General features: G+C 48.0%; 2 protein-coding genes and 1 long non-coding RNA gene across 4 annotated transcripts in view; 1 reads left to right on the top strand and 2 right to left on the bottom strand.

Moving 5' to 3' along the window:
• MARCO (macrophage receptor with collagenous structure) overlaps positions 1-6,189 on the bottom strand; it is a 10,200-nt gene extending 4,011 nt beyond the window's left edge. The window contains exons 1-7 of one of the 2 annotated variants that reach the window (XM_068195276.1): positions 5,934-6,189; positions 3,915-4,016; positions 3,281-3,517; positions 2,859-2,894; positions 1,899-1,934; positions 1,423-1,530; positions 7-114 (exon numbers count right to left, since the gene is read on the bottom strand). In XM_068195276.1, coding sequence (XP_068051377.1) covers positions 7-114; positions 1,423-1,530; positions 1,899-1,934; positions 2,859-2,894; positions 3,281-3,517; positions 3,915-4,016; positions 5,934-6,114 — 808 coding nt within the window. In that variant the 5' untranslated portion in view covers positions 6,115-6,189. Of the gene's footprint in view, positions 1-6; positions 115-1,422; positions 1,531-1,898; positions 1,935-2,858; positions 2,895-3,280; positions 3,518-3,914; positions 4,017-5,059; positions 5,269-5,933 lie in introns of those variants that run through there. The other variant, XM_068195277.1, reaches the window with a different exon arrangement.
• A 33,354-nt stretch (positions 6,190-39,543) lies between these two features.
• Positions 39,544-44,261, top strand: EN1 (engrailed homeobox 1). The gene is made up of 2 exons (XM_068195275.1): positions 39,544-40,757; positions 43,381-44,261. Exons 1-2 carry the CDS (start codon positions 40,082-40,084, stop codon positions 43,695-43,697), a joined length of 993 nt encoding a protein of 330 aa, XP_068051376.1. The 5' UTR covers positions 39,544-40,081; the 3' UTR covers positions 43,698-44,261.
• A 25,107-nt stretch (positions 44,262-69,368) lies between these two features.
• The window catches only part of LOC137476877 (uncharacterized), a 5,733-nt gene continuing 4,632 nt past the window's right edge, over positions 69,369-70,469 (bottom strand). Inside the window, exon 2 of the long non-coding RNA XR_011000679.1 lies at positions 69,369-70,469. This exon is cut by the window's right edge and continues 1,419 nt beyond it. This is a non-coding gene — a long non-coding RNA (uncharacterized lncRNA).

Raw genomic sequence — 70,469 nt, 5'->3', positions numbered from 1 at the left:
ACTTACCCTCATCACCTGGCACTCCTGGGAATCCAGGCTGTCCCTGAGGACCCACGGGTCCCTGGAGCCCAGGGTCTCCCTTCTTGCCCATGTCACCTTTCTGTCCTTGGGGACCTATCAAACAGCACAGCACACACGTGTAAATTCAAAAAAACAGATTTGTTGTCTCTGCAGCCTGTGGAGCACCTCTGTCTGGCCACACCAGCAGCAAGGTTTGGCCTCACACCTGCATTTACCATTCAGTGACATTGTCACCATAAAGCTGGAGGAAGACAGAGCTGACCTGTCTGATCCTCCTCTGGCTCTGTCAGCCTCTCTAGCCAGATGTTTGTCTGGCCTGCTGTTAAAGGTTTCCAGTGGTGCAATGACACCTCTCCAGTCTATTCCCCAAACAATCCCTCCTTCTGGAATTTTTTCCTCTAGTTAAAGATCCCTTACTGCAGTCTTAATGTTTCCCTTCTGCTAGACACAGTGGAGATAGAGGGGAGCACATTCCGCTCCTGTTCCTGTTCTTCCAGAGAACAGGAAGATTGTCATCTTCCTGTCATCTCCCCTTACCCTTGTCTTCTCTGAACAGGTGATCAGCGTGCTCCAAAAGATCTGAATTACTTGAAAGTGCCTCATTTGAAGACTTCTCCTTCATCTTTCTGCTCTAGAATTATCCCAAAGTCCTTGCCTTTTGGTATTCCTCCTACAATCATTCTTCTTTTCTGGAGCATCTTGTGCTAATGAGAGCATTGGGGCATTCAGGATCTGATGGAAGATCTGAGGAAGCTCTTATCAACCTGTCCAACCATGCTCCCTGCTCTGCACCACACACATCACCTGCTTTCTTTTCCTCTCCTGCTTTCAGCCCATGTGAGACCACTGAGTAGCAGCTATCCATGATGCATCTGCATGGGAGAAACACATTGCATAACTCTTCCACTTCAGGTGTACAAAGCCAGGCTTATGTAAGATGCTCATAAAGCTCTCAGAAAGAGGTTCCACTAAAATGAGGATTAACATCCACGTGCTTGTGCATATAAATTATATTGTATTATTTTATACCGTGGAAATCCTACTGCAAACATCACTGCTTTAATCTAGGATAGGCTGTTAATTGAATATCTGTGGCTTTCATTAGACAAAGGTCACTCTGTAAAGAGACTTCCGTGGTGCAGAATCAACATTTTGCATGGCACCTTCCCCCAGCCCTCCTTTGGGAGATTTGCTGAAGCATAACATGAAATTAAACCCCTTCAGATCATGTCAAGTGTCCTGTTTATCCAGCTCCCTCACTGACTGGCAAACCACGCTCAGGGCTGCTTGGATTTTTATGAATACTGACCTATGAAAACTTCTTCTGGTGTTTTATGTAGAACGAGTTTAAAAAGAAATATGTGTGAGAACATTAAACATTTTAAGATAGGGAAGTCTTACCTGCAATCCCCATCTCTCCTTTTTCTCCTTTCACTCCTGGACCACCACTTGGGCCAGCAGGACCAGGAGCTCCTTTGCTCCCCTTCTCACCCTGGGGTCCATGTACACCTGCAAGGACAACACCATTTTTCTGATGCTTCCTGGGGTGCCCTGTGTAGTCAGTGCCAGCAGCAGGACACCCACAACAGCTGTGAGCATAAGCCAAACTCCACACTCTGTATACTTGAGAGTGGTGCTGGTGGCAGTGGGAAATTGGCCCACTGTGACTGTTGCATGCTGATTTTTAAAATAAGATTTTTTTTCCAGCTAAGTTTTGCTTTTGCCCACATTAGCTTTACATAGGCTTATTTCCTTCAACTCCAATGGCATTCTTACTCACTTACACCTTGGCTGAGGACAAGATTGCTCATAAAATCATGCATAAAGCCACTTTATGTTCATCCACAGAAGTAATTCAGGTGTCAAAAAAGCCTTACCTTGGTCTCCCTTTGTCCCTGGTGGTCCCCGTAACCCTGGGATGTAAAATACATATATCAGCTGACACATATCATCTATTCACAGTAATGGCTAAGAAGAAGAGACAAATTTTTTAATCATCCTTTGCTCACACAATTTCAGCCACCAGTGAGGCCAATCTTCAGCTGCCAGGGACCAGAACAACCACTTGAGTAAAGTCCTTGGAGCTCAGCTGAGTGCTCAGCTGGGCAGGGGCCAGCTTGTCTTCCTGCCAAGCTCAGCTCATGGGGACCGCTGGGGAGATCTTTCATGAAAATGCACTGAACGATTGGGCTCTGATGTGTAATAACACTGCTTGGCAGGAGGTGCTGTTTCAACGTCGTAAGTGCAGCCAGGAACATATGAAAACACAACTTTAATTTTTTTTTTTTTCCCTTCAAAAAATCTCATCAGATGGATGAGTTACAGACCTGACCTAACAAGGGCTGCATCTTAGATCATCATCACAGGAATCACAGAAACTGTTGCCTGGCCCAAGCTCTGCTCAAAGTGGAGCCAGTGTTAGGTCAGGACCTGCTGTGTCCTCACAGTCTGGAGATATTTACCTCCTTTGGCAGGGGTAGTTCTACCCAAACCCCCACGCACCCAGGGCAGCAGCTTGTGCAAGGCTGTGGAGGGCAGATCTTGCACCCAGTTCATTCCTGTGTCTGTGCCAATGTTTTCCTAGGGACAGGGTGGGCATCGACCTCTGTGGGAGCACTTGGGCCAGCCAAGGCTCCTGGAGGATCAATGAAAAGCCTCACAGGCTTTACACCTGCTTTTTACAGCAGGTCTCCTCATGACCAGGGTGCTGGGTGTCTGCACACTGGGTAGGGTCTGGATCTGGAGACTGAAATCCCAAATCCTCACTTAAGCTCTCTTAGATGAAATAAAGAAGAAGAGGAAAAAGAGGAGAAGTTGTGGCTCATTTACCAACATACCTGGTAGGCCAGGATCTCCTTTGCGTCCAGGAGGCCCTGAAATAAATATTTAATGGGTATTTTTCAATAGTCAGCTGTCAGTGAGGAACCCAGCACTATAGGGTTGAGGTGTGGGCTGGAGACACAACCCTTTTGGAGGGCACTTAGAGTCCAAATCTACAAGTCACAGGAGGGATGATGAACGCAGAGCCGCATGTGCAGCTGCAAGGGGAGCTGGGGGTTTGCACAGGGCAGTGCTCCATCTCCTATAGGTGTTCTCTGATCTGGAGTTGACTCCCATCCTGGGCATGGGGACATAACTAACTGACAGGAAGATTAAATCTTGCCCTAGGTATGGGATCATCTAAACTGGGTTTTCAGCCCCACTAGTGATGCAGAGGAACCAGGTCTCCCCACTGCAGAGCCAGCATGGAGAGCCATACCTGCAACCAGGGTGATGTTGTTCATCCTCATCATCAGGTTTGCATTGTTGCTTTTAATTATGGTGATTTCCTCTTCTAAGCTTCTCCTCCAGTTTTCTTCATGTCTCATGAGAAAGTCCTTCCAAGTAGAGCTTCTCAACAAGGCCAGATTGTTGGCAGAGTAGCTCTGCAGAATCTCTTCTGTATAGGAGGCATTTTGCTCTTGAAGTTTCAGTATCTGTCTCTGCATCTTAAATACTGAGGAGACAAAAACCCATGCAATGAATATTCGCTGCCCAATCTGGCTGGGAAATGGTTGTTTGGCAGAGCAGATCCTCAGCACCTGGGGGGGACACCGGGGGATAAAGACCACCCCTGTTTGACCCGGGGAGGTGGTTTTCATGTGCCAGTCCTTGCTGCAGCCAGGAGTGCAGCTGGGAGTGCTTTTGCAAATGCAAAGCACACACACAGGGTGGGGGAATTGTTCCCTGCAGCCACTGCTTTGCCTGGCGGTGTGCGGTGCGCGGTGCGCGGAGCCTCTCTGCTCCCTCGGAGGTTTCAGATCTGTGTGCTCATTCCCGCTTGCCCGTGCCCCCAGGAACACCCAGCAGAGCTCTCTTTTGATGCCAAGCCCATGGCGAGGTTGTAGTGTTACCTTTGTACATCAGCAGCCCCTGGCCGGCCGTCAGCAGCAGCAGGTAGATGCTGAGGGCTGTCCGAGCACAGCATGTGGATGCCTTTTTTTGGCTCCGAGGCTCTAAAAAACAAGAGAAGAAGGGTAGACACTCTCCCACGTTTCTCCCCTACAAGCTCTGCTGTCATCCAGCCTTCCCAGGCTTGGCCACAGTGCTTTCCAACGGTGTGGAGCTGCAAGGTCCCACTGTGAGAGCGCTCGATCCCACCAGCAAGGCAGGCCGCCTTCCTCTGCTCCAGGCTTTGCACTGAAATCTGCTTGGCTATCTTTTCCTTAGCTAATTTAACCAGCTCAGTTCCACCAATTCTTAATCCAGCCTACAACAGTGTGAGTGTGATGGTTTCCCCCTTTCTGCATCAATAAGCTCCCCGTTTCCACTGCTTTGAGTTGTTGCAGGCTGCCATTCAGAGGGCTGCTCGAAGCAATTCCTTCTCCATCCAGACCACTGCATATGTGTGATTCCAACAGTGATGCATGTATGCATCAAAATAAATGAAAAATCAATAATAAACTGAACTGCAGAACAAATTGAAACAAGTCATAAGATGTAAAATCAATCATTACCAGCAAGTGTAAAAGAAATAAATGGCTTTGTTGAATTTTGGCCTTCAGGGAGAAAAAAGTATTTCAGAAGCATTGGTAATTACGTCAGACATTCATTAAGTTATCCTCAGTTGAGGTTTTTCTTTTTTTCAAAGTAATGTAATCAGGAGTTTAAAGTCTTAAATTTTAAAAAGTACAGTATTTTAATTGGTTTTACAGTAGAATGGCTTAGTCAGCAATGAAGCTTTTATTTTCAGCTAAAAATTCATAAAATTACATTTTTTTAATTGAGTCTGGTGATTTTAGTATCTTAACTATTATGCATGAAAGTCTTACTCAAGAAAATTAGACATTTTCTAAGACAGCAAAATATTTTTTTTCTGATGCTCAACATCAGCTTTTGGCTAGAAAGGGTAGTTTGACATACTTCTACTTTTAAATGGCAGTTAATTTACTAGCAAAATCACTGCAAAAAGCATTTAATATGTAATATTTCATTTTTTATGTGTTGTTTTAGACCAGATAAAATCCATATAAATCCATTGAATAAAAAGAAATCTTACCACTTATCTGAAAGGTTGTGGTAGCAGGTGAGGCAAACCCAATCTTTTCTGAAATACTGAAAGAGTTCATATCACTCGAATTTCCATCTTCCCCGTTTTTGTCTGTAATTTTCATGGCAAATTTCTTGTGGCTATCCTAAAGCCTTGGACAATAAAGAACTGGAGGTACTTCCTCTCTGCCTCCTGATTTGATATGCTTTCTGATATGCATTTCCTATCTGCTCAGCTTTTATAGACTGCTGAGAACTCTGATGTGGTAATTTGAACAGTTCCTCAAAAATTCCCGCAGCTAAGATGCTGAGCTGCTCCCATGTGCTCAATTGGAGTCCAGGGAGCCTTGGGCGGGATTCTGAAAGATCTTCCCTGGAGTTATTCAGCGTCTGCATTGTGATGGAGTTAGGCATGAAATGGACATTTTGTTTCTAACACAAGTAAACCTCTTTGGGTAGCCAAGAAGATTCCATGTTCAATGTTAGCTTGGCAGCCACTCTCCTGGGAGGGGAGGCTGAGGACTTTGTCACAGTGAAACACACGGTAATGTCCACCATGGTGACACCTCCGTGATTGTGCATGACTCAAGTGCAAGGAGGGAAAGGATCAGGAGGACTTGTAAAGACAAGCGAATGATGGTGGGACGGGGGATGCTGAAACCCAAATGGGATTGGGATGATATGGAGAAGAGGCACTTGCAGCCTCTTGATAAGGTCTCTCCAGCTCCTGCTTCCTCCTTGATGAGTTTTTCACACCCATGGACATAATTCCTCCTTCTTCACCATTTCCTTCATCCTGCCAAACTCCCCCCTGGCATTTGGCATTCTGACACCTCCATTTGCGTTGGGTTTGATTTTGCTTTTGAAAAACCAAAGTGACTCACCCAGGCCCGCAGGCAGGAGCTGTCGGTAGGAGCTGGACAGAGCCCTCCTCATCCACGCTGCCACCACCAGGTCCTGTCCTCTCTGAGGTGCAAGGCAGTCACTGTCACACCGCTCGGTCCTGGGCTGCAGGTCTGTGTCCATCCCTGGGGCTGCTGGGTCCTCACTGCTTTGCTTGGCCATGGAATGAAGTGTGGCAAAGCTTCAGGTAGGGGTGAGTTGGAGATGCACACCCTGACAGTGCAGAGTGAAGTGATCTGTTCTGCACCTGATGTACAAATCTCTGAAAGCCTTAAACCACAAATACATGGGGATTTTTGAATCCACTTCTGTGTTCTCCTTTCAGATGTGCTTGTGCAGCTGTGACCTGGTTTGTCCCCAGGAGGGAGGAAGAGGGATCCTCCATTTTTAAACATTCTACTACATTCTGTGTAGGAATTGGGATAACTTGCTTTCTTGTGAAGGTCTCAGATAGCCCCTTGAATTAGGGAGGCTGTAGAGGTTACCACCAATCAGCTGAGCCACAGTAAATACCTGTGCATCCTCTCCCATCATGGCATCACCTCGTCATGGGAGTAAGGGCTCATGTCCAGCCCATTTCTGATGGTTATGGTGGTTCAGCTGACCACTCTGCACAAGCCTGGAGCCGTCTACTCTTGCTGGGTGATGAGCTGGGAATGACTGCGCTTGTGCTGCCAAGTGGATGTTTATAGGGATGGATGTGATTCAGGTGCATGAAGAGAGCAGATTTACAGCAGAGAGGCTTTTAATAATACTTCTAGTCAAATCTGTTTTATTTCAAACTATTAAAAATAAGCTGGCAGATGTAGTTCTCAAAAGCCTGCCTAAAGACACAAGGTGCAATGAGATCTCTGTGCCCTCCTTCCCTGAGAAAGAAGCTCAGGGATAAGTTTTCACACGATTCATGGTCATGCTGTGGCCATGGCACAGTGGCCCAGTTGGCATGGGTGTAAAAATAGGGGTGGATTCCATTAATTTGACACCCCTGAACTGCAGTGCTTCAGGTTTTGAAGTCCAATCCTCCACTTTTGGGGGGAAAGTCATGAACGCAGTTGCCTACCCAGCTGGTCAAACCTTCACATCTATTTGCTGCTGCCTCACGCAGCTCTGCAAGCTGCCACATTCTCATTGCTCAGTTGGGCATTTAGCTGCCTGGGAGGTTGTGGTGCATTTCTGTCTCGATGTCAGCCTCTGCAAACAGGCAGCAGATTCCCCAGTGCACGTGGTGCCGAGGGCTTGGGCCATGCCCTGGTGCCAGAGACCATGTCCCAACATGCTGGCTCAGCCTTTGTGCGTGCTCCCGTCCTGCTTTCTGCTGTCTTTCATTTCTCACTATACCATCACTGACTGCAGCAATAGGTCGACTCTGATTTTGCAATCAGGAGAGAAAAAAGAAAAGAAACTGCTGATTCAGTCTCCCTAGGTTGATGTTTTGCTGAAGCAATGGGGTTATTTATAGAATAACAGATTCCAGCACATTATGAGACACGTATGCTGGGGAATCAGCCTTACCCTTCGGGCTGTCTCTGAGAAAGCCTTGGTCCCTCTCCTCCTGCTGCTCATCCTGCCTCCCCTGACATGGTCTGCTGACACTCAAGGAAGAGCCTGTAGTACTCCAGCTCATCCCTTTCCTTCCTACATTCATACAGATGATGCTCCTCATGTTCTCACTCTAAATGTGCACCAACATGTGAACCAAGTTTTATAAACTGACCACAGCTGCCTCAAAGTCACAGGCCTGGGGGAACTGCTGGTGGTGGGAAAAGGAAGTGGCCTGGAAGTGGCTGGTGGAGCAAAAAAGTCCCTGGCCATACCTACTACCTTTCCCATCTTCCATCACGATTGTCCTCTGCAGGCATTTGCCACCACCAAGAACTCATGGCAAAGCAAGGGGATGCAACACCAAACTTCAGCCTGGCAATAGCTAAACACATCAACAGCCTCCCAGCAGTGATTCTGCCAGGGAGCTTGGGCAGACGTCAGCCTCCTCAGGACAGCCATTTATCCTGAAAGAACTGAAGTTGCAGTTCTTTAAAGACACTTTTTTTCCCCCAGGTGAGAAGATATCCTAGCTCAGAGATGTTTCTCCATTTACCCACAAGATGGTAATTTTTCCAAACTCATCTATTTGATTGCAGACTGCCTTAGGCATAAATGTGCAGCATTCAGGAGGCTTTCATTCCTCTCCAAGGAAGTGTATGGCATAAACAGGCCTGATATTGGGTAGGTTGGTGCAGGAACCTCCACCATTTCTGCTGTTGCCTCTATACTGAAGTGAGGGCTGCAGCCAGGAAAGGTGACAGTCTACCCCCTACCCTAATACCTCCACCCATGTTTCTGCAGATGGGCTTCAAAACACCCAGAAGTAATCCTGCTACAGACCACACTGCTCTCCCACAGAAAAAAGCAAGTAGCTGTGTCTTGACCTGTGACACACCCCATATGAGTCCATCACAAAGCCAGCAATGACCAGAGCTGTACAATTGCCTCATCACAACCTTGCTAGTAGACGAGCTTGGTTCCTTTTCCCCCCTATTTTACCTGATTTTTCAGTCATTTGTCTTTTTGCAGTGAACACGTTTGATGAATTTTGACATACCAGTACTTGTGGTGGATTTACTCCAGCCATCAGCCAAACAGCCACCCAAATCTTGTCTCAGTCCTCTTTTGCAAAGGCTGGGGAGAAAATGGAAGGGGAGAAGACTTGTGAGTTGATATAATGACAGTTTAATAGGGACAGTAAAAGGTGCACTTGCAAGCAAAGCAGAAAGAGGAACTCATTCTCTACTTCCCATCGGCAGGCAGATCGGCAACTGCTTTTGGGAATCGGCCTCAGCACGCATGATGGCTTTTTGGGCTGACAAATACACAAACTGCAAACATCTCCCCTTCCTCCTTCCTCCCCTGAACTTATAATCTCTGAGTTTGACATCATACGGTGCAGAACATCTCTGGGGTCGGTTTGGGTCACAGTCCTGGCTGTGTCCCTTCCTAATTTCTTGCCCAACCCCAGCCTGCTCCCAGGCTCAGTTTTGTACAAGCTCTGCTCACCAACACCCGAAACATCCATGTTAGCAACACTGGCTTAGCCCCAAACCTGAGGCACAGCACCATACTGTGTTGGGATGCTGTGGAGAATGATACCTCCATCCCTGTCAGACCCAGTAGAGCTCTCAGTGTAACAGTGTTTATGCTAAAATGCCTTGATCTCCCTGAGGAAGGAGCGAGGATTTTGGTGCCCATGGACATCAGGAGGCACTGCTGAATCCAGGGGATGCCAAGGCAGGTTGTGGGTGATCTGCCCACCAGTAGATCATGGAGGTACCAGATCTGGGATCTCCCTTGTGAGTGTCCCACGGACTGCCCAGCTCAGCCCTGGTCAACATCCCCTGACAAAAAGTGGATCCAGCTCTAAGGGCAAGAAATGGTGCATTAAATGGAGATTTTCTGTGCAGAAGAGAGGCTGAGGCCAACACACAAGTTCTAATGCCAGGGCATTAAAACAAACCTTGAGTCTGGACCCATATGGAAGCAGAGACCTTGTTGTGAAGCTCCCCACATCCCTGCATACCCAGACCTGTGCTCGGGGGGTCTGGCTGCTGCAGTAGCACCTGGGTACTTCTGGGACTGTGGAGAAGCACTTGTGCTAAAGCAATAAAACCCCCAGCACTGCCTGGCTGACATTTCTCCTTTCTAGCTTGATGTGTTGCTTGGCTTTGTTGTAGAGATTGAAAACAGATTTTCTTTCCCTTCTATGAGTTATGTTAATTTGTGTTTCATCAGAACTTGCCTCTTCTCCTCCTTCCCTTTTTTTGTCCTCCCCTTTAGGCTGGATCCAGCTGCACCATGAATTCAAGAAACCACCTGCAAAATATTTTAATGACTTCAACCTGCTCTTTGAGGTGAATTAATACCAGGGCAGCCTCTGCAGCACAGTGAAATAGGCTTGGCTAAGCAGGCCACCCTCAAAGCCGAAAAATATGTTCTGCAAGGCCGATGTGCCTGACAGGCAAGTTTGTTTTCAAGGTCTTCGTACATCTTCCTCCTCACCTCAAAGGCAGTTGTCCCTTATTCAGGTAAGAGCTGATCCCAAGGACTGGATGAGACAGGCTAAGAAACAGGAGGGATAATGAGACATCAAAAAACCAGTCACATGGAGGGTGGGTTAGATCTGTTAATGGTCTGCTACAAAAGCACAATTATCACTGAAGGAAGGCATCTCCCAGGGCTCACTCTGCATTTAGCAGCTCAGTTCTGTAGGGAGAGATCAGCTGCTCCCTAAGGCTCCTCTTCTCTGGAATGCTTTGGTTCATCACATGCTTTCCACAAGGCCAAAATGATTTCTCTAAGCACAGCTCACAGTGTAGCTACATTCCCACTTTCCTCCATCTCCTGGGCTTTTAAAATTCAAGGTTCATTTTTAATTTGCTAAGCAGCTATTAACCATATTAAATGAGGCTGCAGTTGCTGTTGTGGTCCCTTCTGCCCCACAACCAACCCAACCAGGCAAGGAGGTCATTAACTTGCTCTGATGTTTTTTTCAGGAAAATCTCTGGGATTATGTGAGGCTCAGGTCATTGTATTTTTAGATATTAAACTTGTCAGGTAGTCAGCACATTGTTTAGAAGGACATTCTTAAAGAGGTTTATTATTGAGTGTTGTCCTTGCGCTGGGGCACATCCCAATTAATTGCCTGCACATCAGTGTGTTACTCTGAATTTATCTCAGGGTAAACATATTAAGGAGCTGATACTTGGGCTTCCACTAAAGGATGCCATGGGATGGTTTGTCTCTGATAAGCTTTCTGGCACAAATTCTCATGTCCTGAATGCTACTGACAAACACTTCATCTTGAAAATCCATTAACCTGTAACCACCCCATGCCCCCTATTCAATGAATGTGGAGAGCAAACACGTGTGTGAGCAGCTTTATACACAGACTTGAAACCATCCCTGACAGCATATTTCCATACAGAATTAACTCAAAGCAACTGTCCTGTAAAACATGTGTGCAGTGCTAGGAATTAAAGCTCAGACCCTGAAAATGCTCCAGCCTCCTCTCTCTCCAAGCTCCTTCCCTGCCTCTCAGTTTTCTGCTGTCCCTAGAGAGCAACAGCCATTGCTGCTGTTCAAATCATCTCCTGTAATTGCTGTGGTGACACTGGGTGCTTCAGAGACCTGAAGTCATGGCTTTTCCCCTCGAATTTCCTTCCTTCATCTCCTGCCCTCTGTTCTGACGTCCCTTTGCTGTCCTCTTGTATATCTTCCCTGGGTACTGACGTGACACTGTAACTCCTGTCTGCTCAGCACAGCTCTGCAAAAAACCTCAATTCCCTTTTGGTGACTCTCCTGCTTGCCTGTGACAGCCACATGTGCCTGAGCTTGCTCAATCTCCTGCTAGGAAGTGATAAGCTCGAGTGTGAAACTTCCAGCATCAGCACATGGGGAGAAAGCAAAAGGAAAGGAAAAGGTGCCTTTGTTGGGAGCTTCATTGCCGCCCTCCAAGGCACAGCATCCACCAGAAACCACAGCCAGTTTGCAATCACTGCAGTGCTCCCCGCAGATCTCACCTTTAGACCAGTAGGGGTTGTTTCCCCTTAACTGGAGCCAATAACTAATTGCTGGTTCTCCATTATGGTCTTTAGCAACAGTAACTAATTCTTAATTCTTTTCATTCTCCACTATTTCTCAGCGTGAAGGTGTTTGTCTCAGGAGGTGTCTCAGGGAAAGGGAACAAGGAAGGAAACTGGTGAAGGGAAGGAAACTGGTGAAGAAGGAAACTGGTGGAAAATGGCAGGAGTGGGTTGAAGCACCCATCAGGGAGGAGCAGAGTCCCTCATCAAAGTGGGGAGGGGCTGGGAATGGGTCGGTGTCTCTGGGGCCAGGTGTAAGGCTTGCTCCTGTCCAGTCCTACTGCATCACCCATGTGTTAGGGCTGGAGTGTGTGTGAAGCCTTTGGACTCACCCTGTGCTTGAAAGGCAAGTGTCATTTCCCATGCAGAAACAAAAGCAAAGCCCTGGTTCAATGCTCTCCTCGGAGCAGCTCCCAAAGTGGGAGCGAAGTAGTAGCAGGAGTGACTTCATGGTATAAATGGTATAAAACGAGTAAAAATAATTACTTTTTGGTTTTATGCTTTCAGATGTTTTATTTCTTTTTAAGAAACTGAGTGCAAGTGTCCAAATGCCTGGAGAACTACACGATGCTCAGATCTTGCCAGTGGCTAAATTGCATGAGGTGTGGGCAGGCTTTTCTAGGGCAAAAAGTAATTTTGTACTGACCTTCGGGCTGTCTGCCTCTTTCCATAATCAACACACACCTTATTTTGGGAGCTAGCTGGGAATTCCCTTCCTTCTGCTACACTGGCAATGACAGATCAAGCACAGCTGAATTGCTTTGATCGCTTTGATGAATAAAACTAGAATTTGCCCCACAGCTTTGACTCTTGCCTAATTCCAACCTCTCATATTGAACTGGGGTGGTTTTTTTTTCCCTTTTTCTTTTTTTTTTTTTCTTCACCAAAATAACTGGAAGCAGTGGACCTCTAGGATTCTCACATTTGAGTAAGGCTGGAGCCTTCAACACCATTAATTCAGGAGTACTGCTATTCTCACATGCCCATGAGTGTTTGAGCAGAGTTTTGACAGAAAGCTGACAGAAACCAGGCTCTTCTCAGTGATGCCAAGCAATAGGACAAGAGGCAGTGTGCAGAAACTGATGCACAGGACGTTTCACCTGAACGTGAGGAAAAGCTTCTTAACTGTGCAGGTGACCATGCACTGGAACAGGTTTAGATGAGGTGTGGTATCTCCCTCACTGGAGATATTCCAGAACCATCTGGATGCAATCCTGTGCCATGTGCTCTGGGATGAATGACCCTGCTTGAGAAAGGAGGCTGGACCTGATGAGTCGCTGTGGCGCCTTCCAACCTGCCCCATTCTGGGATTCTGTGAAAAGGGGTTTGCATGGCACAGCCCCTGCGTGTCCCCTGGTTGAATACAGAGATAGTAATCACCAAAATAAAGTATGGTTCTTAATAAATTCCCTCTGTTCTAACCACCAGGCAATCTGGCAGAAGGCACAATTTAAGTTGAACCAAACATTGAAACCATGCATATATATGTACTTTAAAATAAACAGGAAAGGAAAGGGAGAAATCAGTTAGAAATAGGCTTTCATTTTGGTCAAATATATAACTCTAGCTCAATAAAATAGTAATATTGGCTTGCTGTTATTTGACTTTATTAATGAGTTGGATATCTTTAGTTCAATACAGTATTCTTGAGGGCATTGAGAAATTCTGTGTGGAAGCCACTGATTTACATTCACTGTTGTGTTCAAATGAGCTGAGCTGGTGAAAATGTCCACACTATAGGCTGATTAACCTTCCCAAGGTGTGTGCAGATTTAGGGCCTCGCTCAGAAGGTGTTGGTTTAAACCAGCTGCTTTTGGGATGTCATCTGGCTTCAGGTCAGGCAGGACCAGGGAAAATCATGAGAGGACCTTCAGTCATGGTGATGAAGCAGAGCATTTCTGTGTCTGCTGTTGCTCGGTGGGGCAGGGGAGCTGGAGAACATTGGCTAGCACAGCCCTGGAGCTGTGATGGTCCCCAAAACCTCCCTCAAAGCCACCTCCTCAATAGTGTTGGGGCCACAGAAGGACAGGACTGGTACCTCAGACGCCCTTTCATTCTCAGTGATGCTCTGGCAGAAGCACTGGCTGACTTCCCACCCACGTTCTGGGGCTGAAATCCAGGGGCCAGGAGTGTGCATGGGGCTTGCTGTGTTTGCCAGCACTGGACTGGCAAAGGTGGATAAGGGAGGTCAGCCCAACCAGAGGGATGCTAAGCCAGGCAGCCTGGCCCCTGCTCCTCTCCCAGCCGCACCTGAAAGGCATTTTCAGAGACCTTGTAAATGAGGCTTCAATACTCTCTCCTTGCCAAAAATATTAGAAAGGCAAGGTAAGAAATTAGAGCTGCAGGTGTCAAAAAACTATGTGACAATTGCAGTGGATTTCTGGCCTTCCTAATTTCTTTAATCAAGTTGCACCAAGCAAGCAAGCTGGTAAGCAGCTTTCCCTGCACTGTAAGTGCATAGCTGAGTGAATTGGACCAAGGTGCCACATGTTAATCATTACAGGGTTTTGTCTGCACAACATCAGTCTTGCAAAGATCTTATGAAATCATACCTTTCCCATTAAGTGCAGTTGGAATTGAAAGGGAATTCAGATTGACTTGGCATGAGCCTTTGTACAGGGCTAAGGTAACTTGGGAGAGATAGCCCTGCCTTAGGTAATGAAAAAAAAAAATTGACCTGACTTCTCTTCTGTGGTGCATTGAAAAGTCTCTGCCTAAGGAGTGTGGATTGATGGAGAGGTCTGAGGTGGGAAGAATATTAAAAAAGATGTCAACATGCCAATAAATGTGTGTGCCAGAAATAAATGTATTATATGTTAGTCCATCAGAACAAGCTAAAGAAAGGTGTTATTTTAGGGAGAGAGACAGTCTGGTAGCTCACATCATTAAGAAAAAAAAATATCAAAGCAAAAATGAGCTCAAATTTCCAACTGTCATCTCACCTTCAGAGTTCATTCCCTCAAGCAGTCAAGGGCTGGATATTTGATGAATAAGATCCAGAGGGGATATCAAAGCTACAGAGACTCTGGGGTGTACATTTTTCTTTAACTGTCCATTGCTTTCCCTCCCTAGGTTACCTGAAGCTCGGGATCAGACGTGGCCTTTAAGGATTTGTCTCAAAACATTTCCCCAGACCAAAAAGAAGACTAGCAAAATCCTAAAGCAAAATGAAAAGAAAGTGGATCAAGGTCATAGATTTCATTCTCCAGCTTGAGTGTGTGATAGATCCAGACTAATGACAAGCAGATGGAAACTTAGGCACTGGTCTAAGTTGGCTGCCTTTTGCAATAGCAGTAGGGCTTAGTCTATAGTGCAGCATGTTTCTGGTGGAGTCAAGCTGGCTGGGGAGAGAAAATCATTGCACCTCCTCACGGAAAGCTGAGCCAAGAAAACTTTTGTTTTAGGTAGTGTTTTGTTAGCCTAGCAACGTTGTTGGTAGAGATGATACAACTCTGCTGGCAAGAAAACCATCAATTGGTCCATGCAAAGGCCTGGTGTGATGTCTCCAGTAGCGTGGCCTTACCAGGAGGTGATTTACCATGTCAACAAGCTCTTCCCTGGTGGTCTGCGTGGGGACCCTGATGCTGGGAGTCAGCCTGAGCAGCTGGAGGCAGGAGGAGGGAAAACCCACACTGTCCTTGTCCCTCAGCTCTGACCCCTGGTACCAGCACAGGAAGTGGGGCAAGAGATGGGGTCTTTTGTCTGGTTTGTCATAGAAAAAGCCCTCAGCAAGGATGAGTCCTAATGCTTTTTGGTATGTGAATAATATCCCTGGAAAGCTCTCTAGAAGTGACCCACCAAGGGAAGGGGACAACAATCAGCAGCTCATGGTCAGTCTTGTCTTGTGTAGCCTCCACTCAAAGCTCAAGTTCTCAGTGTACCAATAAGGGCCTTTGACATTCATTTGTCACACAGTGGAAAAAAAAAAAAAAAGTATTAAATTAGAAATATTTTAAAAAGCCCATGTGGAGATATCTCCTGTCCTAAGAAATAAATACATCCCTGTCCTGTGGCAGTGCCCCAGGCTGGCAGCAAGCTCACATTACTTAATTATGATATGTTGCACGTACCAAATAACAGGGGACAAGCCCCCTCCTTTATTCTCACAGTCTGGCATGGCTGTGTCGGCCTTGCAGCTGTTCAGAGCACATATATCAACACGTCTCAGCATCCCAGCACAAGCAGAGGTGCTGGAGGTGCAACCCTGGAGAGAGAAGCTGCAGTGGGGAGGACCTAATTTTACCCTTAACAGTGCAAAAATTGTCTTCTTCCCTTCACAGCCTGACTTCCTTCTCTTTAAATCCAAGTTTGGTTATAGTTCTTTGTAAGGTGTTTCCCCTAAAAGCACCAGCTGCCCTTTTTTCTCCACTCCAGCTCTTCCCTGTAGCCATCCTGCAGCAGTGCAGGGAGGACCAGCTGCTGTATTACCAGCAGCAGGACTCTGTGGACACTGAGGGAAAAAATGCTGGGAAACGTCAACACCTCTGAGAAATCTGGTCTTGTGCATCCCAGGCACACAATCCTGTTCTCCTGCATTTATTTTTCCCTGTGAAAGGCACAATTATAGCTCCCATCTCTGTCCTGGGCTGAGGACAGAGCAGAAAATCTCCAAATACAAAATAATCTTTAAAAATACAATTATTTTTATAAAACACAGAGTATTTGAGGGAGAAAAAGAAGTGTCTTGCACAGACTGCTGAGCCACCCCGTGCTGCAGGGAAGAGCCCAGGAATGTGCCTCCCAAAGCTGTGGTACCCAGAGTCATGGTTGTGCCAGGCAGACCCAGGGAAGATGCAGGTCTGGAGCACCTGGATAAAAACCGAAATGGGAATGCCAGAAATGAGAGTTTGCCAGTTTTCCTCCTGGCTTTGATTAAGCTTATTGTCATTTTGGTCAATTCCCCTTCCCTCCCTCTCTCTGTCTTTTTGCCCTGAAAGTCTGTTTAGCAGATTGTTCCCAGCTCTCGAAGATCAAATTTTAATTAAAGTCATTCAGTGGTTTTGAATGACTAATGACCTCTTATCAGGTATTGTGCAGCAAATAACAGGAGAACAACCTTCCCTCCCACTCTTCATTAATGCACTATTTTTTTTTTATTCTGCCTTCCCTGCCAAGACTCTTCTTCTCTCAAAATAACACGAGAATTCAAAACCTCCTTGAAATACATTTTAGTTCAGTGCAAAGGGCCCATGGATGAAAAGGCACCTTTACAGACCATCTTGAAAAATCTGGCTATGGACGGATAGAGCATATAACCCAATTTTCTGCAAAGAAAATGCAAGTCCTGTTGGATTTCTATCACCAAGATCTGTCTCATGGGAATTTCTGTCCATCATTGGATGACAAGTATCAGATGCTGACCAGGTAAGTGGGGCTCAGGTTTCCCTCAGTCCTCCATGGATAATAATAAGGCAATAGGAGAAAAACATTTCTACTAGAGCTTCAGAAAGGACAAGGATTTAGGATGACAACAAATCAGTAAAAATCCCAATTTGTTTATATTGCTAGATTTCTCCTTGTTTAGCTGCTAAAGGTTTTGATTGAGGACAAAAGCCTGTGATCGCTGTCCTGAACCCCTGAGCCCCATGTGAGGAAGAAAAAGAGCTTAGATGAGCAGAGGTCATTGGTGTGGCCTTTGCTAATGTGTTGGGATCTGTCAGAAAAATTATACTGAGAAGTAAGAAGAAGAAGAAAAATCCAGAAAACACAGTTTCTTTTCCCAGTGTCAGTTCTCTTTCTGAGGTGTGGGGTGGGTGTGCTACCTCCGGGTAAGTGGCTCTGAGCTGCTTGGCAGCACTTTGCTGTTGGGACCAATTAAACCTTGTATTCCTTCTGTGCTCCTTTGCTCCTTCTCATCCATCAGTGCTGGAGATGAAAGTTTTATGAAGTTTTGGTGAGTATCTGAGGGCTGAGCTGGGAGCACAGGATGCCTCTGCCAGGCTCCCAGAACAGCAGCTGCTCTGCAATGACGTTTCCCTGGGGAAGCCCATCACACAGGTTTCCAAATCTGTGGGCACATGAAGACCCCCCACTACAAATTTGCAGTGCTATGATGATAAGAAATGAAAATAAACTAGTAGGATTATTGAACAATTGTTTTTGGTCTTTTTGAAACAGTCTCACAAACAAAAAACAAAACCAAAACCAGGTGAGTTCATTGCGTAACTCCTCCCCTACAAATTACTCTCTCTAAACACCAGTGATAGCTTTTGGCCGTAGGTGACAACTTGGGCTTGTTTTCAAATATTTGCTTTGATGCAAAGTCTTCAGACTTGCCATTTTGCAACCTTTTTGTCAAACTCAGACATAGGCACATGTTAAAACCAGATATTTTTCAAAGCACTGGCCAGAGCAGTGTCTAACTGTGGCTTAGCTCTGTCCCACTCTGAGCTGAAGGAGAGCTGAACTTGCCATTGTTTTTAACCAGCTTTATCTCTCTTTCTCTATTAAATGCTCAGCCTGATCATGTACACACAGCAGCTATGCTGCAATTTGCTCTGGGTTTGTGGCTTGAAGCTGTGGCTTTCTCCTGAGGCACCTCCAGCCCAGGGTGGGACGCCTCAACACAGAGGGTGGAAACATCCAGGGGCTCAGATTTTCCCAACTTGAAGCCACAAAGACAAGGTGGACCTGGCCATGTTCGACATAGGGGTATGGTGGACATTTTAGTGAAAATGATGATTTTTTGAGCAATGTTTTTGCTGCAGGGGTGGTGCTTACACTCACCCACCTGCTGGTGCTGCCTAGACACAGTGAGGAAGCTCAGCAAAACCACCATGTGCCCTCTGGTTTCTCGGTCAGCCCAGCTGCAAGGAAGTTCCATCAATTCCTGTTCTGCTTTGTGCCAGTGGGCTGTGCTGACACATTTCCATTATTGATTCTTTGTACATTTGACAGTAAAACATCCACATGGCAGCTCTAAGTGAGGGAGCAATAACTGACCTTCTGTAATAATGACACAATCACTGCAGTGGCCACTACACAGGCAGGTTTATTCTGCCCTCAGCATCTGATCAAGCCACAAGCAAAGTCCTACCTCTCCTATCAGGTTTCCTCAGAGGTTTGCTCACAGTGGGATAGCCCCAGGGCTGGTGGAAAACAAAGTGTTTGGGTCTGCACAAGCCCCAGGTCTCTGGGAATGGTGAGCTGCAGCACTGTGGCCACTCATGGCAACACCTGACTTTGGGAAGGACAAGACCTCCAAGGCATGGGAATCCTTTCAGGCAGGTGGAGCTAAGTCTGCCAGTGCTCCACAACCTGAACAGGACTGAGGGTGTCCTTTCTTTGGATAAGCTCATGAGATCCCCTCCTGAGCAGAAATTTCAGCTGCAAAAGCACCTTTGATTTTTCTGATCTATAAGAATTGCCTGGGATAGCTTTACAGCAGCATAGCAAAGAAATTCCAGCTCCTGCCAATGGCATTAATTCCATCCATGACTGTAGTATTTCATACCACACAAGTGAGAGATAGACTAGAGAGATAAAGAATAAACTGCAGCACACAATGCTTCATCTGGGGATGGACAGCCCCAAAGATAAAGCAGCCACAGATGAGCACCTTCCTCTCCTCAGCTTTGTGGAGATAAAATTGCACGTAGAACTGAATTTCTTCCTTGCTGTTTGAGTGTAACTTTCTGTTATGTCCCAAAAATAAAACCTCCAAATCTATGGACGCTTTGTCCCTGTGAAGGTATTCATGACCTTTCCTCATTCATCCAATTCACTTGTTCTTGCTGTGGCCAAGCTGTAACTCCACTCGCTTCCTCTAAGCAGAGCACTGCCTTCCTCTCCTGTCAAATATCAGCTGCCAGCTCTTCATTTGGGTTAAAAATGGCCAGGGACAGTAGTAAATTGTTGCAGAACTCCTCCACTTTCTTTTCTTGAGGGCTTCAGCCTGTGAATCTGTGGACCATGTCCTAGAGTCCCCAAAAGACAACTAAACAAACATAGTGAGTGGTCAGAAGACTGAAACACCCACCTCTCACCAGGAGCTGTGGGAAGAAAACCTACTTATTTAGAAGAACAAATCCTGTAATAAGCCCTATTCAGTTCAGTTCAGCTCCTCCTTTGACTGTAGTATGTGAGTGAACACATTGGTTTCAATGGTCTAAAGCCCTACTTAGCTCACAGTCCTGCTTGAGGATTGCCAAAAAAGTGAATGCCTAGGAAAGAGCAGAAAAAAGAGATATAAGAACACATTTATGATGTTTCCCAACAATCTTCTAAGCCTACAGTCATTCTCAGCTCAAAGATTCCCTGAAATGACTTCCAGGTATTTGCTCTTTCTTAGTATATTTCTTTTTTTCAATGAACTCGTGCTGGCATTTGCCATCTACTTTCTCTGACCAAGCAGTCCCTAGTTGCCCCTGCTAGTGCTGCAGTCCCCATGACTCTGGGGTGCCCAGCTGCTCCATGAAGTCTGATTTGAGGGGCTGCTTTCACTGTTCCTGACCTTGCTTTAATACTGAAACTAAAGCAGTTGGTTAAGCAGAGCTGTGGGTTCATGTTTACCCACACAACTTTTCTGAGGTGTCCAAGGTTGCTGCTGAACTGGGGCTTTAGAAAAGGCCATGCCCCATGCTGTGCAAAGTCCCTGTAAGCCCCACTAAGACATGATCAAGACTTAGGGCTTTCCCCCACCCACTCCTAGTCCAGCAAGAGGCAGCTCTGTACAGAGATAAAACACTTCAGACAAAACCTGAGACTGCTCCTGCAGGCAGAGGGACAAGGAGCTGGGATGTTCAGAGCAGAGGGGGCTCCTGGGAATCAAAATGGGAAAGGGTTAGGGCAATGTAGGAGCTAAAAGATTTCAATGAAGAGGCTGAGACACCTCTAATGGTGTCAGAAAACCTCCAAGAACCACATCTAGATGGGTGATGACTGGGGAAAACTCTCCCCAGACACAGAGAATCTCTCTGCCAAGCTTCATCCCAGGGGATATAAAAGCAAGACTTGCAGGAGGGAAATGTTGAAAGCACAAAGGCAAAAGGTATTGGTCTGGGAGGGTCTGAAAATTATTCCTGAAGTATGTTTATGCTATTAGCTCTTAAAACTCAGAGACTTTTAGCCTCCATGGATTACCTGTCCTAATGTGTAATTACCTTCGCAGTCAGAAAGGATCTATTTTTCTCCCAAATGCCTAATAAGAAGCTCTGTTGCTAAATGTTCAACTCGTTCCTTTTTGTCCTCCCCTTAGTAGCTATGGAAAGCAACTGAGTGCTACCCTCTTCATAATAACCTCTTGCATATTTGAAGACTATAATCAAAATCCCAGTTCTCTTTTCCAGTCAATCAAATACTTTGTTAACTCCAAGAAGAATCACAGTTATTTTTTGCCCATATTCATTATGCCAGACACCCCATTCCCAGCTGATGGGAAGGATCACTCTTGCCCAGGCTGAAAAGATCAGGAGCCTGTGGGATGCAGGAAGAGCAGGATGGCAGGTGCTGTCAGCAGAACTCACAGGCACAGCCCCAAGCCTGCCACACTTTTGCTGGCACTCCTGGCAGTGGAAGTTTTGGAGCAGGAAGAGGTGGTCAATGTGCAGGAGGGAAATGCCTCTGTTCTGCCCACTGACTGCACTCTGCCCTGCAAGGCTGGGCTCTGAAACTTGTCTTTTAAAGTTTTTCAGGAGCCATCATCCACTGCCTCCGTGCAGGAGTTGCTCTTACTATGGCATCTGCCTCTGGAAAACCAGCAATACTGAGTGGGAGCACAGAGTTTTTCAGCCCAGCTGAGTCTCTAGAGGAAGAGGCTCCCTTAATTACTTGAAATCTATCACCGTTCTTTGGTGGTGGTGTCACCTTGCTCTTGCATAAGAAAAAAAAAAAAAGAGGCACATCAAATTTCCCCTCTCTCCACAGCATTGCTATGTCTTGCAGGCTCACCCCAGCTTCAGGAGCAGCCTCAGTGCTGGCTCTCCAGGTGAAAGAAAAGACTCTGGGGACCCCACAACCAAACTCCACTTGCACCAACCTTTTCTAAAACATTTAATGCCAGATTATGTAGGAGATACAATGAGGGGTAACTTGCTGGGACATGAAACAAGCTCTGCAGGGCTAAGTATACCTTGCTTAGTATACCTTACCCTGCCTAATATTGGCTTTTGGCTGTTCAAAACTTCATCTTAGACAGAGATGGATGTGATTAGCCCGGCCCGGAGCCGCTGCCATTCAGCATTGCAGCATCCCCACCTTGTGGTGCGCGCCGGAGCCTCTCCGTGGGCTGCGGGGACTCCCGGCCACCGGCTGCACTGCGAGCATTCATTGCAGGAGATACACACGCGTGTGCTCTGCCTCTTCACCTGGGCAGGCGCTAAAAGGTATGGTAAAAGTCCTGGATAGATGGGGAAAGGTTTCTTCAAGGTTGGTTGTTTTTTTGGGGTTTTTTTTGGTTTGGGGTTTTGTGTGTTTTTTTTTTTTTTCTTCTTCTTTGTGTGTGTGATGTTGCTTAAATTTTTCTTTCTAGAAAGATGAAAACTTTGGTTCAGATCCCTAAATATCTACAATGAAAATTCGAACTATCACTATAGATTTCACAGAGGTGTTTCACAGCTAGCCAGTACCTTCTCCTTTGCTGCTTACGCAAGAAAGGCTCTCAGAGGTGATGTGGGCTTTACTGAGAGCATATTTTGCAAGCAAAAGAAATATAGTCATTTGTGAATCATCAGTTAGTGCTGTCACTAGATACTGGCCTTCAGGAAAAAAACAAATATTTCTAAATCACCGTGATTGCCAATTGGCTCTGTGAAATAATTCATCATCTGTAGTAAGGTGAAAGTGTTCCTGGAGAGGTGGTGGATGTCCCGTGCCTGGAAACATTTAAGGTCAAGTGGGACTGGGCTCTGAGCAACCTTATCTAGTTGAAGATGTCCCTGGTCGTTGCAGGGGTGTTGGACTAGATGACCTTTAAAAGGTCCTTTCCAACTAAAATGGTTCTGTGATTCTATGATCTCCTTTTAGGGGTAACAACTCAGAGTAAACTCGACTTTTTTGTCAAAGACCCAGATATTCTTCAGTCTCTGAGAGCATCTGCACAAGGAAAACTTGAACCCAACCTCTTCATTCGCAGGTCCAATGCTGTGACTTCCCTGGTACACGTCCCATGACCAATGGGACGGAAAATGCTCAGCACCTCCTGGCAGAGGGGGAAAATGGGCAAGGTGGAAACATGGATGGGAACACAGCATCTTCCTGCCCCATGTTATGGTGAAGCAACCTCAGTCCTTTTTATTTTGAGGAAAGCTGACCCAATATTGTATCTTGTAGAAAAAAAAAAAGTATTTCTGCACACACTGTCTGTAACAGATCCAGGGAGATGCCTGGTACCCCCAGGGCTGCATTTTCTACTGTGCTCTCCAGCACCCTCCAAGCAAGAGGAACAATTTATAAAAGTATAAACCCATGGGTGACTCTGACTAGCTCAGAATCTCTTTTCTCCTGCACTTCTTCCTCGTGTGCCAAGGACTGAAGACTACTCACATCTGCTGAAAGGAGGAGCTGATGGCTGGAAGGAGCAGGCGGCGACCTCCTCCCTTCCAGCTCCCTTCTGTGGCAAAGAGATGATGATCTGCAGGGTCTCTCTTAAAAAGCTTTTCTCCAGGCTTGCTAACTTTGCAACCTGCTGATGAGTTAATGTGAAACAGAGCCCTGGAAAATGCCGGGAGAGAGAACAGCAAAGCATCCCGGGGGTGTGGGGTGGATAAATCACGGCCACGCCGGCCGGGAGGGCAGTTGCCGGGCTGCGGAGCCATAAAGGCTGAGCTCGCTCCATACGCCCCAGCCGCTCGCCGGGCTGCTCCGGAGCTGCTTGACAGAGCTCTGCCTTACAAGCCCGGTCTTCAAAGCATTCCTGTCTTTACTGTCGAATGCACCAAATGTCTCCCGCAGCTGTTTAGTTGGTTTGTGAGCCTTGTTAAGTGCCGGGTTTATCATAGCTTCCCAAGGAATGCGCGCTCCCAACAAGTAGCTGAAAGATATTATCTGGTTCAGCCAGCTGAGGAGCCCAGGCTCCTTGGAGACTAGCTGAGAGTGTACAACTAATTTCTTTACTGGACAGTTGATATGTTTAATTGAACTTGAGTGTTCTTTGGTCTATATTCTGCTGAGAAGAGAGTTTGGGGAGAGGGTCTCAGCCTCATCACCAAGTATTGCTTGGGAAGCTATTCAGGTAGTCATAGCTTTTCAAACATACAGCCTTTAATCAGTAGGTTTATATTTATACTACCATAAAGAAATAGCCACCACCTAAGTGTTGTCCACCTGCAGCTGGCAGAGCCTCTGCCCAGACTGACCTAATGTTACCTGCAGCTTACATCCTCTCGATAGTATAAGCCAGAAAAATACTCCTTCAGTGGCCAAGGCTGCATCCATGCCAGGATTGGTTTTCCCATCAGAGCAATATCCAGCCATGATCCCCCCCCTTGCAGGTCAAGGCAAATGGTCTGCAGCCCACTCTGGGATTTGTAGCCTAACACGCTTCCCTGTGGATTAAACCTTGCCCAAGCTACTGGATATTAAAGTTCCCTCAACAACATTAAGCAACTCTAAGCTTTCTTTGAAGTTCACTTTAAACATCTCTCAAAGGCATAATGGGTAATGTGAAGGTGAGATATATAATGGTCACAATAACCTTATAAAGCACACAGAGAGACAGCCAAAGTATTTGAGTTCTGTGGAGCACCAAGCTGCTGAGTAAATGGGCTTAAGGGTTTGCCTCTCTCATTTGCTTGTTCAGTTGATTGATGCCACCATAAGCTCCCCATCTGCAAGCTCTCTGGGCTCTTCATAAGCTAGTTCTGTCCATGACATACAGTTAATATTATTAATTATTGTCTCTTTCCTCTCCATGGAGAGCAGTGTTCTCCGAGTCACAGCAGAGGAGAGCCCCTTCCATCTTTGGCAGAAGCAGAGTAAAGCAGGGCACACATTGGCAGAAGCAGAGTAAAGCAGGGAAGAGAACTATTAGGGAGAAATTTGCCAAAATGAGGTTTCCCATACTTTTTCAACTGATAGGAGGAGGCTTGCAGAAAAGTGCTTTGTGTCCTTGGATAGAGGATACAGGACAGAAACTAGGCAGTGATTTAAAATCCTTCCTGGAAGATTATAAAATTATGGTATGTAATGAAGATGTGGAAAAGTAGCAACTATAAACTAGGAAATCCTACAAAACAGCTCATGAGACAATAAATAACTCTGCTTTGAAAGTGATGGTGCAAAGTTCAGATTGTACAGCACACTGCCATTTGCAGTGCTGCCTTCATGTTTCTGACATGAAATTCAGATTCAGAGACATAGATTCACATAAACTACGTAAACTGAAGCAAACTGAAGACAGCCTGAAGAACTGAATGGCGATCCAAACTAAGACCATACTGAACTCCAGCTGAAAGGAGAGTGTGGGAGTTCAAGGGGCAGCAACACACACTCGATTTTCAGTAAAATTAAAAGAAAAACAATGCTTTAAGCATTCAGTTTCATATTGCAAAATATATTCTCTGATCATGCTTTTTCTCATTTCTCCTTGACGTGAGTGTTGATGGATAGCAAACAGCCACCAGTTCAGGGAAGATGCTGTTTTGGTGGCAGTGTAGGGCCCCTAGCCAGACCCTGTGCCCAGCCCTGCCAACCCAGATGGACACATTCCTGAAAGAGTGATTGTGGAACTGGAAGCATTATGGTTTGCCCTGGAATGACATCATAGGCACCAAAAGTTTCTCGTGGGGTTAAAATTAATCTTTCCTCCTAGTTAAGTCACGGCATGGACCACCTTAAATGAAAGAAGGCTGTTGCTAGGAGTTTTTTTTTTAATGTGTGGATCAAAATAAGAGGAATTGAACTGGTTTTGATAACTATTGCACTTTTCACAACATCCTAAAGTTTGCTAGTGTTACAGAAATATTTAGCCATTCTTTCAGTGGCATTCTTTCCCTTGACATTAAAAGGGAACTACATTCACTGAGCCCACTCTGCTGGCCATGTCCCACACAGATCCTGTCTCTGAAACCCATGGACCAAATTCTTCCTTGGCATAAGAATTACAGAAAGAATCACTTTGATTTGATGAGTCAAAAGTTTACCCAGCATCAGACTGGGCTGACAGTTTCATTTCAGCAAACCAAGATTATTTTGGATATCTATTAAAATGGACTGACTGGTATTCCTGCTCCCATGTATATACACACATACCAGACAATAATCTCCTTAACAACCCACAGATGAATTCCTCAGCTTATGAATCTGCCAGAAAACACATAATTTTCCCCATCAAGGAATGTTGCTTGGCACATCTTTAATATATCACTTACACAGCCCTCAATCAACCTTAATGATTCATCTAGCAACATGTCTTAGGCGATGCTTTACGTGATTGAATGGTTTATCCTCACTGAAAAAGCACACACCATTCAGTCCCACGTATCAGCTATAAAAGTTATTAATAACCAGGAATTACATAGATAAGAGTCATGAGGCTGGCTTTAGCCTGGGTGACAGCAGCTGGCCCACTTTGAGCTCCATCACTAAAAATCAGCCAGAATTTGCACCCGTGGGAAGAGATCAGAGGCTTGGATTCTCAACACCAACCCATGCATCATATTTTATGTTGTGTTTTACAGTTTATCAGCCTTCAGATTAAGATTTATTAGTGTTGCCTTGCTGTTCAGTAGTTGTAACTCATGACATGCTTGGTGCTTAGCAGTGTCTGTGACGGAGTGGCTGGCTCTCGCTGTGGACATTGCACCAAACTACAAACCCATGCAGGAAAGTGTCAAAGCAGGGACAGCAGCTCTATTTCTCTCTCTCTCTGTCACCTTCATGGGGTTCCTTACCTCTGTGAGAGGCCAGGAGACATCATCATATCTGGTGTGGACCTGCTCACAGCCTGGGTGAAGGGATCTGTGTCCTGGCCTCCCGTGGGAGTGCGAGGCTGTGTTATGGGCTTGGCCACCTCTTGGATGAAGACACTGATGATTAGCTCAAGGACAGAGCACAGCTAGCTGTCTGAGTCAGCACAGCCAACACATTGTCCTGGGCACTTGGGAAGTCATTTTTCAACTGCAGTATCTTCTCTCCTCCAGGGCTGGATGAATTACACAAGGTTCCTTGGACACCAGAGAGGCAAAGTGGGGTTAGAGCACCATGTGATCTCAGCTACAGTTCCCAGCCCAGTGTCCTGATGTTGAGCACAGACGTGGTAACTTGGCTCCTTTCCTTCTTGAAAACATTTGTTTGGATGTTCTGAGACTTTCTCAACATTGTGGCCCCCCGCCATAGGGTGTTACATGGCTTTAGATAAGAAATCTCCATAAAACTGTAAGCAATGTGTCTTCTGCAGTAAATCTTCCTTCTTAGCCAAGAGTGAAGCAGTCACATTATGTTTCCTTATTTTGCGGTCCACCTGTTGCAAGGAAAGTGCCAAGAAAATTATAGACCAGTGGGAAAGTATAGATTGCATAGATGGCTTGGACCCAACAAGAGTCAGTGTGACTATGGGATACACATTTGAAATCACCCTCACCTCTAAAGCTTTCTTTGTGCCATAGGAAGGGAATCCCTGGCTGGATGGAGACAAGCAATCTGCTGGCTCAGACACCATAGCTGTAGCTGCTATCTCCCCACGGAAAGGGGGGAGGATTAACTGGGTGTTGGACAGACAAATCCTGTGTAGCGTGGCACCACAACAATCCTTGTGTGCCTGAGGCATGAGGAACAGCCTTCATCTCCTTGCCTGAACCTGGCTGCTCCCTCCTGTGCTCTGTGGCCATGAGAGAGGTGTTGGCTGGCAGCACTGCATGTGCTCAGGGGCACGAGGCTGCCTATGCTTGCTGGAACAAGCCACTCTGGTAGACAGAACGATGGGCTTGTTGTCTAAACAAGAGATTTACAAGAAGAGACCTGCTGACACTGGGTGGTTTAAATGACCTTTCTTTATCTTCTGAATAAATACTGCTAATTCATTACTTTTGAAAACATTTTAAAAGCCAACAGTCCTTGTTCACTGCAGTCTGGGAGGACTGTGCTTTCACATCACTATCCGTGCAGTCAGCATGTGGATGGATGGGACCCACACAGTCATGGGATTCAATCCTCATATTTGTTTCCTACCACCCCTTTTCCAGAAAAAGATTGTCTTTCACACCCCAGTGGGGTTCATCTCCCCTGCTTCAGCTGAGAAACTGCTCCTGGAAATCTTTGCTGTGAGGGCTGGAGAGGGTCCTCCTGCCTGCAGTACACAGGGATTCAAACCATTCCCCAGCCATGTGCCAACACTGTCCTTCTCCTGCTTCTTGCAAAAGTACTTTTGCTCTTTATTTCTCTTTGTAGCATTGTCATCAAATGAAACAATGAAGAAAAACCAACCCTAAACCCAGCAGCCAAACGACCCTGGGCTTCATTAGCTGCTGAGGTACCAGTTCTGGGTGCTGCCCTGGGAGCAAACACTAATCTCCTGTGGCAACATCAGGCTGGGAGGGCTCTCACACCAGTGGCACCTCAGCAGAGATCTTCTCTCCTGCAACTCTGGGGCTTACACTCATAACTTAACCTGAGCTCTATGTGAGAGGCAGTCATACAATGCTGAAAATACACATCGAGGGCTAAACAAACAAACCAAACCTCACTCAGGGTGCAAACAGCAAGCAACTTGGGAAGCAGCTTTCATCTGTCCAACCCTGCAGGAAGAGCAGCGTGCTGGGATGTGGAGCAGCTCAGCTGTGATAGCTGGTGAGAGCCACAAGATGTCTCTGGAAACCAGCATTTGGACAAAAAAAAAGGCATTAATAACCCCAGAAAAGGGGCCGGGCTGTTTCCATCTGCAGCGAGTCCTGAGCTCTGGGATATGTACTGCTCTAAGCCTGTACTGGGAGCAGCAGGGCAGGGACAGCCCTGTTTGCTAAAGGTCCTTCTCCACAACAGTTTACTCCAGGTGACAGTTTGGCCCATGTGGTTGTACACATGACACTTCCTTAATGCATGGATGAGAACTGTGGATCTGTAAATCACTGTTGGATCAAAAACTGTATTGATTTCTGAAGTCATGGGACAAACAGCAAAAAGCACACATTGGAAACCAGATTAAAGAATTACCACAGTGCAGCAGAAAACAGTAAAAATGGGGGCAGTCCTCTCTGGGAGCCCTTCTGCCACCTGTTTCTTGCACATCAGAGCAGTGACTGCATGACTTTGGATCCCTTGCAGCAGAGCCTGCAGCTGATGGGATCTCAGCACTGGCTGCCTCAGCCCAGAGCAGCGATGAATAATCCCTTTCTCCCTTAGGGTCCTTCTTCTGCTGCAGGTCACTCCCCAGAGAGCTAAAGGAGACACTTTCAGCTTCTGAGATGTGTCCTGTAGGCAGCACTGGACTGGGTTTGTAACCTCCAAACTTGCCAACTCCTGTGGGGTTTCACTACCTGCACCGTCAGCCCCAGGGATTGATGAACACAGAAAAAAATCCACTGTGGCACACCCACAGACAGACATTATGGGAATGAACTCTCTGTCTCTGACACAGGGAAAAATCCTGTTGAATGTGACTCAGAGCTCAGCAAAATGCCTGCAGGTTCTGATCCTGCATCCATGTCAGTCACTCAGGGAACTCCTCTCCCTTTCACCAGCTCCTCTTGGCTTCCTAGTAAACAGCTACAGAATTGCAGGGTGGAAAAGGCCCATATAAGTGTAAAGTTGTTATTAAGAAATAGGCAAAGCATAGTAACCAGTGACTCACAAAGTTTAATGTGAGAAAACAAAGCTATCCTTCAATGGACCACATAGAGAGACAGCAATTATTGTAAACTGGAAAACCTTTTTAACATCCAACTAAAAATGTGTGGCAAATAAAATCCATTGCCCACCAGGCTCAGTGATTATAAGTATCATTTGTTTTAGGATTTATTTTCCCTCTTACAAATCATAAGACAGTCATTTAAACTAATAATAAGTGAGTTATAGGGATAATGGGATTTTTAATAAGCTGTTTCTTGTTGGGGGTTCCTTTACAGAAACTCATCCACTGCATTGCAAATGCCAGTATTTAGCACTGAGGAAAGTGGTGAAAAGTCCATTAGTCTAAATCTGTTTTAACTGGAGGACAAAACTTTGTTCTTGCACTGTGTTTAGAAAAACTCCCCCAGGACTGTACCATCATTATATCACTTTACTCGAGGCACATGCATTTGGACAGAGAAGAATGAGAGAAAAAAAAAAAAAAAAAAGATGTAGTCAATATCTCTGGCATGATTAGATGAAGAAGGAAAAAAATTAATGATGATGCTGACAAAGCCTTTTCCTTCATTGTACAGAGTAGGAACTTGGAGTTGTCCTTGCTAATACACTTGTGCAGTATTTAGACAATTTGAAGCTGTTATTGTGGAAGATCACTAAGGTTTTATGGGACATTTCTTGATGACATTTAGCTTGATTTCTACCTCCTGGTTTGTCTGAGATGACTGCTCTTTTTGGTCAGAAAGTACCAATTTCCCTCCAAAGCCTGCTGTAACTCAGAAGCAGAAGACCTGCTCCTGAATTGCTACCCATGCAAAAAAATGCTTGCCCCAAAGGACCAAAATCCCACAGCACATTTAATTTCCTGCATTAAAAAAAAGCTGTGGTCCTTCATTTGAGATCTGTGTCTCCCATGATGTCTGGGCTGAGGCCTCAGGCGACTGAAGGATGTGTATCCAGCTTAAAGAACCCACCCCAACCCGCAACCACCCTTCCCACAGCCACGGCTTTGTGCAAAATGACAGAGAGGGTAAAACGGCGAATGCGAAATCTCCTGAGTGAAAAGGAATTAGTAAAACCCCATATTCATGAAATATTGAGAGCTAATTATATGTGCATCGGAAACCTCTGGGGGAAGGGAGATGGAGGCCTTTCATTAGACGGTAACTGGAACTTTTTCATCATTTGTCTAGCTCAGGAATGTAAGGCTGCTGTCTGGAGAGGGATGTGGGATTTGACTGCAGGGCTGGGTGTGCAGGTGAAGTGCCATGCTAGCGAGTATTTCTATTGTACTCTGGCACATCTTGGAAAAGGCTCTTAGCTGCAGCAGGTCGGCGGGGCTGGGTGCTCCAACATCTCCGTGCTCCCACACGACCTCTTCACTCCAATGCACTGTAAGGAATCGTTCCTAAATTATATTTTTCATCTTCTTCTCACACAGCCCCCAAACGGGTCCAAAGTCCCATCCCTCACTTGAAATGTGGTCACGGTTTCTCCTAGAGGGTGAAAACCCCAGTCTACACCAGGCTGTCTCCAGAAAGTTCAATTTCCTTGCTTTTGACTTGCTCTCTGCTTTTGCAACCGAAACGAATGGCTGCTTATTGCCACTGCACCGTCGACCAAATTCAAAACCAAGATCAGAACCGGTGAAGACGAGGGCAGGTTTTTGTGGTGAAGCCAGAGGGTGGCTCGCTAAGGCAATCTGCCCGCTGCGTGGCCGCCAGTGCGGGCAGGGGACATAAAGAGTAAAAGGGGGGAAATTTCTCTCTCGAAGTTTTGCGGCGACTTTAGCCACAAGGATGCTCGGGGAAACCCATCCCAGATCTCCACCTTCTGCCCCTGTCTCCCTGCTGCCCGACCCCCTGGCCGCACCCGCGGCCCTTCTCCTGCAGCTGAATTTATTTCCCCCTTGTGATCTCCTGCCGACCTCGGCCAGGAGGGACGCGTGTCGCTCCCCACGCAGGGCAGCAGTGTCCCTCCCGGGGAATGCCGGGACAAGCCGCCTCCCGGCAGCAGCTACTCCACAAGCCGTGCCCGGGGCCGTGCCCGGGGCCCCGCTGGGCCCGGCCATCCCCGCGGAGCCCCCGCACCCGCGGAGCTGCTCGCGTTGCTCCCGCGGTGGCGGCGGCGCGCCCCGGGCCCTCGGCACATAAATCAGCATTAAACCCATTCCCCCCTCTGATCCCCGGTGCCACCGTCTATTACTCCCCCAGTGCGTTTTCTATCACCTTTTGTTAGAATTACACAGCCGGAAACTTAATTTACCCCGAGCTTTAAAGACAAATAAACCCCGCAGGCCGGTGGCCCAGCGATATGCCTGTTTACTCGCGGATCCGTAGATTATTATGAATTGTTGTGATTTTCAAGCTGCTGCTGGTTTAAATACCTTCTCGGACACTCTTCCCAGCTGGAAGAAAAAAAAAAAAATCCACTCGCTCTTCCCGAGCAAGGGCCAAGGAGCAGGAGACCATCTCACTTGAGCTGGGATTTATTTACTTTTGCTATTATTGTTATTATTATTATTATTGAAATTTGGAGCGAGCGAGGTTTTCAATTGCTGAAATAATTGCTTGGGAGAAAGGTTGCTTAATCTGTTCATACATTATTGACTCGGGCTCCAATATTTGGCTTGCTGCTTTTTATCGCAAGAAAATCACGTACGAGAGTCTTTTGCATAACAATTTTTAAAGAGGACACATCCTTATATCAAAAGTGGACGTGACTTGAATTTTACTTGCATTTGTCCCTAAAATGACCCAATTCCGGTTACTGCCACTGGGCAGCAGTAACATCATTTCTCCAGGCAATAGACTTATTCTGCTTTACTCTCTGCCCCTTTCCCTGTCCCCCACCCCCAAGCCAACATGTACTTTTAAAGCTGATTATTTTGTCTTGCTGCATTTTAGCACTACACACACTGTTTTCTCTCCCTGGGAACGGATGAGCAGAGAGGAGCAAGCCCAGCTCGTAGGAGCCACACGGATAATTAAAGCCGAAAGTTCCCAGGCAAGGCAGAAATAGTGCCTTCAACGAAATTTTGCTGTGAGCCGCCGCAGAGAGAGCCCAGCGCCCGTGTCAGCGCCTCCAACCACCGCCTCGAACATCATTTCCCCGATGAGGATCAAAAGAGCCCCCCTCTCCCCTGCTTTTTCCAATCGAAATGGTGCTGCTTCCCAGCCACACTGGTCAAGTTAGTTCCGGAACAAAGGATGACAAAACCACAAAGGATTCTCTTCCCCCTCCACCACCACCTCCCCTTTCTCCCCTTCTCAACTTCCCCGGTGCCTGCACACCGGCCCGGGGCAGGCCGGGACCCTCCTACCCGGTGTCGCCTCCAGGGTCCGGGGCCCGTCTCGCAGCCATGGCCCGGCCGTGGGGGTGCAAAGTGACAGAAGGGGGAGCGAAATATCGTGGAGAGGGGCATGGGGCTCGGTTCCTCTCCAAAGCACTGACGGGGAGAGAGCCCTGAGCTGCCTGCCGACCGGAAGGGGAGAATTGGTGACATTCATGTCCCACGACACCAGCGCTGTCGTTTGGACCTCGGGGTAAAAAAACTTAACACCAGATCTTTGCAGGAGAACCTCAGCTATCCCTGCAGGCAGGCGCTTGGGGAGGGGTGTGCACCTGAGAGCCGAGGAGAGAACTCCGTGAGGGACCGTTCCTCCACGCCAAGAGTTGAGCAAACTTTCCACGGCGGCGGACCCTTTGCTCCCGGGCAGGGGACGGGCGCGGGGTTGGCAGGAGGAGCCCCTCGAGGCGGCCCTCGGGCAGAAGGGGAAGACGGGGAGTGGTGGTGGAGGGAAGGTGGTGTCCGTGTGCAATCTTTGAGCTAACAGCTACAGCCATTTGCACACGCGTGTGTGCGAGGCAATATTCGCCCACACGCCCGCTGCACACGCGTTCAGCTGCACAAATGCATCCGCAAACCCTCGCAGGCAAATACAGACAGTGCAGAAGGGTTGGGAGACACGGCGGGGCTGTGTGGAGCTGGACGCAGACAGCCCCTGCCCCTACAGCCATGGCAGGGCAGCGGGTGGGCGGCGTGGGCGCCAGCGCCGCTTGCGCCCCTTTGTCACCCAAATCTCCCGAATTCGGTGAAGGGAAAAGCTTTACTCCCACGAAGAGGCAGCCCTGTACCCCCTAGAGCTGGGAAAAGTCTCGGGGGTGTCGTTCCCAGCGCGGGGATCCGGCACCCTGATCGGGCAGAGAGCCCCCCCTCACCCGGGCGAGGACTCCCCCTCCGCCCGCCAGAGCCCCGCGGAGCCGCCCCGGCCCCGGCCCCGCCGCCTCCCGCGGGGTCGGGCGGCGAAAGTTTTCCCGTCTCTTCCCTGGGCTCCGCGGCTCCCGGAGCCGAGAGGGAAGCAGGGCGAGACATAGGTGGGAAGAGCTGGAGGAAATTGAAAACATATTTTAAAATGTAAACGGGTCCGAGCCAGCCCGACCGGGTGTGCCGGTGACTAAGAGCACGGCGGGACCGGGACCGCCACCGGCCCGGCGAAGCAGAGGCGGGTGCGGACCTGAAACCCTCTACGGAACTTTCAGCCCCTATTGGTAACGTCTTAAGCGAAGGGACAGGGGTATCTGTCCCGAAGTGGAGTAAAGCAGCGCTCAGAAACATCCACTGTAACTTAAACCCGATTGTCAGGGAGCAGCCGGGGCCGGAGGCAGCCGCCGGAGCTGCTCGCCGGGCGAGAGGATGCCGCTGCCCTCCTCGGATCCTCCCCCGGCCAGCTAGCGAGGAACATCTCCGGGAGCTGGGACTTTTTAAGACAGCCGATCCAGGTGACTTGGGCAGCTTGCAGCGAGGTAGGGTGGGCTGCAGATGTGGGTGGGAGGCGGGAGGGGGCTTGGGAAGCAAATGGGAAGGGGTTTGCAGCCAGGCCACTGGAAAGCAGCGAGCTTTTGATTTCTTTTTCTTTTCTTTTCTTTTCTTTTCTTTTCTTTTCTTTTCTTTTCTTTTCTTTTCTTTTCTTTTCTTTTCTTTTCTTTTCTTTTTCTTTCTTTTTTTTTTTCTTTTCTTTTCTTTTTTTCTCTTTTCTTTTCTTTTCTTTTCTTTTCTTTTCTTTTCTTTTCTTTTCTTTTCTTTTCTTTTCTTTTCTTTTCCTTTATTTCCTTTTCCTTTCTTTCCTATTATTTCTTCTTTTCTCTTCTATTTCCTCGTCTTTTCTCCTTTTCTCTTGCTTTTTTCTCTTCTATTATTTTCTTTATTTTCCCTCTTACTTTATCTTTCCCCCCTTTTGTTTCCTTTCCCTTTTCCCTCTCTTGCTTCTTCTCTTCATTCTTTCCCTCTATTTTTTCTCGGGTTTTAATGCACCTTCTTATTTTTTCTACCTTTTCAGGTTTCTTGACTCCTTCTTTTCTTTTCTTTTCTTTTCTTTTCTTTTCTTTTCTTTTCTTTTCTTTTCTTTTCTTTCCTTTTCTTTTCTTTTTTATTGTCCTTTTCTGTAAAATTTTTATTTGGTTTTTTCCTTTTCCTGATTAATTTTTCTTTATTTTCCTTTTCCTTTTCACTTTCATTTGCCCTTTTTCTTTCCTCTTTTTTCTTATCTTTTCGTTATTTTCTTTTTTCCTTTTTTTTTTTTTCCTTGTAGGAAAAGAAACAAACCAATAATATCATTAAGAATAAGAAAGATAGTTTTCTCTTCTCCCTTCAGAAACTTCTGCTGGGTGTTTTCGCCTCCATCCCACTTGGGAAGGGAGGACAGACAATGAAGTAAATAAAATTAAATCTTTACTACAGTTCCCCGTGACTTGAGAGCCGGGCTGCATTGCTGGGGTGGGGGTGGTCCTGGATGGTAATTGATTCATAACTCTACACCAGGACACCAGGGCACAACATCCCCGGCTCCCCGGGAACATCTCGGGGGAGCGGGGCGGCCGCGCTGCTCGCCCGGGCCGGGGTGCGGGGCTGCAGCTCCGGCCGGCCGCGCCTTGGTCTCCCCGCAGCCAGGCCCTCCTTTTCATAAAAAACATCCCTTCCTCTCTCCCCACTCCCCACGTTGCTTCCAGGAGAGATTTTGGCTCTCAGAGACATAAACCTGTGCCCCGAAAAAAGTTTCGAGCGGAGCTGCCTCCAGTACCTATTTACCAACGAATTACACCGCTATTATTGCTTTCAATGAAGACTGAATCCCCAAGCGATAATTGAATTAGTCTATTGAAGAGACTGTCAGGTACAATGACGTGGTATATCCCGCGCCTTTCCCAGGGTCTATAGGCTTTGGGGACCCGGAATGTATAGTCTGACCTTACAGCTCATAATAATAATGCTGCACTTGTAGCAGAAATCTATTCGTATTCACTTTTAACAAAACCTCTGGTCAGCCAGTCCCTGTAGGAAGGATGAAATCTATTGTATTAGAACAACTCATTTATGTCCTTCAGCAAAGGCCCCAATGAGATCTGATCTAGACGTAGAAATAGGATTACCACAGCGTATATTAACCACGTTTCTATACTTCCTCCTTCCTATAAGGGCGACGAGAAAACAAAAATGCAAAGGATTTTTTATCTAATTTAAACTTTATTTTTATTTTCAATTTTAAAACTTCCCTCCTTTGGCGGCCTTCCTCAAAAAGAAGAAAAGGAGGAGAAGAGAAGAGGAGAAAAAAAAAAAAAAAAAAAAAAAACCAAACAAAAAAAAAACCACAAACAGAAAAACAAGCAAAATAAAAGCAAATACAACGAAATCGGAGAAATGATTCCGCCCGGTTTCCGAAGAGACTGCGAGCGCCGCGGGCTGGCATCGTGCGGCGGGAGCAGCGCGGCCGCCCTCCGCACAGCCCGACGGCGGGCACCGGGAGCCCCGGCCCGGCTCCCCGGCTCCGCCACCCCTCGGCTGCACTCCGCCTCCCGGACTGGATCTTCTCCCGCCCCAAGCCGGGAAGGCTGACCCAAGCCCCAGCGCCGAGAGCCGGTGGGGACACCAACCTGCAAGAGACTCAGACGGCACCGCGGCACTTCCGAGGGGCAGGAGAGCGGCAGCACGGCCCCGGGGCCGCAGCCCTTTCGGGGGAGCCCTCGGTGCCCCGGCCCCTCTGGACGAGCCGGCCCCCCCGCGACGGCAGCGTGAACGGGGCTCCGCGGGACCGGGCCACCCGACGGGCGCCCCGAAACCCAGCGGCACCCATAAGTTACGGAGCGAACTTTTTCCTAAAAAGGGATTTTTTAAAGCTTCCGTCCTTAAGCCACCGTGTGTAGACTTATTACCCCGATTACTGTAACCACCTGCGAGCCGGGGAGTAATATTTATCTATTTAGATAGGAAGGGTCGCGATGGAAAAAATATCCAGCCTGGAAATATACATCGTCTTTTCCTTTAACCCCTCCTCATTCATCCAGCCGATCCCCCACCCCCTCCGTACACAAACCTACTCAATTTATAGAGAAGCCTTTACTATCCAGAAGAGTTTCTAGAAGAAGGGAGGACTCCAGATGAAATAATCCCCCCTCCTACACACATGTACACACACACACGCACACACACATGCACGTAGATACACTTCCCCCCCCCCGGGCGTGCTCAGGAAGGCAAATTAAATAGTTAAAGGCTTCGATTTCTCTCTCTCTCCCTTTTGTTACCCAATTTTGGAACATTTAAGGATGGGTGTGTGTATTGTATTCAATAATAAAAGCTATAGGGCCGCCAGGACATTTATCATCCTATTACTGTAACAAATCCGGGCTCCCAATACATGAAAGGTAAAATGAATTACCGACGTTAAGCCGTCAATAAAGTCATTTCTGTAAATGGTGTCTCCGAAGGACTGCAGCATTATTCAACTAGCTTTATCAGCAGCTGGGAAATTACGTGAAGAAGCTCGCAGCGTGTAATATGGCCCTGCTTACTTTGATTAAGCGTCTTGCCAGGGAATAGTGACAGTGCTTTTGACCAGGTTTTATTCGCCGTCCTGTGATGAACGCCAAGCTGATCAGGCGGAATGAAGAGTAATTAAAACCTATAAATTATCTTTTGCAGCCCTTCTCAAGGCGTCTCTTGCAGGAGAGATAAGGCAGCGAGCCCCCATTTACAGCTATGAAAGGGACCGCGGCTCACAAAGGCTACGTGGCTAAATGGGATATTGATAGTGTCCTAATTAGAATTTAATTAAGTACCCACGCTCGCTTTTGGGATAAAGATTTCAATTTTGCTAACTTAAATATAAATAAACCCAATTTCGGTGCGAGTAAATGATATGATATTGTGAATGCAGGGGGGGTTTAACATTCATTTAATTGCGGATGAAGCTCTTGATTCCAGGGCTGATTGTGTTCTGCCAGCTATTATTTTAGGGGATTATTGTGTGGCTGGAGGTAACAATTCGGTAATGTTTCTCCGGTACAGAAAATAACCGAACGTGCCTCGGAGATGCGGGCACACACACGCCTCCCGGGCACCCGGGGAGCAGCTGACGGACACCCAGAGATCTCGCCTTCGATTCCCGGTGCCGGTCTCCTCCTGAAAGCGGAGCGATGGGCCGGGCCGCTGTTCCGGGGCTGCTCCCGGGGAGGGAAGAGCACCCAGCCGGTGAAGCACGGCGGAGCGAGGCGGAGGAGCCTCGCTGCTGCCGGCACCGCAAGGAACCGCCGAGATGCGGACACACAGAGAAAGCTATAGGTGTATTTTGAGCCCTCACCCTTGCACATATAGGATACATAGGCGGCGGCACGTGACGCGGCCCGGCCCCGCGGAGAGGCGCGGAGCGCTGCGCGGAGCTCCGCGGCCCCTCCAGACCCACCGCCACCCGGCCGCCGTTTTGGGGAGGGGGTACATGTGGGGGGTTTCTGTTACGTCAGAATGAGAAAACGCCCGGAATTGCCGTTCCCGCAGCCCCGGGGCTCGGCCGCGGGCAGGAGAGCGGCTCCAGCCGGAGCAGGTGCCTGCGGCCGGCCGGGAAGCGCCGCTGCTCCGGGCACCCAGCCCGCCCGGAGCTCCTCCGCTGTGTAAAGAGTCAGGTGTCGTGGGACCCCCATCTCCAATGCTCCTCCGTGTGAGCACCAACGCTCACACGGAGCGTTGTGAGCACAGCGACTCGGCTCCCGCGGCCGTGAGCGCCTGGGGCCGGGGCAGCAGGCACCGGCTGCGGCAGAGCCACCCTCCCTGTGGCGCTTGGCTGCGGCCCCAGCAGTCCAGCAAAACCAGAACTGGGACTACAGTATTCTTATTTATTTTCTGTAAATTCAATTTTGGACAGTTGCATCAATCCTGAAAAAGTGGCTTTTTCTTCCCATCCCTTAAAATCCTTAAATTTCCTGTCTGCCTCAACACATGTCCCGAAGTGCTCGTTCCCTGCCGGGCAGAAAAAAAAAAAAAAAAAAAAACAAAAGAAAACCAAACAAGAATACCAGGGGGGAAAAAAAGGGCAACAAACCGAAACCAACCAAACAAACAAGCAAATATCAAAAAGCAGACAAGGAAACATTATACGAGTTCAGCTGTGAGTCGGAGCTGATCTGCTTCGTATTCCGAAAAAAACCCCAAACCCAGTAAAGGAACAAACCAGAGAGAGGCTTCCGCCCTAAGACCAGCTCGTCCCGGCAGTGCCTCCTGCCTTTATTGCTATTTATTGTTGTTATTATTATTATTATTACTGTAATTTTTATTCCTCCAAACCAAAAAGGTTCGATTCCAGGGAGCCTCCACCCGGCTTGACATCTCCCCGCGCTGCCCAACGCCGCCGCGGGAGAATAGAAAGCAAAAAAAAGAAAAAGAGGGGGTAAAGCGCACAGATTTGGAAGAAGGGGTGTTTATTATCGCTGAGGCAACAGCAAAGCGGCCGATGACCAAATCCCCGCCACCCGTGGAGGACACGGCGTGGCTGGAAGTTGTTGTTTACGGGGCTACTAGGGGGCCGGGGAGGAGGGGGGGTCCTGGTTCACGCGCGTGGGCGCGGCGCGCTGCCCCCGCCCCGCCCCGTCGCGGCGGCGGCGGCGCTGCTGCTGCTGCCGCCCGCCCCGTCCCGCCCGGTGCCGTCCGCCCCGTCCGGTCCCCACGCGGTATTTATGGCGGCGGCCCGGCGGGCGCCCATTGGGCGCGGCGCGGGGTGTCAGCGGCGGCGGCGCCGCGCCATTGGCCGCCCCCACGTGCGGAGCCACCTCACGTGCTTCCGGTGCGAGTGAAAAAAGTGTGGCTGAGGGATTTTTTAGGGAGAGTTTGGTGCACGGACCGGCGCTGTCAGAGATTTGGCTTTTTTTTTTTTTTTTTTTTTTTTAAAAAAAAAAAAAGAGAAGGGGAAAAAAAAAAAGAAAAAAAAAAAAGAACACTAAGCGGGCGCGGGCGGCGCAGCACCGGGCTGGCGGGGACGGGCTCCGGCAGCCCGCGGCGTGGGCAGAGCGGAGCGTGACAGCGGGGCAGCGCGGAGCCGCCGCGGCGGCGGCGGCAGGGAGATGGGCAGATCGTGACGGGTTTTCGGGGGGCGGGTTTTTTGGGGGGGCCGTGGTGCAGCCGCACACCTTTTTGGTTTTTTTTTTTCTTTTTTTTTTTTTTTTTTTTTTTCTTTTGGTGGTGGAAATATAAGCTGATCGGGAGAAGGGGGAGAGAAGCCCTCCAGTATCTCCCAGGTTTTGGATCCATCCGTGAGAGAGAGAAAAAAAATCTCAGCTCCAGCCCAACAAGTGGATTTTAATATTTTTTCTCTTTTTTTTTCTTTTTTTTTTTTTTTTTTTTTTAATTTTTCCTCCCCCTTTTCCACCCCGCCACCCACCGTCAAAGTGGGGTGGGCGTAAAGTGGGTGGGTGGGGGGGAAAAGAGGCAGCGATCTCCGTGGCGGGGACTGAGCATGGAAGAGCCGCCGGAGGGGCACGGCCACCGAGACGCGGCGCCCGGCCCGGCGAGCAGCGGCAGCGATGGCGAGAGCGTGCCAGTGTCCCCCAGCCCCGCGCCCGCCTCCCCCGCCGCGCCCTGCCCCCTGCCTCTGCCCCGCCGCCGCCACCCGCCGCCACCGCCGCCGCCCCCGCCGCCGCCGCCCCACCGCACCACCAACTTTTTCATCGACAACATCCTGAGGCCGGACTTCGGCTGCAAGAAGGAGCCGCCCGCGCCGGCCGGCGGCGGAGGAGGAGGAGGAGGCAGCCGGGAGCGGGACGGAGACCGGGGGCAGAGCTCAGGTAGAGAAAACGTCAACCCGCTGCTGGCCCGGCCGCCCAACCCGCCCGCCCTTCTCTGCCCGGACTCGAACTGCCGTCCCGACGGCTCCGCGCCGCCGCCGCCGCCCGCCGCCGCCGCCAAAGCCAGTCCCGCCGCGGCGGCAGCGGCGGCGGCGGCGTCGGGGGCGGCCAAGCCCCCCGCCGACGGGGGCGAGACTCACCCGGCGAAGTACGGGGAGCACGGCAGCCCAGCCATCCTCCTCATGGGCTCTAATAATGGAGGACCTGTTATAAAGCCCGACTCGCAACAGCCGCTGGTGTGGCCTGCCTGGGTCTACTGCACTAGGTATTCAGACAGACCGTCCTCGGGTAAGGAACCGCAGCGCATCTGGGAGCTGTTAAATCGTGACAAGGTCGCCCCCCCCTCCCTTCTCCTTTCCCTCTTCCCCCCTTGGCTTCGGCTCCCGGCTTGTTGAGGACCTCGCGTGGGGGGGAGGGCGGCCTGGGTCACCCGGGGCGAGAAGAACCGCGTCCCCCCCACCGCCACCACCCCTCCTTCCTCCTCTGAGTCTCCCAAATTTGAATGTGACGCCGGGCCCCGATTCGGCAGCGGTTCGATGCGGAGAGCCGGCGGGAGCGACCCCTTCCCGCGCCCCCGCCCGCCCCGCCTGCCGCAGCCCCGGGTGTTCCGCAGCGCGGCGGGGTGAGAGCGTTGCGAGAAAAAGGCAGCGGGGTCGGCCGCTCCCTTGTTCTGAGGCTTTTTCTCCCCTTATTTTATTTTTTTTTTTCCCTGGGTGCTGCTGGAGGAGCGAGGGGGCGAAGACCAGAGGCTCATGTTGAGCGGCTGCTGGCGGTGCGGGGGGAGGAGGTAGTGTTTTTTGGAGGCGAAGGAAAAAGGGCTTTTTCGAAGGTGGCGGAGGGGCTGTTTAGCGGGGCCTCTGCAGCGAGCCAGGCAGGCCCTTAGGCCGCGCATTGCCGCCGGAGCCGGTGCTCTCTGCTGCCGTTCGGGGCCCAGCTCCGGGGCAGGGATATGCCTCTGCCCGAGGTCGTCTCCGTGGGAGCCGCTGCCTCGGCCCTCCCGGCCCTGTTTTGCCGCCCCTTCTACGTCTTTACATTCCCCAGGTGCCCTCAGGCACCCCTTTATGTATCACCGTTACTTTTTGGCTTTTATTGCCATTTTTTTAAAGAAACCGAGGACGTGGAGATGGGGTTCCCCCATGACACCTCCAGCCAGCAGCCGGTGATCGGCCAGCGCGGCGCGGGGCCGGGGTGGGCTCCCCTGTGCCTGCCCGGGGCCGCTCCAGTGCGCGGGGAAGGCGGCGCTGCCTGGCCCCGGCCCCGCGCCGCGCTGCCCGGCCTGGTGCTCCGAGCCGGCCGTCAGTGCGGCCGAGCCGTCTCCATCCCCCGTTATTGACACGTCCAGCGACTTGAAACTCAGAAAAGCCTCTTTGATTGACTGGGCTGATTGATGGGGTGATAGAGCTGTCAGACGGCACGGCCTCGCTCCCGGCCGGCCCGGCCGCGGGTGTTGTGTTGCCGATTCCCAGGGCCACCGAGCGCCCGGCGTTCTGCACTTGCGCCTTCATTTCCTTTCCTCCCCTTTCTTCGGGCAAAGGATCATTTCTGCATGTCCTCCTCTCCGACACTCCCTGCTCGCTGCAACCCGGAGGGGAGAAGGGCGAGGGGAGCTGGCTGGGCTCGGCCGCTCTCTTTGTTGTGCTCGTAGCTGCCCGCCGGCCCCGACTGCTTCTCTCAGCTCCGGGGTCGAGCGGGCTGCGGCGGTCGGAGGCGCCGGCACCCCGCTGCAAGGTGCCGGGACTCAGCAATTCACTCCCCGCGCCCTCCACCCCCCGCCGGTCCAGCCCGGGAGTATCCCGCTGGGCCCCGTCCCTCTCCCCACCGGGCCTCGTCTCTCTTCCCGCCGACAGCCGCTGCCGAGCCGGGGGGAATCCCCCCGTTCCGGGGAAAAGCTGCGCCGGGAGAGGAGCTTTCGGCCTACTCGGCAGCAGGGAGGCCTCGCCGGCTTCGGCTCCGGCTGCTGCTGGCGGGGGGCTGCGGGCCTGGGACCGCCCGCCGAGGCCGGCAGCTGTCGGGGAATTTTCGTAGATCCCATTCTTCACGGTTCCCTCCCCGCTCCTCTTCCCCGTGGCCGGGCCAGGCCGGCGGGCAGAGGACCGGGGGTACCCCTCCTCGGCTAGGCGCTGCCCTCAGGATACGCCCCGGGACCCGGTGGCTTCCCCGGCGAGCTGTGTTGCACTTCAGCTGTCCCCTTTGCGGCCTGGATGTGGAGCAGCGGGGCTCTGCTTGTGGCTGGGCTTCGCGGAGGGAGCTGCAAGCGGGGCCGTAGGTCCCCGGCAGGGATCGGCCGCCGGAGAGCCCAGGCGACTCGGACGGTGGCGGCGGGGCTCCGGGGTGGCGGCGGAGAAAGACCCCCCAGGACTGGGCTGGCTTTGCGGACAGGGTCGTTGTCCCCCGAAAGGAGACCAGGGCAGCCTTCTGCCAGTCTGCTGCTGGTGGCGGCTCCCCGGTGCCTGGCAGCGGGGACCTTCGGTCCCCGCGCTGCCCGGCGGAGCTGCTGCCCGGCCGGCAGGCCCCGGTCCCGGGCCATGCAGGAGAGCGGCTCGGCCCTGCAGGACGGGCGGAACGGCGCCCCGACGTGTGTCGGGGCGGGGGGCAAGGGGGCTCCGCTGCCCTCGCCCGCGGGGCCGGCTCGGCGGGGCCGGGGCGGCGGGTGGTGCACGGGCGCGCTCGGCCCCGGCCTCCCCGTTCCTTCCCCATCCTTCCCTCCGCCGTGCCGGGGCGGCGGTGCCGGGGTCGGGGGCCTGGGTGGGGGACACACGGAACCAGCACAAATTCACCCGTCGGCCATTTTTCCTCGGCCGGCGGGGCGGGGGCGGCGGTCGGTCTGTCGGTCTGTCGGGCGGTCGGTCGGTCGGTCGGTCGGCGGCGCGGCCCTGCCCTGCCCAGCGGCGTGTGTGTGCCCTGCCCGCAGGCCCCCGCACCAGGAAGCTGAAGAAGAAGAAGACGGAGAAGGAGGACAAGCGGCCGCGGACGGCGTTCACGGCCGAGCAGCTGCAGCGGCTGAAGGCGGAGTTCCAGGCGAACCGGTACATCACGGAGCAGCGGCGGCAGAGCCTGGCCCAGGAGCTCAGCCTCAACGAGTCCCAGATCAAGATCTGGTTCCAGAACAAACGGGCCAAAATCAAGAAGGCGACGGGCATTAAGAACGGGCTGGCGCTGCACCTCATGGCCCAGGGACTCTACAACCACTCCACCACCACGGTGCAGGACAAAGAGGAGAGCGAATGAGGCGGGCGGCCCCAGCCCAGCCCTGCGCCGCGGCGCCGGCCCGCCGGCCGGGAGGCGGACAGGTGCGATTTAAAAACAGATCTATTGTCTATCCATAGTATAAGGACTCCGATTAAGAAAAAAAAAATAAATATGAACACTTAAGAAAAATTATCTCTATATAGCCAAACAGCATATGACCTTGTATATATTTAATTTCAGGTAAGAAATATGTGTAGCGATCTCTATTTGCTGGACAGTTTCTCTCCTCCCTTCTCTCTGTTTCTCCTTTCTTTTGTTCGTTTGTTTGTTTTGTTTGCTTTCCTTTTTTTTCTTTCCCCCCCCCCCCCCATGTCCGTTGCTCCTGTTTTACAGTAAATGTCGGACTTTTCTCATCTGTCGTTTGATCTTGTTTTATTTTTTTTTTGTGTGTGTGAATTTCTGTCTCTCTCTCTTTTTTTTTTTCCCGAGGAAAAAAAAAATACTGATCCACAGACTGCGAGACTGAACCCGCCGCTACAAGCCAAAGATTTTATTATGTTCAGAAATCTGTAGTCTGAAATAAAGTGTAGACTGTGTTCAGGATCCAGGCTGGCTGTAATTCTTTATTTTACTGTATGGATGTTTGCATATATATACACATAAAAATATAATAAATAAATGTATATATACATACACCATACGCTATGTACATAGTGCCATTTTGATGGCATATTTAGGTTTTGCTTTCGATAGATGCAGCAATTTTTAAACTACTCATCCCTTGTTCAAAACCCTTAGACTTTCGATTTTTAAAAAAAATATTTTTAATTTTTCTACCCTTTAAAAATAATTAATTCTCTTTGGCAATTGCGGTCGTGCTTCGCCTCCTGCATCTCCCTTTTTAACCAGAAATTAAAACCACCTCATAATAATGGTGATACAAGTTCCCGCTGAAAAATTGCCTGAAATTGTCTTAGGGCTCCGGGATGTGTTTGAAAGATATTTGTCTGACAGCTCCTTGCCTCTCCCCGAGAGGATCTGCTCCCACGCTGTTTCCAGCGGGGATCTCTCTCGAGGATCGGACCGGAGCGATCGGCACTCGGCGCCGGGCGCTGCGCCCCCGCTCCCGGGAGCGCTCCCGGCGCCGGTCCCTGCCCTCCGCTCCCTCTTGCAGGGCTCGGGCTCACTTTTGCCGTGTCCGTGGGACGTGCGGGGTGGCGGAGGGCCGGCTGCACGGCGGAGCTCCCGGCTGCGGCCCCGCTCCGCTTTTCCACCCGCCCCGGTTAAAAGCCGGCCGTGCCCGGTCCCGGGTCGGCTCTCTTCGCCGCCGGCCGGGGGACACGGACGGGCCGGGACCGGGCCGTGCCCACGGCCTTGTCCTCGAGCCGTCGAGGACCGCCGGGGCTGAGCCCACGCGGGCCTTGCGTGGGGCCCCGCCGAGCCGAGGGCAGGCGACGGGATTCCCCTCCTCACTGACCCTGATGGAACCGGGCACCGAGGCGGGTGGAGAGCCGCCCGTGCCCCTCGACGAGGCTGTCTGTCGGCTTTCCTTCTCCTCTTTCTGCTCCTCTCTATCCCTGCCCTAGGCCCGCGGCCGGCAGGGCGAAGAGGACAAGCAAGCAGAGCTGGAGCCGGGGGACCCTTTCTCCTGCATCTCCCCGGAGGATGGGGCGATGCCGAGGCCATGCCCAGGTCAGTGGGACCGGGGGGTGGAAGAGGGCAAGCAGCAGCACTCTCGGTCGGCGTAGCCTGCAGCTCCCCCCTCCTCGTCCCATCGGAGGCATTAGGGGTTTTCCGTCTATTTGAGAAGGGGAGCAGTGGGGGTGATGGCTTCTGCCATTTTCGTGCTTTTTAACTTTTCCTGCTTAGAGCTGCGGTTTGCTATCACCGTCCGGGGTTGGAGGCGCGGGCTGGGGAGAGAGCCCCCTGCCCTCCGTGCCCCGCTGCCGATGGGGAAGAACCCCTCCTACACCTCATCCCACTCCAACCTACCCCAGCGTATCCCACCCCATCCCCGCCCAGCCCAGCCCGCCTCTGCCCGCCGAGGGCTGTTCTCTCTGCAGGCCGAGGAGCCGGGAATACTCGGAGGGCTTAAATAAATGTTGTACAGCGCCATCTAAAGTTGTGCATTTCTTTATCTCTCTCTCTTTTTTTTTTTTTTTTTTCTCCGATGGAATTGGAACGTGAACTCAAATCTTCCGCACTGAGGAAAATAAAGCCGTCCTTCAAAGTGCGAGTTCCACCGTTCGCGGGGAAAGCGGTCGGCGAGAGCCCGGACCGGCGGGGCCGCTGCAGAGTTCGGGGGCCGCATTCAGATTCCCCCGAGGCCCCCTTCACTTGCCACAGAGAGATTGCTCCCCTGCTCCCGCCCCCTCCAGTCTCAGTTCAATCCTCTGCCTTTGCCATACACGCCGTCTTGCACTCCCCTGGAGCTGTACAGGCGAAAAATGGCATTTCTCCTTAAAAATCGAGTAACGATCCTCCCATGAGCATTCCCGGGCCGGATCTGGCCCGACCTGCTGAGGGTAGAGGGCACCAACCCGCTTCGCTTCCCCTGTCCGCGGGACACGGGTGATGCTTGGGCTGGCTCTCCGCGTGGGTCGAGCAGGGCTGTCGGCCCCTCCCGCTGTCCCCCCCGCCGCCAGACCCCGGGACCTGCTGCCTACCTGCAGCCGGGAGCCGGCTCCGGGGTGCTGGGGTTGCCCAAAGGTTTGGGGGCTTTGGAGGAGGAGGACGATGAAGAGGAGTTTCCTCAGCCGCGGGTTGTCCAACCAAACTCAGTTGAGCTGGACAAGTCAGGAATAAAGCCGACGAGGGAAATATAGGGTAGATTAAAGGAAGCCTAAAGAGGATTATTTAAACAAATCAGACTTTTTAATGTAATTACGCTTTTAGGATTTTTCATGGAGAGCAGCTGAGCGGGCATATGGGTGAATCGGTGCAGGCCGGCGAGGTCCAGGTCTGTCCTCGCTGGCTCCATGAGTGACCTTGGTCCCCTGTGGGTGCCGAGGGCAAACAGGCTCGCGGGGAATGGAGGGGGAAGACCTCCACCCGGGGCTCAGCACCAGCCTGAGCTGAGAAATAAGAGCAGAAGGCGCAACATCCTCCCCGCAGGGAAAGGACCAGGTGTGCGCGGAGCGGCGGGGGGAGGCGAGGGACACTCACTGGGCCCCCGTCCGGGGAGGAATGCTGAGGGCTGGACGGACGGGTGGGACTGGGGAGCCCAAGTCCCAGGATGAGCACCCACTAGTCCAGGCGGAAAAGACCTGGAGGCAAAGTGCTACCCTCCCCCTCCTTCCTGCGTGCCTCTGGGGTCTGTTCCCCCACACCCCGGCTCTCCGGAGGCAGCCGCGCCTTTGTGGGATGTGACTATCAGTCAACACCCAACAGACAACCCCAGCAGCCCCGTCCTCCCTCCGACGCACCGACGTTCATTTCTCTGTCCAAGGCACCCCTTGAATCGGGCACAATCGTTCCAGGCCCCTGGCCCTGGCCCGACGACCACCCCCCGGGAGGGCGCGGCCCGGCGGCCTGCTGATTAGCATATGCAAATGAGGCACGGGGGAGGAGGGGAAGGCCACGCGTGGTCCCCCCCGTCGGTCCCCTCCGGCCGGGGCGCAGATCCCGTTGCCTCCTGTCACGGAACTTGTTCCTTTGTGCCGCCTTTCGAGGAATCAAAGCAGACACGGTTGTGACACGTAGCCCGGAGGGTCAGAGGTCAGATTTCACAATCCCAATTACAATGATTTCTAATGATGTTTATCTTGCGGGTTCTGACGGCTGGGAGCTTTACAAGAGAGCGAAGCTCTCCCCTCCCCTCTGCTTGCAGGGCCGTGGGTGCGGGGGGCTCTCGCCTCGGCTCCCGCCGGGGGCAGATGCGCTTCCCCCGGGCACGGAGCGCCGCGTCCACCCCGCCGAAGGGCGCTGGGAGCCGGACGACGTTGCCGGGGGTAGGACGTCAGGGGTCCGGCCCCAGCCCCGGGCTCCCTCCGTGCTTCCCTGCAGTGGTCGAGGCCACGCTGGAATTAAGCGAGTGAATCGCACAGTGGTTTACAGTGAATCCAGCCAAGCACCCACCTCTCCCTCCCCGTCGGGTAAGGTCCGAGGCAGCGCTAGCAAGTGACTGAGCGGAGGTAGGAGCTCTGCTCGTCGATCATTTGTCCGGAGTCGGTCGCGGCTGTGGGGGCTGTAGGGACCGGCCTTGCCCCGGTTACCCTCCCGCCCCTAAGCCGCTCAGCCGCGTCCGAAGTCCCGGCGGAGTCCCAGGGAGAGGCGGCGGGCGGTCCCTGCGGGGAGCTCCCTCCGCGCCCGGACAGGGTCCTGGCAGCGGGGAGCACGGCCCAGAACACCTCTCAGCCCCAGGGCTCCGACTTCTTGTCGGCGAAACCAGTTCGATGTAACTTTTATTTTGTTTTACAAGAAATAAACGCAGAGCAGCGATCGGATCAAAACACAACTCAAACGGTCTCCTTTTAAATCTAAAACCGTTTTGAAAAAGCTTTGTCGAATGACCAAGGGCTGAAACTTTGAGAAAATGTAATAAATTTTGAGTAAAAAAAAAAAAAAAAGAATCTAAACTTTTCTTCTACTGGGGAGTTGGACACGTAGCGCCCGAGCCCCAGCCTCGGGCTGGCTGTTGACAGAAGCGCGCAAGGTGCATCTTTATGCTCTACATCAAATGCCTTTGACACAGACTTAAAAAAGTCTATGTAAAGCAGCTAATGGTGCTCGCTCTTCCGGCTGAGTAAGTCGGGGAACCAGATTTTGCTGGAAGTAGAAGTCCTTTGCTCTGAGAACTGATCTTTACTGCATCAGGTGAGCAACCCTTACATTAAAAAGACTTTTCTTGTTTGTTTTTGGCCACTTGATCAGTTTGGAGATAAGGAAGATGCGAAGAAACACTTTACTAGCTGCGGCAGCAGCAGAGCCGTGGCGGGGGTGGAGGAGGCAAGGGGCTGCGGAGCCCAGGGCGCTGCGGGCCTTGGCCGGGCCGATGCCGGTGCCGGTGCCGGTGCCGGTGCCGGTGCCGGTGGTGCAGACGTGGGGCTCCGCGGGGTCGTGGGGGCGGACACTGGGAGCAGCCCCGCTTTGCCCCCGCGCTCTGCCGCAGGGCTCGGCTCGAGTACGGGAAGGAGCCGCTGCTCCAGGGAGAGAGAGATGCAGGGATACAGGCAGGCCAGGGCACTTTTTTTTTTTTTTTTTTTTTTTCTCGTCGGGGTCACACCAGAGGTAAAGGCAGCCTCGACGCCCGGTACTGCCGGGGTACCATGGGCGCTGCTCTTCCTCGGCGCGGGTGGGGTGTGGGAAAGGGCTGTGCTGGCAGCGGGGCCGGTTCGGGTCCGTCGTGCCTCCCAGTGCCGACGGAGACGCTCCCCGCCGCCTCTGTTTGCGAGGACATGCTGCCGCTCGAGAAAATACCGCAGGGACCCGAGAAGCAGTGGCAATAACGGGGCATTTTTATCTCCTCTCCTTTCCTTTGATTGCCAGATGAAAAGGACACCCCACTTGTTACCCTGCCCCCGTCCATCACAGGCTCCCCCCGGCGGGGAGCGAGGCTCGGGGACCCTGTGGGGACATCGGCTCTCTCAGGAGTCCCCTAATGCCAACAGACCTTTTAAGAAATAGGTGAAGGGGCTGCACCTGCATGGCCTTGCCGGGCCCAGGAGAGGCTGGGGGAGAAGTTGGGCTTAAACCCGAAATTTGGAGCAAATGGAGCCAATGAGGACTGTACTCTGGTGGGTGCCTTCAGTTATTAAAAGATTGAAGAAGGCATGGGAAATAATATAAACTTTAGGATCAGCCTCATTTTTTTCCTTTGAGAGAACAATGCATGCCTTAACTCCCTCTGAATAAATAAATCATAATCGGCTGACAGTTACCCATCACAATAAACTTGACCAGATCTTCCAACAATTAGTTACGCGTTCTCTCTGCTCTGGTAAAAGTCTTGTTAAATGTGATGAATGTTAAAATAAGCTACCCTTGAACGTACTTTCCAAGATCTTTATTGGAAAAGTACAAGTATGTAAGCCTCTTAAGGAGACCATAATGGAAGAGGGTGAATGGTAAAAGATAAGACTAGAGATAGCACTAGATATTCAGATACAAATGAAATACTGATTGGATCATGCCTTTTTAATGGGGTTTGATGTATTCCTGGTGCCGCTTTAAAAATTAAAGGTGTACTCCTTTTCATTCAGGGGCTAAGCACTGACTCCAGCAGTTTTGCTGGAAAGCACTGTCAGCTGGGCCCTTTCCACGGGCAGGCTCAGCTGCCTAGAATATTGCCTGGGAGCATCACACCTCAGTTATTGCAGTACTCTTCTCCTGCAGGGCTGCTGCAGCAGTACCTCGACCCCAGCTGAGAAGGTGCTTCCCATTAGGCCAGGCTGGGGCAAGCCCATGCTGTCTGTCAACCCTTAGGAGACAACAGTCAGTGGTTTGGATGGAAGAGGGAGGCTTGCAAGATGTGAGGTTTCCCCAGCTTCCCTAGCAGAAACTGTTTTGAAGCCTTCTGACTCAGGCTCCCCCTCCACCAGATACCCACAAGAGCCCCAGGCCAACCTTGTAATCAGGGACATCCATGGAATCTGCCCCTAAGACACAGAATTGGAAGGCAAGAGCAGAGCAGCAGATTTGAGCACCTGCACACAAACAGCCCCAGGAACTGGCCCCAGGTGTATCCTTCTGGCTAAGGAACCAGGCTAGACCTTGGTACATCTGAGGATCTTTAATTGGATTGGAAAAATGACCAATATATTTTTTTGTTGTTCCCAAGAAAAGTCTGATCTTTTGCTTGGGATTGCCCCATCTGTGTGTTTCTAAGTTACTAACCCGGCTGTACCAGTGTGATGGGTCCTTGGCTGGAAATGCTGGTCCTCCCTTGAGCAAAACAAGGAGAAGCTGCACTGAGGCTCCTCTCTGCAGGTGGTGTGAATCAGGGTCAGGCCATGGAGTGGGCAGAATGATTTCTTTCTATCCATGTTGGTGCAGAGCAGGGCACTGAGAATTTCACCTGAGCCAGGCAAGGCTCCTGGGCCACCTACACACCAGGAGATCGCACAAGGAAATTTCTTCTGTGTTTTCCAGCTACACCCTTTGTGCAGACCTGGTGCAGCCCAGGTCTGGACATTTATAGCACTGTGTGATCTCCATGCTACTGGAGGAACTGGTGAAGGTCCATAACTGCAGAAAAGCAGGTAGGGAATTTCATGGTGGAGGTTCATAGCTATGAGCAAGAAGGGATGTTAGAGTAACAACCTACTGGTTTCACTTGCAGCCTTTAACTTCTATAGGTCTTTTTACATGCAGGGTCATATATTTAAAGTGGATTTCTGGATTAATGTAAGGTTGTTTGAGGCTCCCTCCCTTAAGTAAAAACACACGACACCCTTGCTTTCTTGTGGAAATGAACATAAATATGGATCCATTTCTCTAGTGGTTTAACATGCAGCTGAATTTACCCCAGAATGTCTGTTATAGGATGCATCATATAAATATATAATGAGTCACATTTTAGATACTGATCATGTCCTCCATAGATAATAATATCAGTTGGAGGTTATTACAGGTTCTGTGATGTAGCTGTTTCATATTTGACTTTTTAAAATATGTTCCACTTACTTGTAGACCACACAAGCTCTGTGGAGGACACCTGGTATCTATTAGATTGTTTCAGTCCGTGGAACAAAGCTAATCTGATATGACTAGGGAAGTTGGGAGTTTTGCCATTGATTTCAATGGCAGCAGGATGGGACTCAGAAGGCTGAACTGTAAAAACACAATTCCATATGATTTTATTCACATCTAGCCTGTCAGGAATAAAACCACGGCAGCCAGAGGTCAGGGGAGCTGCACTGTGCTAAGTTGCACGCGTGCAGGATTGCAAGCACAGACAAACCATCTGCACGTGTGGATTCGCAGCTTTCACCTGAGGTTTAATTTAAAAATGAGCATCAGCTCAGCCTGAGCTACAACAATAGACTAGTGCCCTGAATATTGCTGTAGGTGGGATAAATCTTGGCAAAAATAACAGGTACCTAGCAATGCCAGAAGAAAGTAGAGCATTCATCTTTGCCTTGCATACTGTAGCTTTCTGAATATCCAGGAGATGGTACAATTACTGTTCATAGTGTCAAGCACCTACTCCTCCCACCTGAGGACATTCCTGGGCGCTGATTCCAGCGGGATTGCTGAGCCCTTGTAAACTGGTTGTGCAGTGTGGTCAGTCACAAGTCAGCAACAAGCTCTAACTTCCCAGGGAGTTCAGTAGCAAAGACGGAAGATTTTTCCCCAGAAGAGTGAAACCCAAGGTGCTTTAGAAAGCTTCAGGGTCCCGCAGATCCTCTTTAATCCACTAACTCTTGACCACTGGCCTGAAATTCCTGAGTGCTCCTCTTGCTGCTCCCCAAATCCATCACAGAATTGCTTTGAAGGCAGTGTCCTGAGTGGAGAGCTGGTTTAAGGGGGTTGAGCCCTGCTGGTGCCACTGCTGTGTGACAAGGTGCATGCACACAGCACGGGTTCCCTTCCCTTGCACGCTGGCTTACAGCAGCTCCAGATTAGTCCCTGCGGTGCTGGTGCTGAGTGAAGAGCACCCAGCTCTGCCTCTCAGGCAGGCTTATACCTCTGCTGAGGGTTTTTGTACTTGGATACACATTGCTCAGTCAGTGGGTTTTACTACCCTGAGCCTGCAAAGCTTGAAAAGTTACTTGTAAGCTTTATTTAAAATTACAGCAGCTTGTCACACTTCAAGCTCCTCTTTATATGCAATAAATTATTAAAAATGATTTATGGAACACGTAAATGATTGAACATGAGTGACATCACTATTGTTATTAATGCATATCAGGGGCCCAATTCAGTTTTGGTTTTGTTTATTTTTTAAGGATTCCTTTATTTTGGATTCTTTCCAAATCCGCACTTACAGCAGAAGTGACTCTGAGAGTTGAACTTACCATTTTTTTATGTCTTGTAAAATCATCCTTGAAATCACCAGGAATTTTGTGTGTATGAAGCTAAAAGTAAATCAGGGCTTCAAGGTCTGTTTCCAAGCAATTCAAAAGAGTCTTAGGGGTTTTATTTAATTTGGATGGAGTGAACTTGAAGGGAAAGTTCAATCATTAAAAATAAATATGGCTCTTTCCTATGCATTGAATGAAAGAAGATGGACTTGGAGACAGCTTCATGAGACATTTGACCCAACCCTTTGCATCACACACAGCAAAGGTTGAACTAATCCAGCCCTTAACTCCATTTTTATCTTATGCATCTCTACTGGTGCCTTAATTATCTCAATAGGCAGTTATTATGTTTGCCAGGAAAGCTGTCATCAACTGTACCACTGCAATTATTTTTATGTTTGTGTTTCTGCAAATATTCTTTCATTTAGAAGAAGTCACAGGAAAATGTGTGTAAAATGTGTTTTCTGGTCAGATAGATTAAAAAAAATAATATGGTGGTATAGGAATTTCAGTAGCTCTTTAATATTTAGTTAAATAATAGAATTAACTTGGTTCTAATTTTTGTCAGTTTTAAAGCATGCATTGAATGGTAAATGATTTTAGAATGATTTCTGGGTAAGCTAAGACAAGTACTAGAACAGACTTGCATAGCAATTTTATTAGAAATCCTTCTTTTGAACTGTATTTTGGGTAAGAGAGTATAAAATTAATCCAATTTAAGTTTATGTAAGAGTAGCAAACTAATTACAAATTCACAAAATTAATTGCCACAGAGTTACTGAAATTGTCACATGACTATTTCAAATAGTCCTGGAAGGAAGAAAAGTCTCTAAAGCCAGAGATCAGAGCTGCACCAATTTTCAGCAGTGCTCAGGTCCTGGGAGTACAAAGCCATCCCCAGAGCCAGCCCTAATTCAGAATAACTACAGCTCCTGCATTCCTGGCACACCACGACAAAAGACAATAAATGGAGTCAGGTTTTGTCCGGTCCAGTCAGCCCTTGCTACTGTGCTCAATGGTTTGCTTCAGTCGAATGCAGGACTGGACTCAATATGTGCCTGCTTTTTTTTTTCCTCTTTTTTTCCCTTTATCCTGCCCCTCTGTCCCCTCCTTTTCTTTCTAAATGTATGTAGAAAGAAAAAGTCCCTCCACAGTTTTCAGGATCAGCCCCTCCCAAATTGCATCTTACGGTGCCTGTTGGCTGTGCTGCACATTCCCCACCACAAATACATCCCCAGCACATCAGGAGCAGGGGGGCTGCAACACTGGTGAAAGGGACATTACAGGAGAAAAGCTGAAACCTCAGGGCCCGATCCTGACCCCTTTGAACTGAACAGGAGCTGTTCCGTGGACTTCAGTGGGAGCAAGCTCGTGTGCTCTACGTGCAGAAGCATTAAACTTAAAAGCAAGCTGTTTAAAAGGCTGCATTGTTTCTTGCTTGTACTGATAGTTTCTCATGTAAAGTTCTATATATTCTTTCACAATAAATACATGAAACAGTTAATCCAATGCTATATTGTTTAGTAATATTTTACTTGCAAATGACCATCATTTCTTCTCTGCTCTGTTTGTTCTTCTGAATGTCTGTTTTATATTCTGGAAATAGAAGAGCTGTTCTTTTAATGCCCATTTCTTTCTGATGATAATAGTTCTTTCTGGCAAATGCTGTGACTCGCAGCTAGTCTATATTTTCGATCATTAAATATTGAACCTCAATGGCAAGGAAGGTCTGAGCTATGATGCAGCTAAAACAAACAAATAGAAAGCAGCCCACTTTTTTTTGGGCTATATTTCTATTATTTTCTGGATAGATGTATGCTGCTCCAGGGTAGTTCTAAAATATTGGCTACCTTGTCCCAGAAGGGATGTAAGCCAAACTGGTTTTGCACAGTAGCTGCAGTGGGGAGGACAGGAGCCTTGTGGGTCAGTGGCTACCACCCTGCGTGCTCTCTGCCTGCCCCGTGGGGCAAACGGCAGGGTCCTGGCGGTGGCTTCATGGAGACATCAGGGTGGTGGCCCAAGGGGTGATGCTGGGCATCCCTCAGCACCCCACGCTGTAGCACGGGGCTGGCACCAAGCGTGGGGTTTTGCCACAAGCTTTTTGGAGCTGAGGGGAAGACAGTGCCCGAGGTCTGGGGCAAGGCAGACCCTGCTGCAGGCTCGGTGCTGGGGTAATCCCCTTCTCCTGGCGATGCCCAATCGCAAAGACAACCAGCGGGCCAAATCCCCAGGCCTCACCAAAGCAAAATGCCATTGACTTTAATGAGCGTTTGCAGGCAGATTTCGGATAAGTCAATGTGGACTTTTGTCTGCGTGAGGACTGAGGGATTTGGCCTACGGTCTTTTACAGTATGAAGTTAATCAACATGCGGGAAATTCCCACACCCTGTAAAGGGCTCTATTGTACCTCTGCTCGACAGAAATCTCTGTTAAATCACTGGATTCTCTGCTAAAAAGCTGCGGGTATGATATGAACCAAAGTAACTCCGAGTCAGTTAACAGGATCTTCCCAGGAATGTATCAAAAAAAAAAAAAAAAGCTTCCACAAAAAAAAAAAAAAGAACCTGGATAATTCAATGGGAGCCAGTGGGGAAGTACCCGTTCCTGCCCTCATTAACATCAGTGGGAGTTTCCCCATTGATGGAGCCCATTCAGTGGGAGAGGAACTGGGCTTTACAGTAGCACTTTAAATTATATTCAAAGGTCACTTAAATTATATGGTCACTTTAAAACTGCTCTCCAGAAACCTGAGTAATATTCAGTTATGCTGGGCACTTGCCTGAAAGTGTCAATTAGGATCTCTTTGGATACATTCACTTTTGAAAAAGCCAGTTGGCATCAGCAGCTTGTTGTAGGAGCTGCTGCAGTCTAAGGTGTTAAAATGAAGCATTTGTTTTTGAAATGACCTATAAAGCCCGTCAGCATTTGCAATCCAGGTTGTGAGTGCTTGTGCAAGGCAGACTGTTTGATGTCCGGGCGGATAGTTTGCGACCTTGGGCAGGATCCAAGTTTTTCAGGGAGCTGAAATTATCACCGGACAGTATAGAAATACAAGCATTTGGCAACATGAAGTATAGATAGAGACACCATCCTATAAATAATCTATTCCTCCTTCAGTTATATGGGATCCTGGAAATAATATTCTCTATTATGAAGGAAAGGTGTCAAAGAATAGGCTAGAAAACATGAACACAGCCAAACGGCTTACCTGCCAACACAGGCACAGCTCGCCCTCTAAGTTAGCTGTGCTTTCCTTGTCTGGCAAAATATCTACAAGAAGCAATAAACAGTCTAAATAAAGCATTAATTCTCAGCCTTATCACTTACGGATCCATTATGCCTTCATATAATTTACTAATATTTATCTTGATGAACTAAATGTTACTGAAAATTTAAAGGTGGTAAACATGCTGTCTGCTGAATTATTCTGTGTGTGCTGGGGAAGTAGCTCATGGCAGAATTGAATTATTTAATATTATTTTCCAGTATCATGTAGACGAAGTATAAGCTTCATTTTTGGATTATGATTTGTATTATGAAATGCTTATCAAGTGTTTTGCAAAGATTAGTTTGGTTTTAATTAAATAAACCTTTCTCAGGAGAAAGCTCCCAACTACTCTTCGTACCCAGAGGCTACCGTACTTGTTGTTTTTAATTATTTTTCACTGTTACCCAAACTGCTTTGGGTACTCCTGCCCAATTAAATCGCAGACATGGGCTTCTTATACACAATATGTTTAATATTTAATTTTAATTAAATTAATTAAATTGTTTATTTAATTTTATGTGCATTATTGTGCATGAAGCAATGCAAAATTTATGATAGGAAGAATTTGTGGGAGCTTTCAAACAAGCTAATTACTGAGGTAAAAAGAGACTTATTCTCTCTTTCTAGGGAATAGGCATTCGACCATAAGGAGATAACAGAAGTTGTTTGGATAAAATAATAGGTGGTTGTGCAGCATTAGGAATTATTTGTTTTACCTTACTTTATCTTGTAACCATTACTTGATCATATTATAATAGGTGTGACGACAGCCTTCTCCTGCAGTTGTTGCAGGCAGGTAATCAAGTATTTATCAGGGTAAATAAACCTAAAGCTACAATGTAAATGTACTGGTAACATTGAAAATCGGCAGCTCATGTGCCACAGATACACATTTTTGGTTACACCCCAAGTCTTTTTTCTTCCAACAGACCAATTTATCTTCTAGGTAATCTTTATTAGAGCTTTCCATTCATTAAAAAGAGTAGCAAATAAAAAACCCATCCGTTTTTTACTAATGCAGATTATTTGTTGTGATAGACTTTTTTTTTTTTTTTCTAATGAAGATTTCTTTCCCATTTGAAAAGGAGCAGCAGAGTGTGTTTGATGCTGTTTTAATCTGGTGGTGTATTGTTTTGAGAAGGTCACTGGTGCTGGGCATAGACAGAAAGCTGTTTTGCATGACCCTGATGCACGCTATTTCGGCAGGATGTTAATAAGCAAGAAAAACATAAAAATGCCTTTTTGTAATTTTATTTTTTATGATTTGTATAAAGGTAGCTCACAAGCCTCTTTTGTACCCCTGCAGAGGCTGTGGGGACCCATCCAAAGCCCTCTGGATTCAGCGGGGGTCTATCTATCAGTGCTGGGGGGCTGGAACAAGCTCTGTGGGGCTGATTTCTCAACTCTGGAAGAGGCAAACCTATGGCTGTGCCACAGCTGCACTCATCAGGGGTACAGCTCTGGGGAGGAGGGAGCAGGATCAGGCCCCTGGGCTGCCACGGGCAGGGAAAGGGTCCTGGAAATGCAAACCAGGCTCGTGGTGAGAGCAGCCCTGCCTGCTCCTGCAGTTGCTGTGCCGAGTGCAGCTGCCAGCACGATCGTCCCGGCTGAGGGAGATGCAGGTTCTTACGGAAAAAAAAAAAAAAAAAAAAAGGGAAGTTTTTTTGCTTCTCCCCTGCCCTCTTCCTGCCCCATGGAAATGCAGAATGCATTTTGTGAACTCCAAACGTCTGCAAAGTCATGACGGGTATTTTCCCTTTCCTTGTTTACGGGTTAAAAGGGAGTTCATAGTGAAATAGAACATGCTACTTCTCTGAGTATTGTGACAATTAAAAGAAATATAAATAAATGTATTCACAGGAGTTATTAATATAATAATTAGCAAGTCCTCAGCCCCAAGAGTAGAACAGCTAAAAACAATTTTTCTTGAATGTTAGAGATATTCATAGAGCAATAGTTTTATTTCAGCAGATTAAATAGTATCATAAAAGTGGCTGATGATGCAGTAAATTAAAAATCAGACTGGGGTCGACTTTACAGCAGCTTTTTTTAGTCTAATACAATTACCCATTACTGGCTAAACATTAGTTTTAAATCAACAGCAGTTGTCACAAAGAATTTTCTCTTAAAATTATTACTAGAAGAATTTAAAATGAGAGCAATATTACCGGATACACAAGGCCTGAAGAGATCTTAATACTGAAGGAACACACATCATAAAGACTCATCTAGATATAATTTTTTCCCTGCCATCTCTATTCCTGCACAGAGCCAGGCAGAGCGATGCCTAAGCACAATACACCTCCCTAATGTGCAGGCACAAACCGGCAGAGAAATCCACTTGAATTCACAGAGATTCAGCCTCACCTCGGAGTGGTTAGACTTAAAGGAGAGCTGTGAATAAGGAATGAGGCTGGGGCCAAGCCCTGTGTAGCAGCTCTGTGGCACTCGGGGCTTGCTGCCTGCCCCTGAGTGTTCGGTGCCACTTTGGATTTCCGCACGCTCGAGCGTACGCGGTGGTGTAAGGGAAGCGATAGCACCCAATTATTTCCAGCCCCTTTTCAAGATATTCTGTGCAGTATTGGAAAACTCCAAAGTTCAAAGCCTTTGCATGCTAATGGGAAGAGGGTTTATGCCATGAATAAAATGGGAAAGGGCCACATGATGCTGGAGACTGTCGGCGGGGAGAGGGGGGAGATTTGGGGTGCCATGTGCAGCTCCCCGTAACAAGTACCAACACAGAACTCAGATTGCCCCCATTCCCAGCTGCTGTGACAAGAATGGGTGCAAAACAAGCATTTTAGGTTGCCTGCTTTTCCTTCCCTTCTCAGGAAGACCTGGGTTCTGAGAGAAGACTGGAGAAACAACAAGTGTGTCAAGCCAACGTGGCATATTTAGAGTGGGACATTTCACAAGTATAAATAAAGGCTTTTTGCCAGCCACAAAGACACACAGATGCTCTACTCTGTGCTCCCATGCTTGCAATAAGGCGGGGAGAAGCTCGGATATAAAGTTCATGATGTAAATCAGGACAGGCAACTGCAAGGAAGAAGTAGCTATATGATTTACAGAGTAAATTACTGGCTTCACTAGATTTCATTATCTTCACCAAACTGTTCTTTATATTTCAGTGTGTTTATATTTTATTCAGCAATCTTTTCAGGGCAGGACGCTGAGCATGCACACCGTTGCCATTTCCTGAGATGCGTGCAGGGCTCCAGGAGTTATTTATAAAGGCAAACTTTGACTTTTATAGGCAGGGCGAGATTATTTTCCCTAGCTAAATATATGTTTTGGTAAGTGTGCTAAAGGTACTTTAATATATGTGCCTGTTATCTGATGAGCTTACTGCAACAGCTGCTGTTTATCCATGACGGCATACTGCTCTAAGATTGATGGGTGGAGGACTCGTAGGAGCCAGCTCCTGGAGACCCTGCCCTGGCACACCAGGCTTTCCCAGCTGGTGTCCCATACATGGCAAACACAGGCATGTCAGTCCATGGACACCATCGGACCACACAGCTCTGCTGTGGCCGCCCTCAACCAAAATGGAGCTGAGGGAGCTGTGGGAACCCTTTCTGGCTGATCCCAACATTATTGTTTTTTGCATGGGGTCCCAAAGGGAGCTGGTGATGGAGGGAGGTAGGATTTGTACGCAGCAATGGGAAGATATGTGCTATGAGTTCTCCCTAGGCTGAGAATTTGAGCAGAGGCCACACAGGAAAAGAGGCAAGGCAAAGGGAACACGAGAGGATGGAAGGTTTGGTGGTAAAATCTGAACTGGTGGCTGTTTGCTGCTGAGTTCAACTACACCCTATGCTGTTGCTGTGTTTAATTTCTTTTAAATCCAGCACTGGCCATTTTCCTTCCCTTTGTCCATGGCATCTGCTGCAGCATTACCTAACTTCACCTGCACTTTCCACAGAAAGATCCTTTGCCCCTGGCAGTGCCCATTTCCCCAGGTTCTCTTGCACCTACAGCTTCACTCCCACAGCTGTGGTCACTGAGGAGGTCATCTCCTGGTGCAGGAGCCATCTAAGGGACAGGAGAACTTCTAGGCCTGTACCCCATTGCATGATGCCTCCCCTCCCCTTCCCTTCCTCATGCTCTGGGACCAGAGCCTCTCTGGTGACATGAAGATGAGGATGAAGGCAGACATCCTGGTGGTGGGGTGCCATGAGCCACAGGCAGTGATTTCCTGCCACTCCTTATGAGGGTGGACGACTTTCATGTGACTTAGTATCTGAATCAGGAGTGCAGGTCTTAAGGAAGGGTAATATTGACCTGACAGAGCAAAACATCTCCAATTGTGCTGTTCAAAGCCACTACAGGAACCCCACCAGCTCCAGCATGGCCATCCCAAACTGTGTGGTCAAAGCTGTGTGCTGTACTATACATGTGGTCTATATTACTATTTTAGCAGAAAATAAATAAGAAAAGAGAAAATAGAAAAGAAAAATGTAGTGTTTGTATAGAAAAATCTATTTGATCGCCATATTTTTAAGAAAGCAAACTTTAAAACTGGTTTAGAACAGCACTTGTGGACTTCAAAACACCATGAATTTAGAGGAGTACAAGTCTTCCCTTTCAACCTCTGTATCTCTCTGCCCAGCAGGTGATCTTCATCACAGGCACTTCAGTGAATTTTACAGTGTATTTATCATTACAGGTGTTTGATGAAGTAGAGCAATTTAATTATTCCCATTTTTCAGCAGTGAAGCTGAGGAACAGAAGAGTTAAATGATTTGCTCAAAGTAGTACAAGAAACCTGTGGCAGAGAAAGGCTCTGCCCTGGGGCTTTCCTGCAAGACATTGTTAAGGCTCAACTTCAAAGGTGGGACATTTTGATACATAAAAATCTGGCTACTGCTCTTGGATGGAGCTTTACCTTGGCGGCCTCAGCATCAGACCAGCATGTTGTGTGGTGGTTGAGTGTAAATTTGTCATTCTCGAGGAAAGGAAAAAAAGCGCTCGAAGAAGAAGTAGAGGCTTAGATTTGTCTAAAACTGAGGAAATTGATGGGAAGGAGTTAGAAGATGGTTTTATTTCTCCCCTGTGCAAGCAGAGCTTGTAAAATATATCACACGAGGTTACTTACACGTGTGTAACGTGTGCATGTTTCCCAGCGTGCGTGTGCCGCACATGCACGTTGTGTTTCTGTTCGTGTATTTGATCTATTTAAACATTATTTATTTGATCCATTTAACCATTTCAGGCATGCTTTTTATATTCCCAGCAACAAATAAAATGTCGCCCCATAGGCAGAAGTCTTGCACACTGGGCTTGAGTCTAGAAGTAATTTTCTTTTGTTCACAGTGGAGTTATTAAGCTCTCTCAATACGGGTTTACAGCCGAAGCACTGACAGACTTAATTTCAAGAGCAATGTGATTAGGGCAGGGCACAAGGTAGTGCTGTACCAGTACTTACCTTTATTAGCTGTGACAGTGGTGTAAGTCCAGCCAGCTGAGGGAAAAAACAAAACTAAGGCAAACAAACAAACAAACCTCTTCCAGCAGCAGACCACTTTGGCTTTTGGAGGCGTGCTTTAGGGTATGTGTGATGCCAAGCAAATTCCAAACTGGGGGAGACTCACATGTGCTTTTACTAATATTTATTTTATGACACATTATAACTACTGTGTGTTACTGTTGCTATGAACCCTTGGGAAATAAAACTGGGAGCTGCGCTGTGGTGAACCTAATAGTCCACAACTTTATTAAACATGGAAGCCGATGTACACGGCACAGGCAGGAGCCATCCGTCCCGGCTGAAGGCAGGCAGTGGTGTGGTCAGGAACTCTCCCCAGCACCTCCACATCCTCCTTGCAGGGCCAGGCTGTGCTGCTCCCACGGGTCCTGCCTTGCACCTGCTTGTGTCCACCGAAAACAGCCGAAATGTCACTGTGCCAATATTAGCTGCACGCAGGGAGCTGCACCCCGATCAGCTGAAGAGTGGAGATTACTCACAGATATTGCTCTGAGGAAAGCTGCACAGGGAAAGGAAAATGAAAGAAAAACAACATTCTCTATAAAAATTCTCTGGCAGCATTAATCAGCTGCATGTTTGGTTCCCAGTTATTTGCTGGCTCTTGCTTCAGGTTGTGTTTCTGCTTTGGCATTGTGAGACTGCCAGGGCTGCCGATGCTTGGTGGGCACCTCCTCACAGGCACCATTGATGGGAAAGGGAATGCAAACATGAAACCTGCCTTCAAAACATCCTTCATTTTTTTATGAGACAGCAAAACCCAAATCTAATGAGTTTGTACAGTCTGAATACCGATCCCATTAAAATGCTCTTTTCCATTTCTTTTGGATCAAACACTGCTACAGTCCTTCCCTAAATATTAATCATTTGTCTATTGGGACCATGTTAATTTTCCATTTTCTTCTTCTACCAGCATTTTTAGGGACTGAATAATTGCTCTCTGGAAACAATTATAAACCCAGTTAACTCTTCCCTTTCTCATCTTCTCTTCTAAGTGCACTACATTGTCCTGGTTTTAAGGAGCATGTTGGTAGGGTTCCTTATTCTTTCTTTGTCAGGGATTGAGGGCTTGTATGTAAAAAAAAAAAAAAAAAAGAGGAAGGTAAATTAATAAATTTTTCACCTTTTTTGAATTCAGTGACTTTCTTTGAGTTTCCATGAGATGGATTGAGAAATGTTAGGCAAATGTAAACAGCATACAAGGACTGAGTGGCTGGTTGGACTGGTGGGCTTGTGCTGATATTTGTTTCTAGACAGGTACTTGAAGAGTATGTCACAAAATTTTGGATCAAGTGCATGGCCACAAGGAGAAGATGTAAACTCCATCCTCCTGTCTCTAATTTTTAGCTCTAATATAGACATATTTTCCCACAGTTACAAGAGAACAGTCTTGTGAGGGATGATTTGGTGGAAGAGGTCTTTGCCTGAGCGATGCTAAGAATATCTTGCTAAAAGATAACAGGTTATTCTTTTCTCTTCACTGTAGCAAAGGCATGTGTTATTTGTAAAAGTGTGGAGTCAAATGCCCATAGTGAGGAAGTGTGTAGCAAAGAGCAGTCTGAAGTTTCTGGCTCTTCAGGGGTCAGACCTTAGAAGCCAAAATTCAGATCCAATAAAGGGAATTAGGAATTTCAATACTAATGAACTATTGTGGGACACAACAGTCAACTCCGGGGGTCCTGCTATCCTAGGGCATCAAAGGATATTATAAAGCTACTGCTTTAGTTTGTTGTCCCATTAGGAGAAGGATATCTTTGCACTGACAGAACCCTCTTTTGATATTTTGATTAAAATTTATGAAGTTCTGTAATCATCTCTTCTTGCCGCTCATTGCCATTATGATCCCTAAATGCCCCTGTTTGTGATTTTCCCCTTCTCAAAACTTTTTGTGGTATTCAGATCATCTCTGTCTGACAAAGTGGGAGGACAGAACATTTGTGAAGGCACTCTAGCTCCTAATTGGAGTGATAGTAGCACAAAGGGCTCTGGAAACAATACGTTGTGCTTAGGAACAAGGCCAAGAAGGGCTGCCATGCCCCTTAGCAGAGTGTCAGCCAAGTCGTGAATAGCACAAGGGTTGTGAGCAGTAAACAGCCTGGCTCATCAAGGCTCTTCACAAACTGTGACAGTTGAGCTTCTCTTACTGTGGGGATTTTTCCAATTACTGTCCTGACATGATCATTCAGCACCACACCGGCTTTTACTTTCTTTCTGGAATTGGAATATGTTCATGAAGATCAAATGCAATCTTTGCTGCCATTTCAGGCCGTAGGTCCTACAGGAGGTCAGGCAATACTTGGGACGCTAAAGCTTCTCTGTGCTCTGCGCAGGTATCATGCAGGACCCAACACTTGCCAGCAATTTAGGATCTTCTTTGAAAGAAGATGTCGTTAAAGTCTTTCTAACCAACTTTTCCTGACTCCTTGAAAAGTCTCAGCTTTAAGGAAGACTTTTGAGAAGATTGTAGCAAAATAATTGGATGGCTTTTGACTCTGCTTCGTTTCTCCCTGACACTGACAGGCTAACCCGAGCTGTAGTGGTGACACAGAGCTGCTCTTGCATGCTGAATTCTTCTTCAGTCTATATGGCATTTTTGGCCAGCAAGGCAGAAATTAGTTCTAAGATCTAAACATGACTGGACATGTCACCCTCAGCTACCACCACAGTGAACGTGATCAGCTCATGGCAGCAAAGTATGGTGCTGGATACACAGACACAGGCAGAAGGGGTGGTAGATGGACTTGTCAGTGTGGGTAGACCCAGGGGAGATTGGCTAATTTTGCAGCTCAGCTGAAGACTTTCACCTGGTCTCTTTTCATGCTTTGGTGAGACTATTTAGGGGACACAGAAGATGTTTTGGGCTTTTGAAGTACCCATCTGTTCTTGTTACTTGTGCATGGTAAGCACCCTGTTATTCACCACACCTTGCCTTGAGTGCCTGTGTATTTGTTGCTTTAAAAAGATAATTTTTATGAGGATCAATCTATTTATCTCTCCAGGGCTTGTGAAGAATGTGTGATGTGGTGGCCTAGCCAATAAAATTTCATGCAGAAATACTGCACAGGCCTTGATTGTGCAATTAAAAACCTGAAGTTTGGTAGTGTGTGGTCCAGTCTTCAGCTACACAAGAAATCTGGTCTTTTGTCTGGTAGCCGAGGAAACCTGATGGATTTGGTCAAAATGCTTTGATGAGGTACAATTGGGTAACAGGACCCTCTTTGCCAGGAAGTGTTGGCATGGGAGTTAATGTTCCCCTAGATCTTGAAACATCTGTCTTCAGTTGTCTGAAGTCTCCCAAATCTAACAGTGTGACAAGGAGGGTGTAGGCATGGCCTGAGGGCCTGGGGGACAAGGAGGTGGACAATTTATCTTTGCAGAAGGCAGCAGTGTGAAACTCTTGAGGAAGAACAGGTAGAGGGTTACAGATATCAGGAGGTATAATCCTGATCCTGTCCTGTTACAGGAAAAGCATTTTCAAAATCAGCTGTCTCACTTCAGGCTTCAAACCTGTTAATTGTAGTTATCTATCTATCTAATAGATTTTGTAATGATTCTGTGTTTATGTGTTGGACTTGGAGAACATTGTCTCTGTTGGTATATGTCTCCAGAGCTGCTGAGACAGTGCTTGCTCCCTTTTACTTGCTCTGCATTGTTTCATTGCATCACTTCCTGTTGATACTTTCTCTTCATCTCCATAAACAGTGACTTTCACTTTGGTCCCACATTTCCATCCTTTCCCACCGTTTTTGCTGGAAGAATCAACAGTCATCTCTTGAAACTCTCTAAATTCAGCGTATCTCACCTAGTACAGCCTGAATGCTTCTGCATATGGGAAACCAGGGCCAACAGTACCAGTTCACATAGTCAAAGAAGTTCCTTTTATATCACATTATTTTAATATTAAAGAGAAATTAAAACTTGACGTTCTTGTTTACAATTTTGTTTTTCTCAGACCCCTTTAGATTTCTTGTTTGCATAAATGGAATGGTTTTATGGCTGTGAAACAAAACAGTGGGTAGTGTTGATGCCATATATTATGAAATAGGTCTTCATGGATCATGTTTTGGGAGTATTTCAGCGTCTGTATCCATTCAGACTTTAGCTTCCCTGCAAGACTTAGAAGATCCCAAATGCTGGTTGTGCACACATAATAACTTATTCATAACTTCTTTATATGCCACTGTTCTTCCTCATAAATATACTAATAAAACTCATTACAGAAATCAAAGCTAGCTAATACAATATATCTGATGGACAGCTGTCTCTGGATGCATGAATTATAATTACATGAAGGAAGATGGTCTTATTATGCCAGGATATCTCTGCTCTGAATAAATTTCTATTACTGGTGTGTAATCTTTTGACTCAGGCTAGATGATAGGAACTTGCCCAAGTAAGTCCCTCACAGCATTACTATTGAGTTGTGCTTTCACTTGCAGAATTACAATTAGATAAGAGGAGCTGGAAGTTGTATCTTTGAGTAACAGCGGCCTGAGCAAGGTGGAAGGCTGAGGGGGAGCAAAAGAAGCATTTATCATCTGAACTGGTCTTACCACTCCAGCTTTCAGGCTATAACTTAATGCCTTACACTGATTTAGATGTAGCAGTTGTCAGCCAAGAATAAGACTATAAGACACAGACATTCGAGGACTTGACCCATAGTTTATTGTGAATACGTGATTGAACTCTGAGCTGACAGACAGACAGAGACAACCACTAGTGTGAGAAAGAGAATTTGTTCTGCCATGTAAGATTTCAAAATATCTTAAACTCAGATCTGTATTTTAAGCTCAGACCACTCTTAGCAGATTTCTCAATAGTATTTGATGAGCTGAGCGATTTTTCTAAACTTTTATTTTTAATGCCTTTTCTTCTGCACTTTGCTAGTAAAAATGGCAGCATCTATTTTTGCGACACCACTTGGGACACTCTTTATTTCAAGAGATTTCTCTCCTCACATGTCCAGTACTCATATGAATGAGAACAAACTGATACTGAATGTTGAAGCCACAAACCTTTAATGGATCCCTTTGCTCTAAATTTAAGATAAGTCAAGGCATTTACACAACAGCAATGCAATACTGGGTTTCTGCTCAGGCTGAGCTGCAAAGGAAAGGACTAAAAAAGGGCAGACCATCCATGTATGCTTTAATTTCTTTCCCTGAAAGTGTTCTGACCCTTCTTCAAGAAGCTGAGCTACCACTGATGAGTGCTGACATGAGACACCTGGAAAAAGAGTTTGTGTCCTCAAGAAATGTAGGGAACACTTGCAAATAGGAAACTTTCTTTGAAGAGAGGGAGTTTCTTTATTGCTATGCCTAACCTATCAGGGAAGGTGCAGGACATTATGACAGTTCTGTTCTCCTCCTGATCTGCTGCAGATGATAAAGCAACGGAGAATCACAGCTATTACAGGACAGAGCAAGAGTAAATGAACATGCAACCTCTCCCCCACTTCTGCCCTTGGAGGTTGTCTTGGGTATTGGGCAGAACAAAGAATATCCAAAGGACTCATGAAGTAGCCAGAAAGTAAAACAAAGCAGCAGAAGAAAAATTCTTGTTTCTTGACTTTTAGAATGCATTAAAATAAGAACAACTGTTCTCCAATGCTTTTTACTCAAAGATGAATAATCAGTTTTATATTTAGAGATAATGAAGGCATCATATGCACAGTGAGAAACCTGTCCCTGTATTTATTATATGTAAGTTTTGATTTAAGCTACTTCTGCTTCACAAACGTACTTAATATCAACAAGAGTACTATTTACAATGATTTTTTAATTAAAGGAATGTAGTCATCTTTTATGCTTGCAGTTTGCCTGCAAGCAGGTTTTTTCCCCCTTCAAATTCATTCTGTCAAAATGGTTAGACAAATTGTTTCTGGAAACGTATTTGAATTATGGATGATTTGTGAGTCGTCCATAGCAAGATATTTGCTGTAGCTAAAAGTTATGAATATACCTAAACTTTTCTTTTGAGCTCCTTGTGTTACCAAAGGATAGAAATTGGTGTTTAAAAAAAGGTGCTTCATCCTCTGAGGATGAAGAAGATGTGAATTCCTTTGGATGTACCTGTCTATTATCTACGGAAAAACTCTTGCAGACCTGGAGCCTAAAATTTTGACGGTTAAAGATATCTGAGATATTTTGTGACTAGTCATGTTAATTCAGATACAGTTTTTGGTCCTCAACAAACTGACATAGTATTTATGGACTGTTCTGCTTCTGTCCAAGCCAAATTTCAACTCTTGATGAAATTGTTTTCAACTTTAGGTCAAAATTCATGGTTTGGGAGCATTTGTATGGAAACATCCTAGGAAGCCTGGGTTGTGGAAAGGAAAGAGAAAAGAATCTCTGGCCTGGTTTCTAGTTTGGTGCTAGGTTTGTGAATAGTCTGTGGACTTTGACAATTCAGAGGAAATATGATTGAAGGACATTGAAGGACAGCAGTGCTATACACTGTTGCAGTGGGCAGTGTGGGTCTTGTGACAAGAAATTACAAAAGGGAAAATAAAAATAAATAAAAAATAAAAGGAAATCTCAGAAATCTGTCTGATGATGGAAACATTAATTGATACTTGGCAAGCATGATAGTTTTCTTGGGGGAAAAAGAAAAGAAAAAATCTAAGTTATTGTGATTGGTGAAATACCACTCAAAAAGAGCTCAGGGAAATGAAATGGGGACAATTCCTCAGCCTGGGGTGGCAGCCGGGGGGCAGCCAGGTGTCCCCCATGTCCTCTGGAGCACCCCATCCCTACAAGGCTACTGATCCCATGGCAGGAATTTCATCCACAGCATGAAGGGTGAGGAAATGGGCTGATGGCTGTGATACCTCAGGACATCTTTACCAGCATCCTTGTTTGTGCAGGAATGTATCTGAGCCACAATGTAAAGCACAGAAAAAGAGAAAGTGTTTTACATGCTTTTAAACACAGGAACTACTGATACTGTCACTGCCTGGGTTTGCCTGCAAACAACGCACCCAGCTGAGTAATTTATTCTCAGTGTATAATCTTTGACGGCTGGAAAGCAGAAAAGCTGTTCACTACATTTGGAAATGACTGCAGCTACAAGGTGAGAGAGCAGTATTTAATATCTATTTTGAAACCAATACTGGAGGCACCTGATAAACTGCCAGAAGATGGGGTTTGTAACACACAGAAAGCTAAAATCTGAAGAACTAACAAACATTGAAGCCACTCATAGGGGAATATAAAATGCAGTGAAGTCTGGACTCAATTTATTTCGTCCTTATAAAATGCAGTTGTTCAAATCTCATGGGTCAACAAGTGAAGTCTGAAAATTTCACAAGAGTTGGCATTTTTGAGTGGATCCTCCTTCAAGGGTACTGCAGTATATGGGACACCTGTGCTCTGATTCAGTCCACCATGAGAAGGAGCATGAAACACTAAAGGAGCAATGATAAAAACAAACAAGAAATCAAACTTTTTTAAGCCTCAGAACTATCTGTGTCTGGTTATGTTTGAAGCCTTTGTTGGTGTGGAAACAAAGAGAACTTTTTCTCAGCTACCAGTCGTATTGCTCCAAGGAGTAATGAAGGAAAGGGGTGAAGAGTGTCATTTTATAACTGATAGGAAAGACCTGGATGTACAGATAGGTATTTATAAGTCAAAGGCATTAATTTTACTATAGTAGAAACAAGAAGTGAGACTTTAACTGCAGCACCACAGTCCAGGCTATAGTCAAGTGCCTTGGGAAGGATCTTCATGGTGTTAATATAATCTTGGCAACCCTTGTCCATGTGAAATTGGCTGTATAGCAGCATGTTGCATCTCCAGCCTGGTTTTGCTGTCATCCAAAAACAGGGGCAGGACTTCTCTGGATGAGGTATAATCTAATCCCATAACCAGGGACTATCCCTGTCCAGAAGCACTCACATTAAACCAGTCCCACTAATCCCTTCACCCACATTTCAGTCCCTGCCATGCTGTTGTTGATGTCTATAGGAGACTATTCATGAAATTCACCATGCATTCAAGCACTTGTAACATCCTTTATTAATATGAACAGCAGAAAAATTCAGACAGAAGAAGCAAATGAGTGATGGGTAAGAGGAAAAAGGAAATTACGATGGCAAGCAGACAGCTGTGAAGACTAGCAATGTGCCCAGCTCATGGTACTGCAACCAGAATTTTTAAAATGTATAATAGGACATAAATAATCTGATAAGTAAAATCGATCTCAAAAGGCCACATGGGAAAGATGCACAGTTTTGATTACCTAATTACGGAAGGGATATTGCAGAAATGGAAATAGTACAACAAAGTCCCATAATGACTTCGAGACTGGAGACTCCAAAATGCTTAGTGAAACTAGGTCTGTATCCCTCGCAAAGAGAAAAGATTAAGAGGGGACCTGGAGGAGCTGCGAAGGGCTCTGGGGGGAACCGCAGGGAGCAGTGCTGCAGTTATTAGAACTAATGTCAAATATGAGGACGAGGGACACGGCTCCAGCGAGGTCTTGCACCGTACAAATGTAATACATTTTTTTTTTTTCCAGAGGGTATATATTATAAGCTACCAGATGCTGCTCTAGAAGCAACCGATCTGACCAGATTTCAAATAGAGCAAGAAGCATATGGAGAGAGAGGGGGAGAAAAACAGTATATTATGGAGAACAACTGTTAACCGGAGGAAAGGATAGGCCTAGCTGGGCTTCCTGGCCTCCTGCCATCTTAAGATTTTCTTATGTCCCTGTGTAATCTTCTGACTTTTGATTTAGATGTTTCCTAAAAATGTGGCCCAGTGGTTGGTACATACTAGGCATTAGCCCAAGAAAAGAATGAAAAAAAAATGCACTGTATCTCATTAAAGAATTTTTAAAGGGAGACTTTGAGGCGCCATTTGCTTCTTGTTACTCATCTTTGCAAATGTCTCTTGTCTTCCCAGGCTCTGCCCTGATGTGTTAGCATTAGCAGCCTGTGGATTTCTGAGCCGCACTGAAACGGGGTTTCAGAGCAGCCAACCTAAGTTGGTCAAGAAGAGATGGCAGCGTGAAGCAGAGGAGGAAGACAAAAATAAGATCAAGTGAAGTAAATGACACAAGATCTTTGTGTGCACATAAACAGTATCAGG

The sequence above is a fragment of the Anomalospiza imberbis genome, chromosome 7 (assembly GCF_031753505.1).
Source record: "Anomalospiza imberbis isolate Cuckoo-Finch-1a 21T00152 chromosome 7, ASM3175350v1, whole genome shotgun sequence".
In the NCBI taxonomy this organism is placed as follows: Eukaryota; Metazoa; Chordata; class Aves; order Passeriformes; family Viduidae; genus Anomalospiza; species Anomalospiza imberbis.
The sequence above is the reverse complement of the archived record's forward strand: the minus strand, read 5'-3'. Positions and strand labels throughout refer to the sequence as shown.

What these genes read in the sequence shown, in the direction of transcription:
- EN1 (XM_068195275.1), top strand. Translation starts at nt 40,082, where the DNA reads ATGGAAGAGCCGCCGGAGGGGCACGGCCACCGAGACGCGGCGCCCGGC. An exon ending in TTCAGACAGACCGTCCTCGG is followed by an intron (nt 40,758 to 43,380) that starts GTAAGGAACCGC and finishes CCCTGCCCGCAG; the next exon opens with GCCCCCGCACCAGGAAGCTG.